Source organism: Capsicum annuum, chromosome 3, assembly GCF_002878395.1.
Source record: "Capsicum annuum cultivar UCD-10X-F1 chromosome 3, UCD10Xv1.1, whole genome shotgun sequence".
Taxonomy (NCBI): domain Eukaryota; kingdom Viridiplantae; phylum Streptophyta; class Magnoliopsida; order Solanales; family Solanaceae; genus Capsicum; species Capsicum annuum.
Window position 1 is genome coordinate 172,652,474 of NC_061113.1, and position 72,089 is coordinate 172,724,562.

The window sequence follows — 72,089 nt, forward strand, 5'->3', positions numbered from 1 at the left end:
ACGCATTGAGGCTCATTTAGGGGGTTACACAAATCCATATAGCCCGTAGGTGGTTCTAGGATGGTTAAGCTACACATACATAAGTTAATGGTTTTAAATGTGTGCTAAACTCGATTCCTTTTCCCGGTATAGTTATATATATATATATGGTTTGTATATATATGGTTGGTTTACTTGATTTAACTGGATGGCATTATTTTATCCTTATCCTAAGTTTAGGTTAGCGTTCACCTGCTACCCCATCTTCGAGCGACTATATCCCTACATGATGCAGGAACTAACATTCTACTCCTCCTCTATAGTGATCGAATTTGGGATCAAATATTGGATTAAAGTGGTGAGCTTCCATATTCTAGAAGGTTCTATTTCACATAATGGATATCTTAACATTCTTTAGTTTATTTATGGATATTGGTTTTGGCTATGGTTAGGGGCATGTCCCAACCGTATATTATTTTTCTTTTGGTTAGTGAATTTATGGGACTACTCTGGGTTTGAATAGGCGGGATCGGTATTGGTGTCAGCCTTAGTATTGGCATTGGTATTGTTGTTTATAAGGCTGAATCCTCCGACCTTTACTGGTTCTAAGTTTGAGGAAAATCCTCAAGGGTTCATAGATAAGATGGAGAAGATTCTCCGTGTGATGCATGCTCCTAAATTTGAGGGTGTGGAATTCGTTGCATATAAGTTGAAGGATATGGTGTATCAGTGGTATGAGGAGTGGAATAAGTCTAGGGGAGATAATATAAAGTTGTCTTTATAGGAAGATTTCTCTGGTTCTTTTATTGACCGTTTCTTTCCTCAAGAGTTGAGAGAGGTAAAGACTGAGGAGTTCATGAATTTAAAGCAAGCCAAGATGATTGTGAAGGAGTATGACTTGAAGTTTGATCAACTATCCCATTATGCTCCTAAGGTAGTATCTAATATGAGGGCTAAGATAAAGATATTTGCTTCGGGTTTGTCTTAAGACTTAGTGTTGGAGTGTAAGGCTGCATTGTTGAATAGTGATATGAATATCCTTAAGACTGTATTCCGAACACGATATGGTCATTTTGAGTTTTTGGGGATGTCTTTTGGTTTGAAAAATACCCCAGCGACATTCATGGATCTTACGAATTGATTTTTTGATCAGTTCCTAGATTTGTTCATAATTGTATTAATTGATGATTTTTTGGTGTATTCTAATAGTGAGGCAGATCATGTCGATCACCTCTACTTTGTGTTGCAAACCATGAAAGAACAGTTATTGTATGTCTAGTTCCCTAAATATGAGTTTTGGTTAAATGTTGTTACGTATCTGAGTCATGTTTTTTCTAGTAAAGGGATCGTGATGGATCCACAGAAAGATATGGTGGTTAAGAAATGGACTAGACCCATGACTCCAACCAATATTAAGAGCTTTTTGGGTTTAGCTGGGTACTATCGAAGGTTTGTTGAATGTTTCCCTTCTATTGTTGTCCCATTGACTAAATTGACTCAAAATAAAGTGAAGTTCTTATGGTCCGATGCTTGTGAAGGTAGTTTTGAGAAATTGAAAGATAATTTAACTTCAGTTTTAACCTCGCCTAAAAGTAGCGGTGGTTTTTTTGTTAATTATGATGCATCCCTAGTGGGACTGGGCTACTTTTTATGCAGCATGGTAAGGTCGTTGCTTATGCTTCAAGGCATTTGAAGGTGCATGAGAAGAACTAATATACAATGACTTAGAGTTGTTGACTGTGGTATTTGCTTTGAAAATTTGGCACCATTATTTGTATGGGGTTCGTGTTGATATCTTCGCAGACCATAAGAGTTTCCAATATGTGTTCACCTAGAAGGAGTTTAATCTTAGGCAAAAAAGAGGGCTTGAGTTACTCAAGGACTATGACATGACTTTTAACTATCATCCAGGGAAAGCTAACGTGGTTGTTGATGCTCTTAGAAGGTTGTCTATGGTAATATTATCTCATGTGGAGGAGGACAAGTGAAAATTGGTGATGGATATTTACCAATTAACTAATCTTAGAGTTCATCTCTTGGACTTTGAGAATGGTGATGTAATGGTGCAAGAGGTGGTGAATTTGTTCTGAGGTGAAAGAGAAATAAGTTTTACATCCTATCTTGATGTGGATTAAAAATGATATGGGTCACTAGAAGGTGTTGGACTTTGAATTGGTGGTGATAGTATCTTAAGGTACCAAGGTAGGTTGTGTATTCCCGATGTTGATGGGTTGCGTTAGAGGATCTTATCTAAGGCTCATGAGTCGATGTCCATTGTTCATCTTGGTTCGAAGAAGATGTACCATGATTTGAAAGAGATCAATTAGTGGAATGATATGAAAAGAGAAGAAGTTGCCAATTTTGTGGTTAAGTGCATGGTTTATCAACAAGTGAAGGTGGAGCACTTAAGGCCTGGTGGTTTATCTCAAGAGATTGAGTTTCCTGTATGGAAATGGGAAGTAATTAAAATGGATTTTGTTATAGGTCTTATGTGGTCTCGCCATCAGATTGATGTAAGTTGGGTCATCGTGGATAGGATGACTAAGTTTGCTCATTTTCGGCCAGTAAAGACTAACTATTCGACAGAAGATTACGCTAAGCAATTCATTGAGGAGATCATGAAGTTTCATAATGCTCCAATTTCTATCATATCTAATTGAGGTACTCAGTTCTTATCTCACTTTTGGTGTTCCTTTTAGTGAGGTTTGGGGACTAAGGTGAACGTTAGTACTGCCTTCTATCAATAGATGAATGGACAAGAACAAATAATGATAAAAACTTTTGAGGATATGCTAAGGTACTATCTAATCGATATTAGTGGTAGTTGGGTTAACCATTTGCCTCTCGTTGAGTTTTCTTATAATAATAGTTATCACTCGAGTATTAGGATGGCTCTATTTGAGTCTTTGTATGGTAGCAGGTATAGGTCCCCTATTTGGTGGTTTGAGGTTGGTGAGAATAGATTGTATGGTATCGACTTAGTTCATCAATGACCAATCTATGGAGAAGGTGAAGGTGATTCAAGATAGGCTTAAGACTGCCCAAAGTCAGCAAACGTCCTATGCACACATAAGGTGAAGGGACATGGAGTTTGATATGGATGATTAGGTATTCTTGAAGGTATCTCCCATGAAGGGATTGATGCGGTTTGGGAAGAAGGGGAAGCTCATTTCTTATTATGTTGGTCCATATCGTATTTTGAGATGAGTGGGCAATGTGGCTTATGAATTGGAATTGCCTTCAAGTTTATGTTCTATTCACTCGATCTTTTATGTCTCAATGTTGAGAAAGTACGTGGATGATCTTTCATTAGTGGTTCCATTGGAAAGTGTGGGTGTTTTTTATCCCTTTTCGTATGAGGAAGTCCTAGAGAAGATTTTGGATCAGCAAGTCCATTGGATGTAGACTAAGGATTTGGCTTCGGTAAAAGTTATGTGGAGGAAACATAAGGTTAAAGAGGCAACTTGGGAAGCTGAAGAGGACATAAAGTTCAAGTATTTATTCTTGTTTTCCCTTTTGGATAATCGTGCTTAAGATATGTGTTATTCTCAACATCTTTGTTTTGTATCTTTGTTAAAGGTAAGAGTGGGGGTGTTTTTTTGTTAAATCAAGCTAAGAGATACCTTCTCTTATTATTAAAGGATGAATGATCCTAAGGGGGGATGATGTAACACCCTGAATTTTTGTTCCTTGAAATTTTTTTGGAATTTTATCCTTACGTCCCAGACTACAACTCCCCATACGAGTCGTAGGGAGTCTTGATAGGTCCTACAAACCAAATTATTGCCTGGACAATATGTTGGCCTGGAGTTTCTGTCTTGACTATGACTTTGACCCTACGAGTTGTCGGGACTCATAACGAGTCGTAGGGTGTCTTCCATAGCCTAACCAGTGTGATGCCCAAATTGTTTCTGTGTTGATAATGAATGGACCAAGCGAGTCATCATTACTATGTACAATTTGAATGGTACGAATCATAGCCAAGTCAGTATTGGCAATCCTAAACACTGTCAACCTACGACTGGATGATAAAAGTCATACGGTGACCCTATGTATCGTAAAGGCACCCATAATGACTAGCGATGATTTTTTCCGTCTTTTCATTAAGGCGTTCTGGTCAATTCCCCTTTTTTCTTACGTAGACCCCACATTCAAAAAGAACTCAAGGGGGTTATTTCTCATTCATAACCCAATTAAAACACTCTCAAAATCTCTAAATTCTCTCAAGCAAGATACTTAGGGTTTCCAAGAAGTTCATCAATTATATCTCTCAAAGATAAATTCTCTTTATAATTCTTGATATTTCATGCATGTTACTCTTCCCCAATTATTACTTTATGAAAATCTTGTATTCAAATGGTTTAGTTGGATGGTTTTGAATGTGGGTTTGATTGGTTGAGGGTTTTAATATGGTTAATCTTAAATTGTTTACCTAATATTTATTATGCATTGTTTATGCTTTATAGGTAGTTTTGAACTTATAGGGTGCATGGGAATGATGAATAAACTAAGGGGTCATTGTTTCCCCCAAAATTGGTGTTTTGAATTTTGAATTGGTTTTGAATAATTATGTCCCTACAAACCACTTATGGAAATGTCTTTAGATTGTGAAATTGACAATTGGTTTGACTAACTCAACTATGATATTGCATTGCATTAATAATTAAACAATGAACATGGATTTTGAAATCCTTGTTGGCTTAATTTAATTTAATGAAAAAAGGGGTCGAGTAATTCCCCCAAGTTAATGTGATTATTATGGCATAGAGATAAGCTTGCAAGTGTAAGGGTATGACGATACCTATGATGTGCCTTAACAGTTGGTTCTTTGGTTGTAAGAAAGGTTATATGAAACTTGCTTTAAATAGGGCTTAATGGGGGTGATGTAGCTAAGACGTAAAGGTGTGGATCTTGGATGACTTGTACTAGAAACTTATGTTTTCCAACATGAGGTTTGGTCTTGATAACCTATGTACATAGTTCATACTATTGATATATTTGTATTTGGACTGACGTAGGGTTTGGGCATTCCCTGATCTTTCTTGATACCTCCTATTCATGCAACTAACACGTACTGGGTCACTTTCAGTAGGGGAACTGAACCCATATAGACTATGGGTGCTTTTTTATGATGGTTGAGCTATATAGTCCAGGATAAGTTTTACTTCATGCTAATCCTCTTTCCCTTTCGTGGGATAACATTTTTATATTTCTATATAATTATGTTCATTAGCTAGAATGGTTTTGAAAATGTAGTTCATGGCATTATTTTATCCCTAGCCCTGAGTTACATGTTAGTGCTTAACCCACTAACCATCTTTGGACGTTGTATCCCACGTGATGCAAGCACAAGAGATACTTCTATTTTTCCAACATAGTGTTAGGTGGATCACCTCATTTTGTTGGCCTTGGTGGTGAAGTGGTGAGGTTTCATTATCTAGAAGACTTGGTTATTTCATCAATTTCCTATCATAGACTAGAATTGAAGTATTCATAATAACATCATCATTGCTATTGTCAAAGTCGGGGGTATGTCCCGATGCTTTATTGATTGGAGTTTTATTAGAAAGCTTTGTGGATTATTGTGGTCTTGGGTGTTATTGGTTGGTTATTTTTGATCGGTTACCAGTTATTGGTTATAGATATGTCTTAAATTCATTGAGCTTATCTTATGCTATTTTGTTATATGTTTGACATTCATCCAACATTGGGTATATGGTGTTCTATTTTGTTAGGTGCAGGGGGTGGTCTCCGATCCTTGTTGGACTTGATATACCCATAACGGCAAGGCCCTGGCTTGGTTCATGACAATTGCGATCAAGGTAATGCATACGTATATTCTTAAATCTGCTAAGGGACCCTTCATTCGTGACCTACAATGCCAACGAAGAAAGGACAATGTAGGTCGTACCTTTCCCAGCTTTTGAGCCAGAGGTTTGATTGTTGTTGGTTGAGTGTTTTGTAGGACCTTCCGAGCTTATGAGGGACTGATTAGGTATTGTTTCCCTGGACTAGACTGTTACTTTATTATTGGTTATTATGGTTAGTTTGTGGTAAGGTGGTTATTGGACTGTTACCCAGGATTGTAAGTACATTTCTAATTACTCCTCTTACTTTATTCTTGGAAAACTTACACTATGATTAGGGACCCACATTATGTTAGTCTTAACTTGCCTATCTTTTTATGACCATCGAGAGGTTATTCATCTCGTGCATGTATCTTTTGGCTTTGTATTACCAATATATATCCTTCTTCACTCTTTATTTATGTATTGGCTAGGGATGTAGTATTGCACTTTAGCTCTCGAATACTATTAGGATAGAATAAGTTTATCTTTAAGGCTTCCTTCGCATTATCTTGTTTAGTTTATTAGATATTTGCCTACAGATTATATTCCTAATTTACATGTTATTTATGCTTGCATTATCTCTGGAGATTCGTTGGTTGATTCCTATTGAGTACCACATATTTAGGAAATCATACTACACTCTTGCAGCATACAAATCATAGTATGAATTATTGCCATTGTTTTGTGTGTCATATGGAGCAGCTATGGATTGGAGATTTGGGTGAGCTCTTAGCATTCAGAGTTTTCCTGCTCTCCCTCGTATTGATTAGACTGATCTCTATTTTGACTTCAAAGGCATCTTTGTATAAGTATTTATTTAGTATTTCACTTTGTACACTACTTACATTAGATGCTCTTGTATTAACTTCAATATCTCTTATGGTTGCCTTATATATATTAGCCTCTTTATTATATTTAGTATGTTGTTTTATTTTATTTCCTTTCATAGTCCATTACTAGCTATTTTAGACTATGGGTCAGCTTACGTAGTGGGGGATTCTAGTAGGTGCCATTATGACTTTAGAAATTGGGTCATGACAATCGGTTTAGGGGTGGAAAGCGGTGCTAAGGTCAACCTAAGTACCCAACTCCCCTAGAAAAGTCCTCCAGAAGTTAGAAGTTAAATAAGATCCTCTATTTGAAACAGTAGACACAAGTACATCATGAAGGCAAACTACCTCTTGAATATAGATACGAGCTAATATCTTAGCATTGAAGGTAGTCTGAATAGGGATAAAATAAGCATATTTTTCCTACTAATCTATGATGACCCAAATACTTCAAAACCATGGTAATAGTAAGGCAAACCACCGAAGCATTCCATAGTAATCTTCTCCTACTTCCACTAGAATGGGTACTCTCTAAATCAAGACACCAGGTCAAAAATTCTCAGCCTTTACCTTCAAACAATACAAACAACGGGCTACAAAGTGTAACGCCTCAAGTCCTGTACCCAGAATGCTACACGGTGCCCAAAACCCCGAAGGACCATAAGATAATCCATGACTGATATCTATACCTATACATTGCATAATATATGTATACAAATGCGGAAATAAAGGATAAAAGGCTATAAGTTTCAAATCTGATAAAAACATAACATTTAGGTGGGGTACGAATACCCAAAACAATTGTAGTAAACTGTCTAAAACATGATAATCTGAAAAGCCTCTAACTGTCTAAATAAGGAGTTGATGGGACATGTCCCCAACTAACTCCAACTACTAAAATAAACTAAGTACTGAAATGATAAATAATAATCATGTCCTCGAAGGATGAGGACTCACTGCTGACTCTGACTGCTGAGTACTGGAATGCTATTGATGCTCTAGAACTCGTGCTTCTGGACCTATGGTATAAAACCCAATGGCGCAAATGTGTCAGTACGTTTGAATGTACTAGTTTGTATGTGAGGTAGGCTGAATGCATGGGATTCATATGCATAAATAATACTAACTGACTGATAACATGAACGTGAGAATACATAAATGAAAAAGTAAGTGTAACTGAGACCATACTGACACTGGTATGGGATTTTGAGTACTGATTTACTGATATTGATAATTGAGTCTACTGAATATTGAGAGACTGATGTTATATTACAGATAAAGAAAAGACTGTTTTTGATAGTTTTGATTATGAAGAACTGGTTTGATTGATTGTATCTGAAAGTCCTAAAACTAAATACTGATAACATGGGTTTCATATAATTTATATACTATTAACTGAGTTTTTGATAACATGATTACTGTGTTTGAGTACTGATAATATGAGTGACTGTATCTGACAGTCCTGATACTGATGGAACTAGCTGAGTTCAGTACTGAACTGAGTTGACTGTAGCTGACAGTCCTGATCAATAACTGAAATGGTGGAAAGTAGTCATCTAACCGACATGCCTCAAATAATGCATTATCGCTGAGTTGGGGTCCAATCTGTAACCCCAATTAGAAGGGTGTCAATACTGGGCCACCGATAAGGATAAGCCGTCGATGACCCTCATTTGACAGTGTCCCCAAAAGAGAATGGTGGGGACCTCATCTGACAGTACTTATCCAGCTCATCTGACAGTGTTAATGTCTCAACCTATGCTAGCCACATAGTTCTGGAATGTAAGGATTGCTTCTAAGAATCACACCCTTATCAGACAGTGTGTGTCCCTATCTTTGGGTTCACTCCGTGCTAATTCCTACTCCCATCTGAATAGACATTGAACATGATTAACTGAACTGGACTACACTGAATTCATGGAGTTCCGTTAACTGACGAAATACTGAGATTACTATATTACTGAGCTTTACTAAGTCACATGACTGACTGAGTTCTATGGATCATGGCTTGACTGAGGATACCGTGAAAACATGACATTGACTTTAGGCACATAGCTATATTTTTTGGGTACAAGTACCCCCAGGACTCGATGAGAAGAAACTGACAAAGCATATCACAATCTATAATACAATAAGTTGGAGATTTCATGAAATACAAGTTCTAAAGCACCATAATGGCTACACATATATCCATGATTCATTGACTAAGATATTTTATCAAAACACCTGACGCGCATAAACTTGTACATGAATGGAGATTTCATATTATTATACTAGTATGGCACTTTATCTTCACATAGACATTTATTCAAACACATGGGGAGCATGCTTTGATTATACAATCATCAACACATCTAATAATCATGAATACATCAATTAACTTGTAAATTGAAGGGGGTTTATCATGATTATTATGCAAATCTTCATATACAAGGGTCAATCATTGGAATATTTAATTTAAAACATGAATCAAAACCCCACAACATCATGAACATGAATTTCAATTCTATTTAAATCTTGAACATTCATAAATACAAAAATCGTGTATGTTGAAAAGAGATCCTTGAGCTTCATGGGTGAAAGGGACCCATGAATCAACACATGACCTACCTTTATGCTTGAATTTAAGAATATTAATGGTGAAATTCTTCAAATTTGAATCTTCTAGTAAAACCCTAAGGCTTGTTCTTGAGAGAGTTTGAGAGAAAGTAATTTTGGTGAATTAAGGCTGAATTTTATGTTTATAGTGTTTTATGTCGTAGGGGTATGGTTTAGGGTGAGAAAAAAGACTAAAGTACCCCTACAAAAAACCAATTCCCAATTTCTGAAATTCTCAACTGATGACCAAGGCTGAAAAGTCCTCAAATATGTAATGGTCCATCAGATATATCATCACTCAGTTGCCAGGCTAACATGCTGGAGTAAAATGGGTATAACTTTTTTCTCCAATATTGGATTTTAGAGAAATTAGTATCATTGGAAATCTAATTCAATTATCTATCTATTGGTGTTTCATGAGATCAAAAATTCGTAGTATAACAAGAGATATACTCATTTGAAGTTAAGTACACCAATATCCTTTCCAAGAATTCAATCAGTAAGGAATGTTTTGATTCGCCTAATAGCTAGGACATATTTGAAACCTTAATTGACATAAAACTTGATTATAAAGCTACCAAAGAACCATAATGTACTATGCATAATCTTGAAATATGGCTCTAATAGTGATTTACATTTTTTGGGATATTACACAAAGTCTTCTTCATACCACTCCCCAAGTAATTCTTTCTCAAGTCTATATACATTTTAGCTATCCAAGGGTCAATAAAATATCTAAACCTATGAGCCTTCCATAGTATCAACTGAGTCAAGTCTCCAACCCTTAGAACTAAAATGTGACCATCAAATCTCAAAATTCCTTCAGAATCTAAGGTAGCCCTCCTGGACTCTCCTCTCAACACCTGATCCCAAATGCCACAAACTGTACTATCTTTAAAATGGCGACCCTGGATCTACTTCATCAAGGTATAACTATCCCCAATACTAAGAAAAATCCTCCTGGGTTTAAAATATCAAGCCAAGTTGTCAAGTTGGCCAAGGACTGAATGTACTAGATCAATGGTCGTTCTAAAACTTAAATGAAGGACAAGCTTCCCTGAGTCACTGCTTTCCAACTCAAGGAATCTGCTACCATATTTTTTGTAATGGCCTTTTAGGTAATTTTCCATATTTCTGCTTATTTTCTCCATTACTAATTTTCTATAGTTCCCTAAGTCATTTATGACTTGCTAGGACTGACTGTTTGGTCACTGGGTAGTTCATTTGGTTTTTAGTGTTAATTCCCTATGTAGAATTCTTCACTAGTTCCAATAGCCATGATACTCCCAAATTATACCTCTTTTATGAGAGAGTAAGCAATCGCTGTCAAATATAGAACCCAACTAGGTTAGGTGTTGAATCCCACAGGGAATACTGTGTTCACTAAGTATTATAACTGTTGATCTAAGGTTCCTGAGTACAAAGGGGTTTTGATGTGTTAACAATATTCTTTCGTAGTTGTATCACACAAGGTCTAGCTAATGAAAGTTAATGTAGATGTAATATCAATGAGAATGAATTAACTAGAGTTATACTTACCAAGATGTTCAAACAGTTAGGGTTGTGAATTTATGCTCGAATTCTAACATATGTATTCAATTGCAAGAATTAATTATTGAAGTCTAAGAATTACCCATGTTTTTCTCAACCTAATGAGTGTTTTACCTTTTATTTCTCTCGAACTTAAAGGATTCATGCATTATTTAATAACACTCTAATGAGGGTTGATCCGATTAAGGCATCAACCCTTTAACCTAAAAGGTAAAACTATGGATTTCATGTGAATCACTTCTTTTTCCAACATCCACTTTCTTGTCAGACAAGTGGTGTTCATGGGCTCACTTATCAAGTTTGTAACCAAGAGATGTCATTATAATGAAGAAAGATTCATGCAATTTCGATAGATGTTAGAAATCAAACTGATTCACAACCCCAAAATAGTTCTCTACATCAAGGCTCCCATAACCCTAGTTATGGGAGTTTAGCTACTTATCTCCATGTAAGAAATCAAAAATATATTAATGTTCATAAATGGCTTCAAGGGAGTACTTACAAAAGTCACAATATTGTTCTTCTCAATCTTCAATGGAAAATGTAAAAATGAATAATCAAACCTCAATCTCTAGATTCAGATCTCTCTAGATTCAAATCTTAATAAAAAGTATTACACAACTCTCAATAGAGGAGAAAGTATGAAACTAATGACAAAAGATACAGAGGTATTTATATGATTCTAGAACTGGGGTTTTAATATTCAAACTTGGATTTTTTGCTTCATGGTCGACGGGTCAAGTGATGGTTCATCGCAGGGCCGATGGTTCATCGCCTGGACCATTGTAGGAGCTACAGTGAGTCTAAGTTCTATTTCTGGTCGATGAGTAGGGTGATGGTTCATCGCTGGGTAGATAGTTCTTCGCCTGGACCATTGCATGACATCCAGTGTTTCCTCATTCTATTTCTAGGTGATGGTTTAGGCCGATGGATTATCGTAGAGTTGACGGTCCATCGCCTGGACTGCCGTAGGCTGTCCAATGTCACTGTCTTCTATTTTTTAGCAATGGTTCAGGCCAACGGTTCATCGAAAGGTTAAAGGTCCATTGCCTGAGCCGTCGATGATCTTTTTACTTTGTTTTGTCTAGTTTATCCAAGTTATCCTTTACACTCAGTTCTTATCTTGAAAATACTAAGATACACAGTTAAATGCAATAATAGTTAATTAAAAACACACAATTATCCTAAGAAAGAGGCCTAAAATGTTTCGTCAAAAGCCAGAACATCAATACCTTCAACTTAAGGGAATTGGTTGTCCTCAAGCAACTTAACATCAAGATACATATACGAACAGCATCATTACGGGCACTCAACAGTCATATTCACACAGCTATAGAATCATTCACTTGCCCATTCGGCTAAGTGCTCTAACACATAATGATCTATAACTGGTATCAACTACTACTCAGCATATTTATAGCCACAGATATAATATCCCAAAGGAATCAGCAGTCTATGGATAATTGTTGTGCTCTTACAGCCAATGAAGTCCACCTCTCCTTATATATAATCAATCTATAGACAAAACTAATACTCTCGCTATCAGAATAGAAGTTACAAACATAGTGCACACCCATAGGCTTGCCCATATCGTCTAATGTTCTTTCAGGATTTACTCTCTAACATCAAGAATGACTTGCTAAGGGTTGTGAAGAGGTTTTAGGCTCAGTGAGGGTTATTCATTTGGATAAGTGACTTAAAGTACAAAAATTCACTCTTTTTACCCTTTTCGGTAGCCTCTCACAAGAATTAAAGTTCCTTTTACTCATTCGCAATCAATATTATCCATCAGCGCCCTTGTCATAACCCAGATTTTTTTAAGAACAACATCAGCCACCCTTAACTTAAGCTGATGCAAAAAGTTGAGGTGTACAGTATCTATTTAGAGAGCTAACTAGACCAGGTTCGGATGCTACCTCTCAAATCAATTTCAACTCAACCTCCCAGGCTGCCAACAATCCAACAGTAGCCACCCTCAACTTAGGAAATTTTCCTGAGTTAAAGTACACAATGTACAAAATTGGACCAGGGCCAAAGCTAAGTGCTAACTCCTTCTATAGAGTGAATCACTATTTATTTGGGTAGAACAAGCATTAACAAGGCTCAACAGGGTTGCGATGAAAACAAAACATTTTTGTTGGGTCATTATTTTGGCTAAATGGACTATAAAACAAGGAGGCCTACTATCTTGTCTTATTGACTCAAAAACAAAATGACAGCAATTGAACCAGGCAAGTTCTGGTTGTAGCATCTAAGTAAGAACTATACAAACACTCACACACACAAGCGCTAAGTTAATTCCTATTCTACTAACTCTTGGGATTCATAACATATGGCTATAATCACTTATATTCGTATGCCAATTCTAGAGTCACAATGGTCACACAACTCTTTTACCAACAGAAAAAAGAGAATTAATTACATAACAAATGTACACAAACACTTTGCCGCAGTCACTTATCATTCACATATATAAACTGATGCTAACATAAACAAATACTTTTATTTGATGGAATAGTATTACCAACAGAACATAACTTAGGAAAAGAAATTTCAAATCTACAGTTAATCCTAGAGAAGAAATGAAAATGCAACAACTCCTAGACAAGAAATAAAAATGCAACAACTTAATAACAACCTAGACATGCCAATTGTCCTAGATAGCACATGGGAGAAAAATAATATCGACAACACAATACTCCATGGTACAAGCACATCCCACCCCTATAGAAAATAATACTTTTTCCTCAATGCATATAATTGAATTACAAAGAAGGGGAAATAGTTGTAGTGCCTCTTATTCAACTAAGGTATCTGTGAAATATGGTGAGGCTCTAGTGTCCACACCAGGTGAAATGTTGACCCCCATACTGGTGGGGGTGCTCATAATCTGGCCCTTCGAAATCGGAGGTACCATATCTCCAGCAGGATCTACAGTTTGCCTCCTAGCTGGGGCAAAACTGGTAGACACTCTAGCTATTTCATCCTCTACTCTCTTCTTTTTTCTTTCTTTATCTTTCCTCAATTTTCTTATTGCTTTCTTCATATCATGATGCTCTCTCTCCTCTGGTGACATAGCTTCAAGTCTCTTTCTTTTACCAGCTTTTCATGCAGTTTTTTCATCAATATTCACTACTTTCTAACCCTTATCTTTGATCGATCACCCCATTAAGTCAACAAGACCTTCACCTTCATCACTTTCAATCTGGAATCGATCAAATATAGGCTGCTGTGGCTGTTGATTCATCTTGTCAACATCAGCCCAGATTTGTCTAACTTCCTCTATCAATTTCGCAAAATCTAGAATGGACATGGCATCCAGCTTTTTGTTGAGTCATTCCTCCATGTTTTCCATTCTTAGATGTATGTTCCTAAAAGGCCTTACTACTTTCTCTATATTTCTATCAATGAAGGGTTTGAAATTCCCCCCCCCCCCCCCCCATATAGCCAACTGTTTTTCAAACCTTTTTTGTCCTTGGACTTTCTTTGTAAAGTTCTCTTAGTTCAACCAATACTCAGAATATTGGGGTGGTACTGATGCAGAATCTGTGGTACCACTCACGGTCATTGAAGATGAATATGTAGATGTGGTCGAAGGCGCATACGTAGCAAGAGGTAGTGGCATACCTAAAGGAAATTCTGATGACTCAGGAAAAAATGCCGACTGAGTTTGTTGAGCTTGGGATCTATTGACTTGCATATCGAACTTTGACTCATCCCTACTCTTATTAATATTCTGCTTGTGTATTGCCCAGATCTTTAGAAATGATGCAGACAAAATCCACTATCAACCCCTCAATCAAAGAAGCAACAATCACAGCTTTAGTGAGTTCTAGGTGGTCATCTCCTTCTGTTGGAATCAACCTCAACCTCACAATTGCCCACCAAAACTTAGCCCTAAATCTTAGGGACGACTTTGATATCTTTTTGCGGGGATTGTGTAGCCATGCAGGCTCTCACCCATCTGTCAATATTCTGGCTAACCATGCCTTTTGTTAAGTCCGCGTGAACAACAGATGCTCCAACTCTGGTATTGCACCTAGTATCTGATATTTATCCCCAAATAAGAATCTATTCAACGTAGGCTTTAAGACGTCTATGCTAACTCCACGAATAGGAACTGTGTCTATCTTGTTCATGTTAGCAGCTGATTTTCCTGGGGGACAATTCTTCTCCAGCTATACCAAGTAAATGGCAAAAAACTCACATACCAAGTTTGGTTGATAGGATCTAAGTGGTCTACTCATCCATGCCAACTCATATTTATTGAATCGGTGTTCAAGTTCTGGGTACTCGGGCAAGTTTTTTGTCACAATCTGATGTTCTTCAAAAATAGACCTCTTTATGGCTACCCTATCTGTTGGTGCCAACCCTTTGTAGAAAAGCTCCCAAGCACCCTCAACCTTCTATCTTATAACTTCCCGCACTTGTGGATCCTTGTGTCGAACCAAATTTAGGTCCCTTTTTTTAAGACTCTCCTCTTAGACAAGGTTAGATACTTCAAACTCTTTCTTAACCGGACTTAAACTTGAGCTGTTGCTGCTACTGCTTTCACCCTCCTCTTTAGATGAGGATGATGAAGATATGTCTTGATAATTACACCGGGTGTTGTATGCTGGGGCATTTATATCTTGTGATAGCTCTTACTTTGACCCTTGGCCTCTACCTCTACCTCTGGTGGTTTGTAATTTATTTTCCATGATACTTGTAAGCAAAATATTTATCAATTTGCAAACTAAAACCAAAAGACAGGAAAAATTATTGACCAGTGATGGTTAGGGCGACGGTTCGTCGAGCTTGTGATGGTCCATCGATCCAAACCATTGGGGTCATTACAATAACACTGATTTTGAGAAAGTGGTAACGGTTTCAGGTGATGGGTCATCGGGTATTCAACGGTCCGTCGCTCTAACTGTCGCCTTCCATTTTCACTTTCAGGTCTCATTTCGGCATTTTATCAAACACCTTGCATACAGTTCTATTAAGGATGATTTTTATGGCATTTTTATCAATAGTATATCACCATATTTTGCCATGTTTGGTCCATGGGTTACTAGACTTCACCCAAGATAATGTTTGCTAAATTCAGGCCACTCACAAAACCAAATCAAAATCAAGAGAAGTATTTATATATTCACAAACTTCACATGGTTTTCTTTATTCTTAGAGATAAATAAAATGTAGACAACTAAATAATCATACCGGAGTATTGCTGTACTCGAACAATATCCTCCCTTGCACTCTAAACACTGGACACAAGTTCACCCTTTTTGCTTTTGAGAAGAGTAGTTGTTTCTTATGTTTAAAAGACTAAAGAGGAGATAAATTTTAAATAGATGGGGGAAAGGAACATGAGAAGTTTAAAGAGGTAATGAAAAGTCTTAGATTCTTTAAATGCAGGGACACTCAATAGCCTTAGGTATTTGAACAGTTGGGGTGTTCTTCAACCGCTTTAACATATCAATTTAAAACTACTTGGATTGGATAAGAATGAAAACTATGACTATTTAAAGTAATGCGACCCGACCCACTGAAATAGGGTTCATGCGATGGTTCAAATGATGGTTCATCGCATGTGCGATGGTCGATCGATCAAATTGTCTTCCCTTTCTAGTAAATATACCTGGAAACATACTGGCGGTGGTTGAGTTGATGATCCATCGAGTATACGATAGTCCATCAATCAAACCATCGCTACTCTTCCAGTAACCTTGTTTCTGGACTTTGCTGCAACAGCTACCATGATGGTCCATCGGGATAGCGATGACCTGTCGGGTAACCCGTCGATCACCGCCAAACTTTCTCATCCTCTATTTTCTTTTGTTGTCAGACTTACACACTTACAAAAATTCTTTATCTTGCACAAAACAATGAAATAACTAAAACTAATGCTTTACAACAACACACCGTGGGTTGGCTCCCACTAGCCCTGATTTATCATCGCGGCATAACTCAGTTATCTCGATTACTCGGATTTCATCGAGATAGATAGTATCAATACTTCTTATAAAGTCCATTGGAACAATGTGCATTCGAATCATCGCCCGTTGACTTTAAAGAAACTTCCTTCTTTATTTTTGAGTTCCACTACTCTAGATGAGTAAACTTGATTAACTCTAAATAGGCTAGACCATTTGGATTTGAGCTTACCTGGAAAAATCTTGAGTCAGGAGTTGAAGAGGAGCACCAAGTCACCTTTCTAAAAATATCCCTTTCCAATTCTGTGGTCATGGTACATCTTTATGCTTTCTTTGTACAAGTCAGGTCTTTCATAAGCTCCGAGATAGAACTCATCTATCTCATTTAGCTGCCTCATCCTCATATCCACTACCTTATTCCAGTTTAGATTAAGCCATTTCAATGCCCATAATGCTTTATGCTTTAGTTGAATCGGCAAATAAAACAGCTTTCCATACACAAATTGGTATGGTGACATGCCAATTGGTGTGTTGAAAACCATTCGATATGCCTATAAGGCATCATCCAGCTTCCTAGACCAATCTTTCCTGCTAGCATTTATAGTCTTGGCAAGTATAGCTTTAATTTCCTAATTAGAGATCTCTACCTGCCCATTGGTCTATGGGTGGTATGGGGTAGCCACCTATGCTGTTTGACTCTATATTTTACCAAGCTAGCTTTGAATATCTAATTACCAAAGTGTGATCCTCCATCACTTATGATGGTACGTGGTACCCCAAAGTGAGAGAAAATATTTCTCTTTAAGAATGCAACAACTTGCTTTCTTTCATTATCTACCAGAGCCACAGCCTCAACCCATTTTGACACGTATTCAATAGCAAATAGTATGTACTTCATCCCAAATAAGCTCACAAAAGGCCCCATCAAATCAATGCCCCACACATCAAATAATTCTACCTCCAGTATTTTAGATATTGGCATCTCATGGTGCTTTGAGATGTACCCTTGCCTTTGACATTGGTCACACTTTTCACAAACTCATAAGTATACTTGAACAAAGAGGGCCAATAGTAGCCACTGTGAAGAACTTTCCTTACAGTTCGATCACCTGCATGGTGACCTCCAACTGAGGAAGAATGGCTCGCTTCCAGCATACTCAACATATCTACTTCTGGGATGCACTGTCTAATAATACCATCCGTACATCGGCAAAAAAGATACGGCTCATCCTAGAAGTAATGGGTTACATCATGGAGAAACTTATTCCTTTGACGAAAGAAAAGATTCTTTGGTATCACCTCGCTCACCACATAATTTGTCACATCAGCATACCAAGGTATTTTCTCTATAACAGCAGCCAAGATTTCCTTATCTGGAATTACATCATTGATCTCAAATTTATCTTTAACTATTTGTTCACTTTCCATCCTAGACAGATGATGCAAAACTTGGTTTTTCCACCCCTTTCTATCTTTGACTTCAAAGTCAAATTCTGGAAGTAGCAGCACCCATCTAATCAACCTTGGCTTCATATTCTTTTTAGCCATCAGATCTCAAGGTTGCATGGTCAGCGTGAACCACCACCTTGTTTTCTAGAAAATAAGCCCAAAACTTTTCAATGGCATAGATAACTGCATGAAGTTCCTATTCTGTGAAAGTGTAGTTATTTTGAGCTCCATTCAGCGCTTTGCTGGCATAATAGATTGGTTAAAACAATTTGTCTTTCTTTTTTCCCAGCACAGCTTCAAGGGTAACACCGCTTACATCACACATTATCTCAAATGGTTTTGACCAATCTAGTACAATAAAAATAGGAGCATCAACCAGCTTCCTTTTAAGGCATTCTAATAATTCCTTCAAGCAACCATCAACAAAGAGGAATTTGACTTTCTTCTCTAAAATTTTGCAAAGAGGGTTTTCAATCTTTGAGAAGTCCTTTATAAACCTCCTATAGAAGCCAGCATGACTAAGGAAACTTTGCACTCCTTTTATTGAAATAGGAGGTGCAAGCTTCTCTATAACCTCAACTTTATCTCAATTAACTTTAATCCCCTTTGCTGAAATTTTGTGTCCAAGAACAATGCTCTCTTTCACCATGAAATGGCATTTCTCCAAATTAAGCACAAGATTGAATTCCTCACACCACTACAAGGCCTTATTCAGATTTACCAAGCAGAGCTCAAAAAAATCACCGACAACTGAGAAATCATCCATAAACACCTCTAAGGTGTCTTTAACCATATCAGAGAATATCGACATGCACCACTGAAAAGTGGCAGTGGCATTACACAACCCAAAAGGCATCCTCTTGAAAGAAAATATGTCATATGGGCACGTGAATGTCTTTTTCACCTGATCTTCAGAAGCAATAGAAATATGGTTATAACAAGAATACCCATCTAAGAAATAGTACCAACCTCTTCTCGCTATCCGATCAAGAATTTAATCCATGAAAGGCATTGGAAAGTGATCCTTCAATGTCCACGATTTGAGTTTTTTATAATCCATCCACACCCTTTATCTAATAACTGGCCTAAATGGAATCAACTCATCTTTCTCATTAGCCACCACTGTTATGCCCTCTTTCTTGGGCACATATTGAACAGGACTTACCCACTTACTATCTGAGATGGGGTATACCATTCCTATATCTAGCAACTTAATAGTTTCTTTCTTCACCACCTCTTGCATAAGTGGGTTAAGACGGCGCTGATGCTCAATAGTCAGGACACAATCCTCCTCCAATTGGATTTTATGTGTGCATATACCAGGAGAAATGTCGATAATATCTGCAATCATGAAACCAATAGCCCTCTTATATCTCTTAAGAACAGAAATAAGGGCTTCCACCTGTTGTTCACCTAAGTCAGCCGCAATAATAACAAGTAATGTATTTTCACTGCCCAAGAACACATACCTCAAATGACCAGGTAACTCTTTCATCTCCAAAGTGGGTGGCTTTTCAATAGAAGGTTTGGCTGATGGACTAGGATGATTTTTCAAGTCCAAATCCAGCTTCTTAGGTTCATAAGAATAATACCCCATGCATGTCAAGGCACACACAGTCTCCCCATAATCTTCAATACCGTCTTGATCAAAATTTATTAATACGGCAATTATAGTCTCCACAACAAATTTTTCTTCTATAGGTACTTCTTGCTCCTCCTCATAATAAATATCCATATTAGAAAATGCACTCATATCTTTATGCTATTTCATGGACTGGCAGACATCGAATCGAACTACTTCATTATTCAGCCTGAATAGTAGCTTATTTTCCTTAAGATTAAAAAGTACACTCCCGGTTGCAAGAAAAGGTCTACCCAAGATTATGGGCACCTCGAAGTCCACCTCATAATTGATAATGACAAAATCAGCTGGAAATATGAAACTGGCTACTTTCACTAATACATCATATAAAATCCCCATGGACCGCATCACAGATCTGTCTTCTATAACTAATATCATGTTTGTGGGAGTAGGATCCCCCTAACCTAGTTTCTTATACACAGCAAATGGCATTAAGTTTATACTAGATCCCAAATCACAAAGATCTTTTGCTAACTCAAGAGGCCCAATAATGCACGGGATGGTAAATACTCACGGGTTTGCCTTTTTCTGCACCAACGACCTTATGGAAATAGCACCACAATGCTGGAGATTGTCCACCATATCATAACTAAATATCCACTTCTTCATAACAAGGTCTTTCATGTACTTTTCGTACCCATAAATTTTCTCCAATACTTCCACCAATGGCAAGTTGATTGTCCACTGCTTAAGCATGGCGATAAACTTGCCAATCTTTGTGTCATCAGCCTTATTTTTCAACTGATAGGGAAATGGAAGAGGTGGCTTTGGGAGCACAGTAACCACCACTTCAGTCTCCTTTCTCTTGCTTTTCTCCAACTCAACCTTCTGATTATTGGATGGTTATAATCAATACTTCATCTAATTTTTCAGACTTTACTAGATAAGTTTCTTGATGTCCAATATCCTCTGCAATCACAATTTTTCCCACAGATAGTCCTGGTAATACCTTACCACTCTATATGGTAATTGCCATATATGAGCCATTATTTCTAGGATTCTAAACTATATCACTTGGCAAAGTTCTGCTCTTTTTCTAATTTAATATTGCTGAGAGTTGGCTTATTTGTTGCTCTAACTGCTTGATAGAAGTAGAAAGTAAGTTTACCAACTGACTCATAGAAGACAAGTCACTTTTCATAGTGGTCACCCAAGAGTTGGTAGTCTCAACTCCCTTTAATAATTTCTTCATCATGTCCTCTATAGACCTCTTGCCAAAGCTAGTTGCAGCATTATCTCTGCTTCCAGGAGATACATATAGTCCACTCCTATTATTTTTCCTCTTCCAGTTCCTTTTCTCTCTATCCTAGTAACCAGCTTTATCATAATAGCTCTGACCTTAATTTCCTAAGCTACTACCTCAAAACCCCCCTGATTATTTAGATAGTTTTCCTCTTCTTATGAATTGGAATTATCTCTTCCCTGGGATGCAACAGGTTTCACCTTCTCTATTTTTCTAGACAATAGAGTCTTAGTCAACAAATCTATCTGAGTCTTTAAATATGCTATATCCTGGTCATATTTTTTCTCCTACTTGTGTTGCTTTGCAGTCATACTACCAGACATATTAGAGCTTGCTACCAGAGAATCCCTGGCATACCAAGATCTACTCTGTTTGGTCATTCGATCAAGGATCTCTGAGGCCTCTTGGAAAGTAAGGTCAACAAACGGTCCTCCTACAGCATTATCTATGACTGGCTTCATAATAAAATTCAAAGCCCAATAAAGAGTCTTCATTAGATGAATATCTGTCATATTATAGTTTGGGCATTATATTAGTTTCTTTTTAAACCTCCCCTAGGTCTCATAAAGAGCTTCAGTGGTAAGTTGTTGAAAGTTTTTGATTTCATCCCTCAACTGTACTCTTTTGGAGGGTGGAAAGAACCTTTTTAGGAAAGCCTCTTTTAACTACCTCTAGTTGGTTATAGAGTCGGGAGTCAGTTTATTCAACCATAGTGTCGCCTCTCTAGACAAAGACAACAAAAATAAATATAGGCAGATAGCATTCTGACCCACTCCTATATTATCAAAGGAATTTTAAATGATGACAAAATACACCAAATACATGTTTGGATCATCTTCAGGAAGACCACCGAACAACCCCTTGAGATAAATAAGTTGAATCATCATACTTGTAATGTTAAATTTATCTCCTGGTACTAGAGGTGGAGGAATGATAGGTCTAGTTTCACCTACTCCATCTATTCCATCTTCGTCATCATTTAGATCAAACTACACTGGTTGATGCTCTTGCCTTGCCCTAAAGGGGCAATTTCTGTTGATACTCTGATTCACTGGTGCACCCATATTTTCTACACACCTTGGATTAATAGGATCTAACAAGTTATCATCCCGTAAATTATCATCTTTAAGATTAGGATGGCGTGCCTTCTGACCATCATTCTGCGGATTTAGTTGAGCTCTAGCCAAAGTAGCTATCTTTTAGCATTTTAGGGATCAGCCATTTTATCAATTAGCTGTGGTTCTAGATGTATTGGTAATAATGGTACACCCGATCTCTATGTACTTGGCATACACAATAACTCTCCTACACAGAATAAAAACAACAAACAAAAGTAAATTTGGGAAACTTAACCATTAGTTAACAAACACAAACTTAATTGATAACTGTATTCCCCGACATTGACGCCAAAATTTGATACGCTCAAATTATACCTCTCTTACAAAACAGAAAGCAATCTCTTTCAAATATAGAACCCAACTGGGTTGGGTGTCAAATCCCACAGGGAATACTGTGTTCACTAAGTATTGTGACTATTATTAGACTGTTGATCTAAGGTTCCTGAGTACAAAGGGGTTTGGATGTGTTAACAATATTCTTTTGTAGTTGTATCACACAAGGTCCAGCTAATGAGAGTTAACGTAGGTGTAATTTCAATGAGAATAAATTAACTAAAGTTATGCTCAGCAAGATGTTCAAACAGTTAGGGTTATGAATTTGTGCTCGAATTCTAACTTATGTATTCAATTGCAAGTATTATTGAATTCTAAGAATTACCCATGTGTTTCTCAACCTAATGAGTGTTTCACCCTTTACTTCTCTCAAACTTAAAGGATTCATTCATTATTCAATAACGCTCTCACGAGGGTTGATCCTATTAAGGCATCAACCCGTTAACCCAAAGGGTAAACCTATGGAGTTCATGTGAATCACTTCTTTTCCCAACATCCACTTTCTTGTCAGACAAGTGGTGTTCATGGGCTCACTTATCAAGTTTTCAACCAAGAGATGTCATTATAATGAAGAAAGATTTATGCAATTTAGATAGATGTTAGAAATCAAACTAATTTTCAACCCCAAAATAGTTCTCTACATCAAAGGCTCCCATAACCCTAGTGGGAGTTTAGCTACTCATCTCAATGTAAGAAATCAAAGATATATTGATGTTCATAAATGGATTTAAGAGAGTACTTACAAAAGTCACAATATTGTTCTTTTAAATCTTTAATGGAAAATATAAAAACAAACAATTAGGTCTCAATCTCTAGATTCAAATCTCAATGAAAAGTGTTACAAAACTCTCAATAGAGGAAAAAGTATCAAACTAATGACAAAATAGACGAAATAAACCCTAATACTTGGTATTTATATGATTCCATAACTAGGGTTTTAAAATTCAAACTTGGATTTTCCGCTTCATGGTCAATGGGTCAAGTAACGGTTCATCGCAGGGCCAATGGTTCATCAACTAGACTATCGCAAGAGCTCCAGTAATTCTATGTTCTATTTTTGGTCGATGGCTAGGGCGATGGTTTATCTCAGGGTCAATGGTTTGTCGCCTGGACCGTCGCATGACATCAGTGTTTCCTCATTTTGTTTCTTTGCAATGGTTTAGGCCGACGGTTCGTTGTAGAGTTGACGGTCCATCGCCTTGACCATTGCAAGCTATCCAGTGTCACTGTCTTCTATTTTTGAGCGACGGTTCAGGAAGATGGTTCATCGAAAGTTCGACCGTTATGTACTTAGAATCATTGACCTTCGAACCTGAACGGTCAATGTAAAGGATTACTTATAAAGGATAACTTGGAATGTACTTTAATGTACATTCAAGTTATTCTTTACGCTCAGTTCTTATCCTAAAAACATTAAAGTACATAGTTAAATGCAACAATAGTTACTTGAAAACACACAATTATCCTAAGAAAAAGGCCTAAAATATTTCGTCAAAAGGCAAAACATCAGGCCATAGGCAAAAACTTTAGTAAAATAATGTTATATATAAATTCTAACTACTTTAACAGCTTCAGAATGTAGATCTTATTCTAGGTTGACCTTTGGTTCAGGTATCGAGGAACCTAAGCTTATTTTGACCTATTGATTGGAAAGTTGAGAAATTAAAAATATGGGAGTGAGATCTACATTTGGTCGAAACAACCTCAGATAGAAAATTTAACTTTGGCATTGAGTCCATGTTAAATTTGGTATTATTACATAGTTCGTTTGTGTTTACGGTATTTGGATAAATCTCGAGGGCTTGATGGAGTTGGAAGATTTTGTCAAGTTTCAGTTGTCATCTAGTGCAGCTGGAATCGCAGGCCAAGGGTCACAATCCCGGTACCCTTGGCATAGAAAGTAGTCTAATAGTAGAGTGTATTCTACAATCCCAACTCGCCTGAGCCACCCCAAAGTCGTACGGTCGCGTGTCCTGGGCTGCAATTTAGGGACCCAAGGACCTGGTGGGTGAATACATAAACCCTTATGTCACAAATTCAACCATTTCTCACCCCTTTCTTGAGAGCATAAACCCTAAACAGTGAGATTAAGACTATTGAAGCTTATGGGTGATTGGGAATCTTGATTAACATTTATTTTTTAATTATCTTCCAATTTGAGGTAAGAATTCACCCATTTCTTGGTGAAATTTCTTGATTTCTTGCTCAAAATCCAAAAATCTTGAGGGCCTGATTTTAGCCCCAATTTAGCTTGGTTTTCACCCATTTTTGAGGTAAATGATTCCTTGATCTTGTAACAACTTTGGGTTGGTTTTGAAAATGCAATTTCCATAAGTGGGACCCACATAAGGCTTTTATGTAATTTTTGGGACCCTAAGAACAATGGTGCAATATGGGTATCATTATTCTTGTATTGATGAGTAAAATATGTTTTTGAAATCTTGACATCTTGAGAAGGCTTCTCCAAAGGGAAAAGTAGTTGCTTAGTGATTCGTCGAGCTTTTTTCAGCATCGAGGTAGGATAGGTTTAAGCCTTGCTACTATGAGTTATGTCATAGTGATTTAATGATATCTTGTTAGATTTGGGATGGGTTTTAGGTGTTGGATTGATGAAATACAAGACTTGGGCTAGATGTACTGCTTAGGCTATTTTGATCCCATAGAATTGAAACACTTGGCTTGTTCTCTTATGCCTTAGGTGAATTAGGCTGCATGTGTCATGTTTATCATGATAATGCCTTATATCACTCAAGTTAGATAAAAAATCTTTTGACAGCCATTCTTAGGGTAAGATTGGCCTTAGTTCCTTCATTAAGGAATGTTTCCTTAGTTACTATATTGGCTTAATTGTTATGTTTGACAAGAGCCTCTACCTTAGGACAAACTGTGACTTGCTATACATCTAAGAGTAGATTTAGATATCTTATCCTAGTCTGGGCAGAATTTGACTTAGAATATATTTTTAAAATTTAGAAGTAGGCTCTTTGACCCACCTTAAGTCAAGATTGATGATTAATTCTGTTGAAACCCTTATACGTTTGTTGAATACCTAGAGAATGCCCTTTTGAAGCAATATTGGGAGACCATGGTAATTGATTATGGTGATAATGACATTAGAAGTAATAATTCATGGACTAATTTATTAAATTACTGGCCATCCTATGATAAGAAATGGATCATGTTATGGTAAGTTATTGAATACGCTATAGATTTCTCTATAAATATGCTATAATTCATACTTTGATAACTATCGATGATTTAACTAATAAACAATTTTTTATGCTAATGATCAGACATTAAATATACTATTGGTATATCATTTCTCTTCATATTGATTATGATTATGATCATGCTAAGAAATTATGCTAGTAATCATGCTAGAAAACATCCCTATTGATGATATTAGTAATTGTGCCATGAATTATGTTAGAAGTCAGGCTTATTGATTATATAGGAAGTTATGCTATTAATTATTCTTTAAATCATGATGCTTGATTACATGATCACTTATGCTATTGATTTTACCACCGACTATGATAATGTGGCTACCAGTTTGAGTCCAAATATTATGATTATATTTATATTATACCTGGCAAGGCCAAAGGATGAGTATGATAATATATTGATACCCGATAAGTACGAAGAATGATTATGATGATATGTTGATACCCGACAAGGCTAGAGGATGATTATGATGATATATTGATACCCGAAAAGTCCATTGAATGATTGAGATTATATATTGATACTCAGCAAGATTGGAGGATATTTATGATGATGCATTAATACTTGGCAAGGTCGGAGGATAATTATATTGACGTGCCTATGTGTACATCTACCAATTTGAGTTCGTCTATGCCCTATGTATGGATATCATATATATATATACTTATATGTAGTTAGATATAAAATTAATATTAGGGAGGACAGATATGGACCATAAGTGGTAAATAATTAGAAGATGGTATATTTGATGATTAATTGTCATTGATGATTAGGAGTGAATATTGTTTAAGTGATAAAATAATGACTAGTTGATAATCAAGGATTAGTTGGTAAATGATGATTAGATAAGAAATAATGTTACATGATTAATAATGGTTATCTATGAATGGTGATTAGCGGATATGTGGTGAATAGTTGTTATATAATGACTAGAAGATATATGATGACTAGTTATTAAATGAATTATTTAATAAGAGATGGTTAGCCAATGAATGATTGTTAGTGAGTAACGATGATAAAGTTGTTAAATAATGATAACATTATGGGATGTGGGTACACTGTCAAACATTTGTAAATTATAAAATGTTAGTAATAAGCTAATTGATGATAAATTATGGAATGATGGTTAAATAAAGATGAAAGACAGTTATAAATGTTGGTTGATTGTTTAATTCTATCCTTGGGTGTACTCTCTACGCATATGGGAGTCTGTGATGAATTATTTACTTTTCCACACCAATTGGCTTATGGAAACCTATTTTGTCGTTATGTTTGTTTATGTTGATGTTTTATGATACGTTATTATTTTGAATTACTCGCTTACTATGCACGGCTACCTTGGCATGTGTTAATGCCTTATGTTATACTATTATTTTAATTTAATTACTTATTATGTATAACAATGTTGGAGATGATTTAGGTTTATTTTTGTAACTTGACTTAGTTATAATATCTTGTATTTTATCATACTTATATCATGATTTAGCTCAGTCGGTTGATAACGCCTACTGAGTACCCATTGTTTTGGTACTCATACTACACTTCTACACTCTTTTGGTGCAAATTTGAGTACTAATAATTATTGTTGATTGTTGATTGTGTTGTGTTGATATTTATAGAGATAGGGTGAGTTCTTGTAGTCAAAGTTACCTATTTCATTCTATCTTCTGATATTCAGTATTTTCCTATCGAGGAAGATGTTGTTGACTATCTTAAGTATTCGAGTTGTAGTATTATTAGATACACTTTTACTTGCTCTACGGGGTCATGGGATGATATCTTATATTTCCTGTTTCATCTATTTAGAACTTTTTGCTTATTTATGAGTGTGTTGCTCATTTTCACCTATTTTAGGCTTTTTCCACCAAGTTAACTGATAAAGCTCAAATTACTCCATTACTTTGGGTTAAGGCGGTCTTTGTCAATATAATACCCAACTCTGAGTCGGGGTCTAATACACGAGAACCAATGTAAATGGTGATCGAATAAGTTCTGAATGAAGTTACTTGCTAAATTCAAATCAAGGATACAAGTATTTAGGTGATTTTGAACGCCTTCAAAGATATAATAATTTTTGGGCTTCTAGAAGACTAACTCGATGTTAAGAATAATTAGAGTTCAATCAATTATGAATAGATCGTGGGGATATGCCATTTTAGGTGTGAATTTATACATAGGTAATTGATCATTTATCTAAATTTAGCTAGGGGTCATGGGTAGGGTAGATTTAAGGTACTAGTGTTAGTCTTTCAACAAAACACTAAATTTCACTCATTGATTCTTTCAAATTCATCATGAGAGTGAAAATATCATAAATCAAATACCTCATATTAGCATCCTTGTTTCTAAGATGATGGTTATGAACATAGCTAATCTACAGATCATCCATATTTCCACGATAATGCCATGAGAGAAACTAATTCATAGTGTACTTCATATTACTCATCACCCATATCCTTCTTTCAAGGATGATATGGGATCCAAGTCAATTGGGGTTTTCACCTAGAAATTTTAATTCAACCTAGAGTAATAGCAAAACCCACAACAAATAGCTAATGGGGTAGATAAATAAACAACTTTCATTAACTAATTACAACCTATCCATGCATATCCCCAAGAGAAAGAACTAGCTACTCATAAAGATTTAGAGTATGGATATACCAAAATTTCCACCAAATTAATCCATGAAAGATAAAGAGAATGTAAATCCAAATTTTAAATTCCAATAAACCTTCAATGAAAATTTCTAATTCTTCAATTAGGAGTTACTCTAAGGTCTTCTTATATTAACAGTAGTACAAAATAATGACCAAAGCAACAAGAGATAAGATAAAAATTGATGATGGGTCAAGATGGATAAAAGATTAAAATAGATATTCTGGTGAAAGGGTTTTAACCCCTTAAGATTTGGGACCCAACTCTGTGAAATAACAAAACTTCCCTTGGACATTTTGTCTCTCTATCGCAATCGCTCTCTTTGGATCGCGATCGCGAGGCTGCTGGTCATGATTGCCATTGGTGACCCTGGTTAATCGATCGTGATCACTATCATTGGACTACGATCACGGTAACTGGGGGATACTTGATTCCCAACTCCTTGGTCCTTTTTGGCCATTTTCCTTTTATTTCCACTTGATTTTATCTCATTTTTATCATAGGACCTGGAAGATCACAAAAGCTAGAAATTAATGTGTTTAAATGGAGAATTTGCCTCATTTACACAGTTTAATCATAGTAGTGAGCTAGAATTCATATGTCATTGAATGTTAAATTTACCACTCCTTAAAACCCCCAACTTAAAACTTTGCTTGTCCTCAAGCAACACTACTCGACATTCAAAGAGACTACTTAATTATAAGCGCATTCATTCAACCAAATTATCATAATGACCCCAAACTTGATTAGCTCTACCTATTAGCCCTCGAGCATGGGAAAAGTTATTCATACAACTCCCCTCAAAATCAAGCACCCTTTCAAGGATGAAAAAGACTTTTAAGAACAACCAAGAAACAACCACTAACTCTCTATAAGTGGCTCTCTATCTATAGCGACTCAACTACACTCCTTTGCCTCATTTTCGTAGGATTACAACTTCACCCACCTTAATTAGTCCACATGCCTCCTTACTAAAGGAAGTCCCAACACACCATAGAATCTTTCATGCAAAAAGGGACTAAAGTGAATGCACTCACTCTCACAAAGAATTTATCAATGTATACAAGTATCATGTCATATGCTTACCCTTATTTTCAATCGGTACTAACTCCAAAACACATGGTTAGAGATATCGAAGGACTTTTTCAAGCTTGTAATATGGGATTGGGAAAGGGTAGTTTAAATATTTGAGATCAAAGTAACTACACCATCCTTGAACTCTATATAACACACTATTCAATTAAACTTTGGTTCTTGGGCCACTTTGTTTCTTTCTAACTCACAGATGTGCCTACTTTTACTACCTTGATTCATCTCTCTTTTGAAAGCATTTCCTTCTCATCTCTTTTCTTTATAGAATTCATGTATTTCTTTTCTTTGTTGAATTCTTTGTTTTTCCTATTCATTTGTTATCATTGTTTAGCTCTTAGGTACTCACTTACAATCCTACGGCCCAAAGTTACCTCTTCTAAGATTCACCACCCCTAACTTAGTTGTTTAGCCTCAAGTTGCACTTTTAAGTTCAAGAAGGGTAGGGTTCAAAATAGGGATAAAAGTAAAATTGCTCATGGCTTGTAATATGGTTTCCAAAGAAAGGTTCAAAGGCTCAAAATGGGTGACTAGAAATACTATCTATGTAAAGGTAGGATCTTTAGGCTAAAGTGGGTTTCCATAATCACAAAGAAGGCCTAAGATAATTTCACCTACTATGCATAATCAAAATTATCTTTGATAGAGTAATGGGGAAAGTCCTAGATGACAGAAGTAAACATAAGAATTAAATGACTAAGCTAACCACACATGACATGCAAACTATTTAAGGGTGCTTACTTGCATTTCCTACTACAGACAAAAGGAGTTATTTGCCACAAACTACATACTAAAGACTTTGGAGTCACAAAAAGAGGAAAGTGTTGTTACAAAATTCTTCACTTCCATGCCCTTAATTTTCACAAAAAAGTTTTGGACGAAGGGGATGCGTGTTTCACATTTCACCATGCAATATGCCCATCGTTATCACCAAATCAAGTTGTCATCTCATATTTTAGTTCTCACAAGGGCATACCACATGGCTACTCAAACTTCGCCATAGGAATAATGGCAATCGCAAATCTATAATTCCACATGTACTCAAATTTACCCTATATCTATGGATTGAAACCTTAACATGACTATTTTCCCTTAAGAATGTGGTCACTCAATCCATCATAGGGAAATACTCTCCAAGCAAACATCAAAAGATGAAAAATAATAATAATAATAATAATAGCTAAAAATATAATGATAAATTAGCAAAATCTCTATGTTTGATGTGTGAACTAGATTGAATTATTGCAAATAAAGTGTAGGTTACGAAACACAGGTGCATACAAACACCCCCAACTTAAAGGCCTATAGTGCCCACAATTTATAATATAAACACATAAGAAATGTAAAACAGACTCCCTGAGATTGAACATGGATTGAAAGTAGGCAGAATACCATGATCACGACAGGGTTGGTCATGATCGCGTTACCACGATTGCGACTCTGGACCGCGATCGCGGTATCTGAATTGATTAATCCCCTATTTCCTACATTGCTAACATCCTTCCAAACTCAGTTTTCCCTTTTTGGGGAGGGGGGAGGATTCCAATCTATCCAACACCTACAAAGCTTCAAAACTAAGTTAATTTTTTAATGGAAAATATCTAAAAAAATGTAACCGATGGGTTGCCTCCCAACAAGTGCCCTAGTTAAAGTTGTGGCACGACATCTTTTGACTATCATTTATGTCTCCACTAAGAGGATTTGAATCATCAGCCCAACTTTCATTCTATATATCTTTGAGGTACTTTATAAAGGTAACGGCATAACGATACATATTCTATCTCGCTACTTTATAGACTTGAACTTTTTTCCCAACTTCACATTATATTTCCAAATAGGCTCATTGAGTATCGGTGACAACATCAAAGAACCACTTTGCAAGCATTGAATTTTGAACTTATTAGCCTTCAAGTAAGGGATGTCATTTCGCCTTTTGGAATGACAAACTCCAAAATATAAGAATTTTGTTCGTCATCTTCAACATTCATCATTTTCTTGAGTGGTTTCACTTCGATCATATCCACCAACATAATTTTAAAAATTAGTTAGAATGAGGTCGTTTTCCCAAATTCAATGTTTCATTCTTCTTGACATTCTTACCTCAAAATGAACTAGAGTCTTCATAAAGGATTTCCTTGCCTTTTCTGTCAATTCTAGTACCATTTCCTTAATTTTGGCATCCTTCATTATTTTTGATTCGGTTGGTTGGAAAATCACCAAGAATTCTTCCATATCAAGCTCACCATCAACCATACGGCTTAATATTATTTCTTTATCAACCTCATTTTGAAGATTGGGCATATTCGTGGTACTTGAAAGATCAGTCTCATCACCCACTTCTTCTTTCTTTTCACTTTGTTTTCTAAATGTCTTCATAGATTAATGAAAAAGATACATATTCTCCCCTATTGTAGTTACCCAATCCAAGATAGAAGTATTGCTTCCACATCATTATAACCAGCATGTTGTTCCTCCTTTATCACATCATGAGACCCATCAAACTTATAAGAAGAACTAGAATTTTTGTTAGCATAACTAAGTGAAGGGCATTTAGGCTATCACTCCAATGTCCATCTTAACCACCACATAAAGAACAATCGGACTTCTAATAGGATCGAGATGGTCTGCACACCTCTTTTCAAGGAGCATATTTATAATTTTTCAAAAACTAAGGTCTGCCACAATATGGACATGGATAAATAAGATAAGATTTGCAACCACCAAACTTATATTCATTCCAAGATGCCATAGTAACAAGGAAACAAAACCAAAAATATACCTAACACAGGAAACAAAACAAAATCACAAACAAATCTTCACAAGTGTGAATCAAAGAAAGTAAACAAAAATTTCAAACAAACTCAATACATCAAATTGTTCCTCAGTAATGATACTATTTTTTATAATGCTCGCCTTACTTTATTACTTTAGGGAAAGGCGGTCGTTTCAATATAATACCCAACTTTATGTCGGGATCAAATCCATTCGGAGCAACATGAATGGAGATCAAGTAAGTTCAAAATAAAGTTGCTTGGTAAATTCAAACCAAGGAGATCAAGTTCAAAATAAAGTTGCTTGGAAAATTCAAACCAAGGATACAAGTATTTAGGGGATTTTGAACATCTTCAAAGATATAAAAAATTTGGCTTTATGAAGACTAATTCGACGCTAAGAATAATTAGAGTATAATCAATTGGAATAGATCTGGGAATATGCCATTCTAGGTGTTAATTTATACATGGGTAATAGAAAATTTATCCAAATTTAGGTAAGGGTCATGGATAGGTTAGATTTAAGGTGTTAGTTTTAATATTTTAACAAAACAATAACTTTCACTCATGGATTCTTTGAAAAACCTCATGAGTGTGACAAATTCATCAATACAATACCCCATACTAGCATCCTTATTTCTAAAATGATGCTTATGAACATAGAAAATCCACACAACATCCCTATTTCTAATATAATGCCATGAGAGAAACTAATTTATTTTGTAGTTCACTATTACTCATCACCCATATCCATCTTTTAAGGATGATATGGGATCCTAGTTATTTAGGGTTTACACCCACAATTCTTAATTCAACCTAGAGTAATAGCAAAACCCACAACAAATAGCTAATTAGGTATATAAATAAACAACACTCATCCATTAATCACAACCTATCCATAAATATTCCCAAGAAGAAGAACTAGCTACTCATAAAGATGGAGAGTAACGATATACCAAATTTTCCACCAAATTGATCCATGAAAGATAAAGAGAATGGAAATCCAAATTTTAAATTCCAATAAAGCTTCAATGGAAATTTCTAATCCTTCACTTTGGAGTTACTCTAAGGTCTTCTTATCTCAATAGTAGTACAAAAATAATGATCAAAGAACCAAGAAATAAGATAAAAATTAATGATGGGTCAAGATGGATAAAAGATAAAAATGGATGCTCTTGTGATAGGGTTTTAACTCCTTAAGATTTGAGACTCAGCTTTATGTAATTACAAAAGTGCCCTTGTACATTTTCCCTCTCCATTGCAATTGCACTCTTTGGAACATGATCTCACTTTTGCAATTATGTTACTTCTGGTTGCGATCACCATTGATGACCTCGGTTGATCGATCGCGATTGCGATAACTGTGGGTTGCCTGATTCTAAGCTTCTCATTTTTTTTTCTCTATTTTCCTTTCTTTTCTGCTTGATTTCATCTTATTTTCATCATAGGACCTTCAAGATAACAAAATCTAGAAATTAATTCATTTCAATTGAGAATTTGCCTTATTTACATGGTTTAGTCATAGTAGTGAGCTAGAGTTTAGATGACAATGAGTGGTAAATTTACCACTCATCATTAACACATTGCGTTTAGCTCAGGGTTATGATTTGGATTACTTATTGACTGGTTAGAGTAGGTGCCATCATGATTCATAAATTGGGTCATGACAATTTAGTATTAGAGCCTAGGCTACATCAATATTGTTAGTATAAGAACATGTGTCTAGTAGAGCTCTGCAAATCAGTATGATGACATCTATTTCATATCTTTGGGATGCTATAGGATATTCTTAGGTGTTCATAACTTCTTTTACTCATATCATGCTAAGAGTCTGAGTTGGTTTGTAGAAGTATGCCCTTGACTTTACCCATTTATACATGGCCAGGACACGTGCTACCTCTAAACAAGATGAGGGTCCTGAGACCGAGCCTAGGCTGAGACCGAGCCTAGGGATCATACTCATGTTCATGGATGACCTAGAGGTCTTGAAAAGTCATGATATATATCCCCATCTAGGGGCGAGAATAGGCCCCTTCCTTCGGTCTTATTCTCTCTCGATTTTTTGCCCCAACTAGTAGTGGTCCAGGGACTAGCCCAGGCTTTACTAGGGTTTATTTCTTCTCCAATTCTTAGATATGTGTTAGTATAAATTTTTATTTTAGTTGGTATTGTACAGTCTACATATCAGAGTTGTACTTAGGTGGGGGCACAGTCTATAGCTTTGGCTCTCAGAGTTGAGGTTCCTTTTACGCTGGTACTTGCTCAGTTAGTAGTTGAAGAGCCAATAGTTTCTTATCATAATTTGTTTTCTAAGAAGCAAAAGTTGTTGGGTAGATTCTTGAGATTGGCTCCGCCTATGTTTTTTGATCTACTGACAAAGGATACATATGAGTTCCTACTTTATTGTGAGGATAAGCTCCATAATTTGGCTCTTATTTAGATTTATTGTGTGGACTACACCACATTTCAATTAGGTTTAGCTGATGGACATTGATGTAGAGGTTATATGGATTGTAGACCAGCTAGATCTTATCCCTTAACTTGGGCATAGATCTCGGAGATATTTTGGGAGAAATATATTCCTCGTAGCCTTCAAGATCGTTTGAGGGATAAATTCTCTATATTAAAGCAAGGACCCAACATAGTTGTAGAGTATGAGGCTCATTTTCATGAGTTTGCTAGACATGCGACTTTTATCCTAGATACTGAGTATGAGAGTTTTCTCTTATTTTCTAGAGGGTTGAGACTTCCTATTCATATGCCTACTTAAAGTTCATTTTTTGTAGGTAGGTCTTTTGCTTGGGTGTCAAATCATGTTAGGGTGATGAAGGAGATGCACTATGAGGGTCGTTATAAGAAGCATAGGTTTCAGGGTAGATTCAATGGGTTATTGTAGTTACTGACCCAGGGATAATAGTTCTTCGAATAGGTATCCTCCGAATCCATTCTATCAGTCTTAGAGTCATCCTAGTTAACTTATTCAGACAATGCTTCAAATTACTGACGAAGGTCAGTCTAGTGCTAGTGATCGCCCTAGTAACGACAATGGTCAATCTTTTAGAGGTTCATCATCTAGTTATTCTATACATGATAGTTATTCTAGGTTATCTAGATTTATTAATTTTGGTTTAGCTTAGGTGTCATGTTATAGTGTAGAGCTTCTGGTCACTATTTGTGAGATTTCCCTAGTCGTGAGGCAATTCCTTCTTTAGATCGGTGTGTTACCCCAATTATAGCAGTTTATCCCACAGTTAGAGGTGGTTCTTAGGGTTTTACGATTGGTTTTTAGGGTATTGAAGAGGTTGTCAGGCAGTTAGGATAAGAGGTCAGTCAGGTGCACAGTCAGATGATGAGCGTGGTCAGTTTTATGCAGTACGTGCTAGGCTCGAGGCTCAGACTTTAGATATTATTGTTACAGGTATAATTATAGTATGCCGCCAGTCGACCCTTGATTTATATTATCCAAGATTCACTTATTCTTTTACATCCACTTATTATGCACCATAACTGGAGTTTTCTTGTGATTTATTATCTGTGTCATTATGCATATCTACTCATATGGGTCATTTTTTGGTAATGGATCAAGCTTTTAGATCCTGTGTTGTGACTGTTAGTGATATTAATATTTATGTTGACTTTATTATTCTAGATATGGTGGATTTTGATATGATTCTAGGTATGGACTAGTTATCTCACTATCATGTGGTCATGGATTATTTTGCCAAGACTGTTACCTTAGCCCATCTTGATATACCCTATTCGTGTGGCAAGGAGCAGTTAGCCGTGAGATGATGGGGATTATTTCTTATGTTCGTGGAGAAGGCTTATTTCGACGGGTTGCAAGTCTTACCTCTCTTACAATTGTGATACTATTGTGGAGAGTATGTCGCTTGACTCTATTCTTATTGTTTGTGACTTTTCTTATGTGTTCCCTACTGACCTGCCTAGTATTCCCCCTATCCGTGGGATTGAGATTGCTATTGACCTCGAACCTGGAACTTGACATATTTCTATATCTCTTTATCATATGGCTCCCATCGGGCTTAGAGAGCTAAATTCTTAGTTTCAAAATCTTCTTAATAAGGCTTTTATTAGACTATGTGTGTCACCTTGGGGAGATCCTATGTTTTTTATGGAGAAAAAAGGTGGCTCTATGTGTATATGTATTACAAGTAGCTTAATAAGGTGAAGATGAGGAACCGTTATCCTATGCCTTGTGTTGATGAATTGTTTGAAAAGCTTCAGGGTGCAGTAGTGTTTTCTAAGATTGATTTAAGGTCCAGTTATCACTAATTGAGGATTCGGACTGAGTATATCCCAAAGACAGCTTTTAGAACCCACTATGGTCACTATGAGTTCTTAGTGATTTTATTTGGATTGACTAATCACCCAACCGTATTTATGGGTTTGATGAATTGAGTATTCAGGCCTTATTTAGATTCATTTATGATTGTGTTCATTGATGATATCCTTGTGTATTTGAGGAGTAGAGATGACCATTCATAATATTTGAGGATTATGCTCCAGACTTTGAGGGATCATGTGCTTTTTGCTGAGTTCTCTACATTTGAGTTTTGTCTTGAGTTGGTGACATTCCTTGTACATATGGTGTCTAGGGATGGTATTATGGTAGACCCATCAAAGATTGAGGCAAGTTGCGATTGGACTTGACCTACATCTCCGACTAAGGTTCATATCTTCATTGGTTTGCCAGTCATTATACTTAATTAATCAAGAGTTTTGATACTATTTCATCTCCTATGATGAGATTGACTCGAAAAAAGGTTCTTTTCCTATGTTCTGATGAGTGTGAGTCAAGCTTTGGAAAGCTTAAGAAGTTTCTTACCTTATCTCTTAGTTTGGCTCTTCTTGTTGAGGGCGGGGGATTTATTGTGTATTATGATGCTTTTGGTATTGGTTTAGGTTATGTATTAATGGAGCAGGATCTTGTTATCGCTTATGCTTTGAGGCATCTTAAGGTGCACGAGCGTAACTACCCACTTATGATTTGGAGTTGGTGGTGGTAGTTTTCGCGCTTAAGATATAGTCATTATCCTTATGGTGTGCATTGTGGGATTTTCACTGATCATCGAAGTCTTCAGCATCTTATGACCTAGAGAGAACTTAATACTAGATGGTATAGATAGATAAAGTTGCTTAAGGATTATGATATTTTCATATCTATCATCCGGGAAAGGTAAATATAGTAGCGGATGCCTTGAGCCGAGAAGTAGTTAATATGGGCAACTTGGCTTATATTTTAGTTTCTTAGAGGTCATTGTCCTGGGATATTCAGTCCTTAGACAATTTGTGGTTTACCTCGATATTTCAGACCCTGAGAGAATTTTCGCTAGTATTGAGCCAAGGTTTTCATTATATGAGCAAATTCGGGATTGCCGACATGAGGATAGTAAGCTTCGCTTTCTTCATGATTAGGTGTTAAGTGGTGAGTTTGAGAAGGTCACCATAGATTCTAAGGTTGTTTTGAGATTTAATGGTTGCATTTGTATTTTGCAGATTGATGATTTAATTAGATTAATTTTCTGTGAGACCCACAGCACTAGATATTTCATTCATCCTGGCACAACCAAGATGTATAGATATTTCAGATAGCATTATTTGTGGAGTTGTATGAAGAGAGATATAGCAGACTTCATAGTTCATTGCCTATGTTATCACCAGGTGTAGGCCAAGCAATAGTGTCCAGGTGATATTATTCAGAGGTTGCCCATTCCTGAGTTTAAATGGGTGCGAATTACCATGGATTTCATTAGTGGTTTGCCTTGCACTTCCCGTGATTCCGATGGTATGGGATATTACAGATCGTTTGAACAAGTTAGCGTATTTTATTCCTATTAAAATACCCTTTAGTGCTGAGAGGTTAGCCTATATCTATGTTCGGTAGATAGCCCATTTGTATGGTGCGCTTGTTTTTATTATTTCAAACTGAGGTTTCGTGTTCACTTCGAGGTTTTGGAGAGATTTTTAGGAGGAGTTGGGTACTTAAGTGGCTCTTAATACAACCTTTCATCCACAAATAGATGGTCAGTTGAAGATGACCATTCAAGTGCTTGAGAAGATGCTCTAATCCTAAGTTATGGGAGGAGCACTTGGCCTTGGCAGAGATCACGTACAATAAAAACTATCATTCAAGTATTGAGATGGTGACTTTCGAGGCTTTTTATGGTAAGAGATGTTGTTCTCCAATTAGGTGGTTTAAGACTTTCAAGAGTAGGCATCATAGTAATAATTTGCTTCTAGAGTCGTTGGGTAGAGTCACAGTGATTCAGGATAGGTTGAGAGCGACTTAGAGTCGGCCGAAATCCTATACAGGCCACAAACTTCGTGCTTTGATATTTGGAGTTGATAATCATGTATACCTCCATGTATCGCCCATGAAGGGTGTGATGAGGTTTGGTTGGAAGGGAAAGCTCATCCTTAGATATATTGGACCTTTTGAGATTCTCCATGTAGTCAGTAAAGTGGCTTATGAGTTAGCTCTACGACCATATTTTGCCACTGTTCATCTAGTTTTCCATGTTTCTATGTTGCAGCGATACCTTCCTTATCCGTGTCATGTACTTAGATAAGACAAGCGTTTGAACTTTATAAAAGGGGCGGTGCTCATTTTGGCAAGTCATGTGAGGCAATTATGCACTAGAGATATTCCTGCAGTTAAGGTTCAGTGGAGCCACCACTCTCAGTAAAGCAGGCCACTTAGGATATCGAGAGTGAGATGCAGACCTAGTATCCTTACCTATTCGAGACTTCAGGTAAATCTTATTCCTTAACTTTTGAGGATGAAAATTCCTTTAGTAGTAGATATAGTAAAGACCATTCAGGTTATTTTCCATATTTCTACTTATTTTTTCCGGTAGTGCTTTTCTATCGCTTTCCAATGTCATTTATGACTTGCTAGAAATGACAGTTCAGTCATCAGGCAGTTCATTTAATTTTTACATCCAATACCCTATTTAGAAGTCTTCGTAGGTTCCAAATGGCCACTAAGCAAACACTTTAGTAAAACAATCTCATATGAAAATTCTTAGTGCACCAGTAATTCTGAATTGTTGATTTTAGGCTATGTAGACCTTTGATTTGGGTGTCGAGGCACCCAGGCTCATTTTGACCTATTGGTCGAAAAGTTGAGAAATTTAAAATATGGTGTGGGTACCATATTTGTTCAAAATGACCTCGTATGGAAAATCTAACTGTGTCATTGATTCTGAAATATCAAATTTAGTATGGTTACATAGTTAGTTTGCATATACGGGATTTCGGACGAATCCCGAGAGCTTGGCAGAAACTTGGAAGATTTTCAAGGTGCAGTTGTCATCTACTGCAGCTACAATCGCAAACAAAGGGTCGCAATTATGGCACCCTTAATAGCGAAAGTAATCCGATCACGGAGGGCATGTTGCGATCACAACTCGCCTACATCCTAAAAGTGATATGATCACAGGTCCTGGGCCATAATAGCGAGACCTGATGACCTGGTTTGGGTATAAATTGACCCTTATGTCATGAATTCAGCCATTTCTCACCCCTTTTTGGAGAGCATAAACCCTAAATAGTTAGATTAAGAGGGATTAAAGCTTGTGGGTGATTGGAAAGCTTGATTAACATTTAATTTTGTTATTATCTTCCAATTTGAGGTAAGGATTCACACTTTTCTTTGTGACATTTCTTGATTTCTTGCTCAAAACCCCAAAAGCATGAGGGCTTGATTTTAGCCCCAATGTAGCTTGGATTTAACAAATTTTTTTGGGATAATGACTCCTAGAGTTTGTAAGAACATAGGATTGGTTTTGGAAACGTGATTTTCATAAATGGGACCCACATGGGATATTTGTGTGATTTTTGGAACCTAGAGCACAATAGTTCAATATGGGTATTATTATTATTGTATTGATAAGTAGAATTTGTTTTTGATAGCCTGGCATGTTTAGGAGGCTTCTTGAAAGGGAAAAGTGGTGATTTAGTAGTTCGTTGATCTTTCTTTGATGTGGAGATAGACTAGGTTTAATCCTTGTTAGATTGAGCTATGTCATAGTATTTTTATGATATCTTGTTAGATTTAGGAAGGGTTTTAGGTATTGTATTGATGAAACACAAGACTTGGGCTAGTTGAATAGTTTAGGCTATTTTGATCACGCAAAATTGAAAGACTTCACTAGTTCCCTTATTCCTTAGGTTTATTAGGCTTCATGTCTCATGTTTAGAATTAGAATGCTTTAGATCACTCAAGTTAGATAAAAATGTTTGACATCCATGCTTTGGGTAAGATTGGCCTTAGTTCATTCATTATGGAAGGTTGTCTTAGTTACTATATTGGCTTAGTTGTTGTATTATAGAAGAACCTCTACCTTAGGGAAAATTGTGGCTTGCTATACATCTATGACTGGATTTAGATACCTTAGCCTAGTTTGGAGTAAAATTTGACTTAGAATGTATTTCGGGGATTTGGAAGTAGACTCTTTGACCTATCTTAAGTCAAGATTGATGATTAGTTCACTTGAAACCCTTATACACTTGTTGAATACCTAGAAAATGCCTTTTTGAGGCAATATTGGGGGACCATGATAGTTGATTATGGTGATAATAACATTAGAAGTAATCATTCATGAATAATTGATTAGATTGTTGGCTATCCTACGATAAGCTACGGATCATGTTATGGTATGTTTTTGGATATGCTATGAATTTCTCTATGAATGTTCTATCATTCATACTTTGATAACTACTGATGATTGAAATGATAAACTATCTCTTATGCTAATGATAAGCCATTGATATACTATTCTTAAGCAATTTCTCATGATATTGATTATGGTTATGATCATGCTAAGAAATTATGCTAGTAATCATGCTAGAAAACATCCATGTTGATGATATTAGTAATTGTACCATGAATTATGTTAGAACTCATGCTTATTGATTATATGGGGAGTTATACTTTTATTATGCTTGAAATCATGATAATTGATTACATGATCACTTATGCTATTGATTTTGCCACCGACTATGATGATGTGGCTACCAGTTTATGTCCGAATATTATCATTATATTTATATTGTACCCGGCAAGGCCAGAGGATGAGTATGATGATATATTGATATCCAACAAAGCCGGAGGATGATTATGATGATATGTTGATACCCGGCAAGCACGAAGGATGATTATGATGATATATTGATACCCAAAATGTTCGAAAGATGATCGTGATGATATATTGTTATATTAACTTGGGGAATCACACAACTCCTTAAGTTTCAATTCGAAATCATTGTACTTCATTGACTTTTCACATTATGCAATAGTTCAAGAGTAGTTCAATATGCATACTTTTCATATTCAAAGCCAATTTCACAATATGGGGTTGAGGTCATAACCACTTCAAAAGTCACAAGTTTGGAAAGTCACAATCCCTAGTTCATTAATCATTCCCATGCATCAATTTGATCGTTAAAACAACCATATAAACATAACTCATGTAGGGACAAACATGAAACATCAAATAAACAACAGTTATTAAAAACCCTCAACCCATGTTTTCAAAACAAACCTCAATACCATATGAAAAATAGTTTAAAACTTATGCTTTTAGAAAATTAATAATTTGGAAAGAGTAACATGCTTGAAATACCAATTTTCACCAAAAGAATTCAACTCTTTATCCTTTGAAAGGCGTACTTCTTGAAAACCCTAAGTATGGTTGCTTGAGAGAATTTAAGAGAGCGTTGGAAGTGTTTTAATAGATTATGAATAAGAAATATCCCTTCTTAAGTACTTTGTGAACGTGGGGTTTTAATTGGGTGAGAAGGGAATTGTCCAAAGTGCCCTCAATTTAAAAACTAAAGTTTAGTTGTCAGTGACTATAGGTCACTATACGACTCATATAGACGCACTATGATTCGTCACCACTAGTCGTAGCCAAGATAGTCTCCAAGGCACTCATAATCTATTGACCTTACAACACAACCTATATGATTCGTAGGGTCCATTCATAGTCAACCCAACAACCATTTGTAGTATACACAGGACATCCTACGATTTGCGCCCAACGACTTGTAAAAAGTCCTTATGACTCATAGTGAGCTACCCATACTCAAAGTAGAATTTAGCCATACACTTACTAATTTGGTTACGATTCGAGTCTAATGACTCATCAAGACTCTCTACAACTTATCAGCGGTGTCGTAGTCAGGACAGTGATGATAAAATTTCAAAAAATTTCAAGGACCAAAAACCCAGAGCGTTACATACTCCCCCATAGGATCATTCGGCCTCGAATGAAAGGACAAGGCATTTATTAGTACGATTTGACTCAACAGACAACCACACTTGCCTTTAATGAAGATATTAAGGAATTCACATACCTCGAGAGTAATTATCTCGAATAGGAAACAACAATGGATAATTCGACTACATGTCCTCCTCGGCTTCCTATGTATCTTCTACAAACTTTTGGTTCCTCCAAAGAACCTTTACCAAATCATCCTTAGTCTGCAACCGACGGAATTGCCGATCCCGAATCTCGATCGAAAATTTCTCATAGGATAAGAAATCTGAAACAACCATTTCCTCCAAAGGAACAACCATCGAAGGATCACCCATGCACTTTCTCAACATCAAAACATAAAACACTGGATGAATAGAGCTCAAACTAGAAGGCAACTCTAATTCATATGCAACAATTACCAACCCTCTTCAGAACCAAGTACGGACCAACATAACGGGGACTGAGCTTCCCCTTCTTACCAAACCAAATCACTTTCTTCATGAGAGACACCTTCAAGAATACCCAATCACCAACACTGAATTCCAACTCCCTTTATCTCACATCCACATAGGACTTATGGCGACTTTAGTCGGCCTTAAGTCAATCCTAAATCACCTTCATCTTATCCATGGCTTGGTGAACCAAATCTGGACCAAATAACTTACTATCACCAACCATAAATCACTCAATAGGAAACCTACACCTCCTACTATATAAGGCCTCAAATCAGGCCATACCAATGCTAGAGTGATAAGTGTTGTTGTAGGCAAATTCTATGAAAGGCAAGTGGTAAACCCAACTACCACCAAAATAGAAAACACAAGCCCGAAGCATATCTTTCAAGAACCGAATTATCCTTTCTGGTTGCCCATCCATCTGCGGGTTGAAAGAGGTACTAAGGGTTAACTTAGTCCCCAAACCTCTCTAAAATAACCTCCAAAAGTAAGATGATAAAAGACAAACTCGATCAGATAGGAAGAAAACTGGAGTACCATGAAACTTCATGATCTCCTTGATGAACAACTTAGCATAATTCTCTAAAGAGAAATTAGTCCTCACTGGCCAGAAGTGAGCAGACTTAGTCATCCTATCCATGATGACCCAAATCGAATCAAATTGCTGAAGAGATCATGGGAGACCGATAACAAAATCTATATTAATTATCTCCCATTTTCATATGATCCTCCAGTAGAAACAACATGACAAGATAAGTCACAACATTTAACAGAACTCATACTTAGAAAATTTAGCATATAAATGTTGCTCTTTAAGGGTCTATAACACAAGGAAGATGTGATTGGCATAATCTGCCTCACTCTTTGAATACATAAAAATATCATCAACAAAGACAATCATGAATGAATCCAAGAACAGACAGGAAACTTAATTCATAAGACACATAAACATTGTCAAGAAATTAGTCAAACTGAAGGACATCACCAAAAATTCAAAGTGACCATACCACATTTGAAAAGTAGTTTAGGTATATCCACCTCCATAATCTTCAACTAATGATAAGCCGATTGAATATCAATATTAGAAAATAACTTATCACCCTGAAGTTGATCGAACAGATCATCAATCCTTGTAAAAGGATACTTATTCTTCATGGTCAACTTATTCAGTTAGCGATAATCATTACAGATCCGAAGGGATCCATCCTTCTTACGCACAAAAAATAGGAGCACCCCAGAGAGAAATACTAGGGTGGATAAAATCCTTGTCAATAAGATCTTTTAACTTCTTCTTGACTTCTTTCAACTCAGTCGGATCTATTTTGTAAGGAGGGAAAGAAATAGGACAAGTGTCCATAAGAAAATCAATCCCAAAATAAATTTACCTATCGGGAGAAACACCAGAAAAATCATCAGGGAACACCTCAAGAAATTCACAAACCATAGGGACAGTCTACAAAGAAGGATCTTTCAATCGAGAATCCTTAACATGCACTAACTGATAGAGGCACCCTTTAGAAACCAATTTCCGGGCTATAAAATATGAAATAAACATTCCCTTGGGTACTAGGAAACTACCCTCCCATTCAATCACCGGCTCATTTTAGAAATGGAACCTGACCCATCGGGTCCGACAATCACTAGATGCATAGCACGAATGCAACCAATCCATTGCCAAAATTGCATTAAATGTAACCAATCCATTGCCAAAATCATATCAAAGTCTAACATATCTAACTCTATAAGATCTTTCTAGGTCTCCCTACCATAGACTGACATAACACAAGCCCTATAGACATTTCTAGCCACAATGGTGTCACCCACCATGGTCGGCATAGAGAAAAGGTCCAAAATACATTCAGGATCAAAAACAGAATAGATAGCCACATAAGGGGTCACATAAGAGAGGTATACCCAAGATCCAGTAGATAATATACATCATTACAGAAGATTTTGAGCATACCAGTAACAACAATGGGGAATGCCTCAGAATCTTAGCGGGTGGCAAAAGCATACAGGCAGTTTTGACCAGTGCTAGAGCCCAAAACAGACGCAGCTCCATTTGGTGCGGGAGTTGATAAAGTACTAACAAAAATCTTATTTTCCCCAGGAGCAACCTTAAAAGGATAATCTCTATGCATATGACCAATCTTACCATATATAAAACACTTGTTCCTCCCCTCCTCAATAACACCACGGTGCACCTAACCACAAAATCTATAAGGAGGGTACAATGGAGCAGACTTAGCTCCAATAGGCTGGGGTTGGTCTCCTAGTTCTCTAAACCCACTATTATACTAAGAATGAGAATTAATCGATGTCTTTGGATAAGAAGCACTACCCATAGAATAAGAACTAAAATTGCTACACTTTTTCTTAGACCATTTTCCACCGTCTCTACCTCTTTATTGCTAACCTCCACCCTGATCCAAATAGCGAAACTTCTTATTCTCCCTTTCACTCATCTCTGGTTACTTATTTTTTTCCTCATCCACTTGTTGTATATACACCACAGGTCTAGATATGTCGATATCCTTGTTCAACAAGCCAGTCGTCCTCTCCAAAATCAACTCATGGGATAACCTAGAGGTAAACTTTCTCATTCTAGCCCTCATGCAAGACACCAATTTAGGAGCATAACGTGATAACTAATGAAACTTCAATGTATACTCTTTTACCGTCATCTTGCCTTGCTTCAAATTCATGAATTCCTCATCCTTCGCCTCGCTCAACTCCTGAGGAAAGAAACAATCAAGGAAAGTACTAAAGAAATCATCTTATAAAGTAGACTCAACATCATAGCCCTTAGACTGGTCTTACTCCTCATATCATTGATATGCCACATCCTTCAACTAATAAGTTGTGAACTTTACACCTTCCACATCAGTAGAATGCATCACACAAAAGATCTTTTTAATATCATCAATGAAATTTTAAGGATCTTTGCCAACGTTAGAACCAGTGAAAATAGGAGGACTCAACCTCATAAATTGGATAAGTCTAGTGGCCTCAGAGGATGGAGTAATAGTAGCAACACACTAAGTCTTGGAGGCCACAAACTGGGTAAGAAAATAAATCTACTGGAAAAAGTCAACATGAGACACACCAGCTTGGGGTGCCTGAGGAGGGATAGTGGGAACCAGTGGAGCTCCCTTATAGCAATTAGAACTAGTGACCCTCGACTGAGTTTAAACTTCTAGAGTAGGATGAGCTCTGTCCACATTGTCCTCAGATGGGATAGAAGTGTTTCCATGAACATAATATCTTCTAAAAGGCATAGTCAGAAAAACGACATGTGAAAATTAGTGAAAATTCAAGACCTTAAACTCTATAGCTTGAATTAGAACAAAAAGAAATGAAAAATTTCCTAAAAGCCTTGTAACCTCTGTCGTATAAGTGTGGCTCTCTACACACCCATAAATAAGACTCTACTTAACATGGATTTATTGGATACCCAATGACACCAAACCTAGGATCTGATACCATCTTTGTCATGACATGAACCAGGACCTAGCCATGATGGGTAAGTCAAGTCCCACAGGGGATCAAAGACCACCTCTATGCAGTTAATCAAACCACACAATATCCCCAATGTCAGATGAATTTCAAATATTTAACAAGATAAGTTTAAAGAATAAAGGGTATGTCTATAACCAATAACTATTAGTCGTCTAAAATAATTGACTATCATCACCTAAGTCCACAGTAATCGAATAAATCCTTCTAACACAAAAGTCAAAGCCAGTCTTGGTTGGGACATGTCCCCAACTCCGTCAGCTAATAATAAAAATCCTAATATTAATGATAATGAAAACTATCAACTCAATTCTAAGAATGAAAACTAATGAAATGTCTAAGCCTTTCGAAGAATGAAAGCTCATCACTTCACCACAATGAGCTGATGAACCAAGCCGATCAATCTAACTCTATATAATAAAAGTAGAGGTATCTCTGGTGCCTGCATCGCATAGGGATACAAAATTTGAATATAGTTAGCGGGGTGAACACTAGTATGTAACTCAGGGATAAGAATACCATAATATCGTGATCAATAGTTAAAAATCATTCAAAATTAATGCATATAACAAAACATATATACATATATATCACGTGCTGGGATAGGGAACAAGGCTTAAAATGTGCTTTAAAACTTAGCTTGGATTATGTAGATGAGCTGTCATAACATCAGAAGGTATCTACGAGATATGTGGGCCCAGTTTTCCCCTAGCTAGTAGGGCACCAGCATGTGTGGTTGCATAAACCAAAGGGTACACATATGCATTATGGGGGACTCAAACCTCCCAACATAGCAAGGTAACACAAGCACTAAATCATACAATACAATATGAGGGACTCAAATTGCCCAATAAAGTAATAGTAATAATGGGGACACAAACCACCCAGTCATATAGTCCTCTACGTCCGCATCCGCAGTTTCTAGTATTGGTCCCTCGAGACCTTAACTTTCATCACTCACCTACATAACCCTCATTATAGCTCAATTTAGTCATTTATCACACATTCCCATTCATTGAACCACATTACATAGTAAGGCATACATTGTTGGTATTGCCTTACCAACTACACTTATATATAACATCAACATACCAAGCCAATTACATTACTTAGGGGAATTCGCAATCCCCTTAGTTCAATTAGACATTAACTTGGGGAATCACACAAGCCCTTAAGGTTCAAATCAAAATCATTGTACTTTATTAACATTTTACATTATGCAATAGTTCAAGAGTACTTTAATATGCATACTTTTCATATTCAAAACCAATTTCTCAATATGGAGTTGAGGTCATAAATACTTCAAAAGTCACAAGTTTGGGAAGTCACAATCCCTAGTTTATTCACCATTCCCATTCATCAATTTGATTTTAAGAACCACCACATAAACATAACCCATGTAGGGATAAACATGAAACATTACATAAACAACAGTTATTCAAAACCCTCAAGCTATGTTTTTAAAACCAACCTTAATACCATATGAACAATAGTTTAAAACTTATACTCTTAGAAAATTAATAATTAGGGAAGAGTAACATGCCTGAAATACCAAGTTTCACTAAAAATATTCCACACTTGATCCCTTGGATGGCCTACTTCTTGGAAACCCTAAGTATGGTTGCTCCAAAGAATTTAAGAGAGCTTTGGAAATGTTTCAGTATGTTATGAATAAGAAATAACCCTTCTTAAGTGTTTTTGAACATGTGGATTTACTTAGATGAGAAGGGAATTATCCAAAGTGCCCTCAATTTAAAAACTAAAATTTAGTGGTCAGTGACTACAGGTTACTATACGACTCGTATAGACTCATTACGACTGGTCACCACAAGCCGTAGCCAAGATAGTCTCCAAGATACTCACAATTTGATAACTTTATGACTTAACCTATATGACTCGTAATGGGAGCCTATGACTCATAGGGTCAAGTCATAGTTAACCAAGTAACCATTTGAGGTATACACTGGACACCCTATGATTTGCACCTAACAACTCATAACAAGTCCTTATGACTCATAGTGACCCACTCATACTCAGAGCAGAACTAAGCCATACACTTACTGATGTGGTTACAATTTGAGTCCACTCAATCATAAAGACTCTCTACGACTCGGTAGATTTTCAAGGACCAGAAACCCAAGTCATTACGACATCCCTATTGAAGATATTAGCATTTGTGCCATAAATTATGTTAGAAGTCATAAAGGCTCATTATGTTGACGCTGCACTGAGTCAGTAGAAACGTATGTTGAAGTCAACATCTATCAACAACCTCGCATTGTTCATCTGGGAAAGAACAAAGTAAAGGAATGTACTTGAGGCTCATAGTAATACGAACACACAATAATGTGTCAAGAATAGAATTTCCTTAGAATTTCCTGTAGCCTCCCGAGTATAGGTTATGGACATCTCCATACTAATCTACAGGACTCTACAATACACTTAGCGTGTGTACCAATACACTATTAAACCTAGGCTCTTATACCAATTTGTCACGACTCAATTTCTCAGGTCATGATAGTACCCACTATAACCCACCAGTAGGTAAGCCAACATTGTAGTCCTGAAATACTAGTAACAAACTACTAAGAGAAAAGAAGGAAAAATGTGAAATAAATAATGTAAAATACTAAAATATGTAGGATAGTCCGAAAACCTAGTAGAATCAGTACAAGAGTTGCTGATATAATAAGACTACAAAATAAGGTGCTAAATGAATATACTGATACAACCAAACTCTAAATACAATATAGAGATTAGTTTAGTACATAAGAGAGAGAATAGAAATACTTTGAATACTAGAAGGTCACCCTATGTCTCTGATCCATAGCCACTCCGCACGACTCACACAAAAATAGTGAGAACCCTTACTATGATTTGCATGCTGCAGAAGTATAGTATAAGTACCAAACATATGGTATAAAGTATAAAACTGCCGACTGAGATCCAATGATAATGCAAATATACATAACATGCAAGAAAAAATGTAAACTACAATCAAATAGCCAAGAAACTAACACAATAAGGCTAAGGAAACCATAAATATAAGCTATCCTATTCTAGCCATACTCTAAGATGTAAGCACCATATCGTTTATCACTGGCCAATATACAAATAAGGAGTGAAAGATGGATATATAATAGTATACAAGGCCGAGAAATGGATATACAACTTGAATAAATAATGGAAGGAAGGCATATATGATAATACCATGACTACACATAGATAAATATACATACGTATATATAAATAAGGCTTACTCAGTATTATTACATAAGTAATCACACTAGCATCTTGAGGCCTCATGATTATAGTAGGAACTATTAATAACATAATTAGGGTCTAAAACCACAATGCCTAACCATGGAATAGTCATGCATGATGATATAATGATTAGAATCAATAATTAGAATCATACCTCGAATATCAATACCAGTCCAATAATACAACATGTTATGAGCTAATCATAATAACAATAATGATATAAAGTACTGGATACACCCAACAAATGATACCAAAATTAGGCCCCATAATTCAAAAGGGCCAATCAGCACAAGCAATATATCATAAGCAATACTCATCACGTATACTGATGTAACCCATAATAAGGCCAATTGATATAGGCATATACTAGTGATAAGCAATGTGCATGCAAGGATAAATGGAAAAAGAATCCATAATATTAAAACTGATCCAAGTACTATTATATAACCTAGTGTATACATCTTCTCCAACTCGACGACTCGTAGAGATAGGACCTACGAAAACCTCTCTTCTCTGGCATGATGGCTCATGGATGGAGGGGCCCATAAGGGGTTTGAGATTACCCGTATATATCGACCTGGTCCCAATCTAGGATTTCCAATAACAACCAGTATCATCAGTAATTCAGTCTATCCAGTATCTTATTTACATAGATAATTCATGGGATAAAATCATGGCTAAAAAGGTATAAGTCCATAAATCTATTTCCTGGGTTAAACTCTGGGACTAAATAATCATAAAAACATAGAAAGGGTTGAAATCTCTCTGAATCAAGGTACATAGTAGCGAAAAACCCCGACAAAGTCTATTTTGATCAAATCTCTAAATCATCATTTTTAGTCTTAGAGTCTCATAAGTTACTCATTAAGATAGTTCGATTCCCATTATAAAGAAATTTGTTTTGAAAGTGAAAAGTGGGAATAAAAGTTTTTATAGGAAAAAGATTAATAAAACCATATTTTTAGTTGGAATCATACCATTTACTATCTAAGTGATCATGAATGTATCGATTCGATGCATGCCATCATTAGTATCAAAACAATATGATTATAAGTATTAATATGGCTATAAACTTTGGCCACTTCCTTTACAAGGATAAAATGCTTCTCGAAATCCAACCCATATCATTATCATGACCTTAGGCCTAATAAAATATATGCAACATAACCATAGCCTTATAACCTGGGAAAACCATCACAATCTATCGAGTGACACACTAATCATTATACTAAAGGCTTATTAGTCTCAACTATGCCTAATATACAAATAATCTAAGGTATTAAGATCATAAAAGCATAATAAGTATTTCACCTTAAGGGTCAATTACCCTTATAGCCCCCAAATTCATAATTTAGGCTAAGTCATCGTGTTATACCCAAAATCACATCCTAGCATCCCTATATAACATAAAACATATATAAAATATCATCTCAAGAAAAAGAAGAAGAAGAAGAGTAGATAGAATCCTACCATAATACCAAACCACAAATCCTTAAATCGCCCATAAATCATCAGCCTTTTCTCCACGAACTTGAAATACCTATCAAACTAGTAATACACACATTTTTATGAGTAAAATAAGACCCATATTACTACATTAAGGGTCGGGTCAAAATTTAAGTCAAGAATGAGCTTGTAGGACCCACAAATGGAATCTAAAAAAGTGAATATATCACGAGGTCCCCCGAAGGACAAGAAATGTATGCTCAAAAGTTAAGCACAAATAGAGCGTAAATTGAGTCTCAAATCAACCCTTAAAGTTTAGGAATTCAACTAACAATTTCTAAGAATTTTACCATGAATTATGATTGAAATTGAAGGGAAAATTAACAGGAAATGACCAAGGACAGTTAGGATAGCATACCTTAGCTTCGGTGGATGATTTCCCACTTTTTTCTCTCTTTGAGTTGTCAATTTAGTGTCAAAATGATGGAAAAAATTATGATAAATTAGGTGGGGAAAATGGGATTAAAAGTACTACAGGTGCCGCTAAAGTGGACACATGGGGTCTAAAGCACCTACCGCTAAAGTGGCATCTCGACTACTTTAGCGGTCTGGCAAAAAGTCATGGGTACCACTAAAGTAGGCACCACTTTGGTAGCCATCGGGTGTTAAAGAGAACCAATGCTAATAGGACAGGGGCACTAAAGTATCCTAATAGGTGCTTAAGTAGTCCTATCAAGTGCCTTACACCAAATTTTTGCCATGTCCAAAACGAACTCTGACCTGTTCCTTGGGATTCGTTTGGAACTAGTGAACCAAATAAAATATGCTACCATACATAATTTGATGTAGTAAACTCAATAGAACCATCAAAACTTTTATTTAAGATCATTTTGACTAAGTGTGGGGCCCACACCTATTATTCCATTTTCCACATAATTAGCCCAATAGCTTAAAACGAGTTCAGAAGCCTCAAGAACTAAACCAAGGTTCCTTTTATCTTAAGATTAACATTCTAGAGTTGATGACACTATTGGAATTCACATCTTAGGTCCTCTACTAGGATTTTTTGTTCGAGACCAAATCCTAAATAGTGAAAGCTCCAAAATTAGGAAATAAACCTAAAATCCAAACAAACTGTCCAATAACCAAACCAACAGTTCTATTATATCATAAATGAACTGCGAACACTACAGAAAGTCTTGAAATACCAGAATTGCCTACAAATTAAGGAAAAGACCTGGAGGGTCATTATAATAAATTATCCCGAAAACTAGTATCACAATGTATGAATCATCTAAATACAACTCCACGTCTGAAAATATAATTGAAAATGTGAAAAACTACAAGTTTGTCTCTAAATACAAAATAATACATAAACTAGATAGGAGGAGGTCTAATGTCAACTCTGAAGGCATAGAGCGGCCAATACCATGAAATGTCAAAATCATCTCACAAAATTAGATGATGCATAATGCACTCGTACCTGGATTTACACTAAAATGGCATAATAGGGATGAGTATGGTCCACTTATACTTAGTTTGTATCATAGGCCAATTGATCAAAGTAGAAAATAACATACATAAAAATATAATATGAGCATATCACCGTCAATAAAAAAATATCCCAAATGGTAGCTTACACCATCTTCAATAATATTTTTAAAGATAGCACATTATCAAGAAAATAGGTATGTAAAGGAACAAAACAGGTATGAATCGAATTAAGCATAAAAGTACAACACTGAAGATGCATAATGTATGAAATACAATTATGATAATAATAATAATATGATGTGACTAAGGTTATTGCATAGCCTCATATACACCTATCGAGCCTCAATGCTTTCAAATAGGACACTTGGGAGGTTCATAACCCATATATTATCTCAATACTCAATCATAATCTTGATATCTATATCTCCTCTCCGACTCATGGGCTATAGTAGAGGGTTTTGTAAAAATATCTCATTTCTGTCAAAATCAATATTTCCACAATGGGACTAATATCTTATAAATGTATGTATCATATGAGGATGTAATTCTCACAACCAAACTAGTATAAAGCTCTCAAAATCCATTTAATACATATATATGTGAGCTCATAATCCAGTTAGTATATATCAACCAACCATGGTTTGGTATAAGCAATGTACTATTAGAGAGAAAAATCCAAGTAAGACATCACTAATACCATATTAACCCCAACTTAGGAGATTCTATCATGGAGGAAGCAACAAGATACCTATAATCCAATAATATCATATAAGTCTCCCACACGAGCCACACATATGTAAATATCGTATCAAATCACCAACAATAATAATATAAGCCCCCACACGAGCACAAAATAATACAATATTATTTTCATGGTTATTACTTGTACCTATAGCGTGCCTTTACATAAATTTTAACTATCCAGTCCTGTTTAAAGAAAGTTAAGCCATAACCTACCCCATGACGATAAAATCAAATCCTAAAACCTTTGACATAGAGCTTTCCCCTATAGAATGGCCTTGGAATCAACTAAAATATACAAATATATTCTACACATTAAAAGAAAGCCAATGATACCCATAATACTTATTTTCAAATCAAGGTGAAAATAGACCCCCGAAATGGGTTTTCAAAATGAAAGGGTAAAGCCAAAACTTTTGTTTATAAATACCTTACCCATGATCAAGGAAGTCATAGGAGAAAACACCAGTAAAAATGTTTTAAAATGGGGTTTCAATTAAAGAAAAATAATTTTAGGTCTACCAGGCCAAAATTCCCAAATTCTAGTTTTGAAAGTACGATTTAACGGGTTTCAGGTAACAATAATAAAAGTAAAATAATTGAAATAGTGATTTGGATCTTATCCAAGATAAAAAATGGAAGAAATTATCCAAAACCCTCTTACCAAAATCTCAAAGTCTCAAAAATAAAAGAAAAATTGCAAAATCACTATATATATTAACCCAACGTTGACTACTAAAGTAGTCAAATAACCACTTAAGCGATCACCATTTTAGCATGGGTCAATTGCTAAAGTTGTCCAGCTCTAAAAGGGTTGACTGCTAAAGCGGTCCCTTATTGCTAAAGTGGAGGCTGCTAAAGCAGCTAGGGTTGCTTTAGTGAAACTTGGGCTACCAGTTAGGCCTGCACTTTAGTAGTGCCTGGGCCGCTAAAGCAGCAGCACCAAAATTTTGGCACACCAGCAACTTTACTAAAACTGCAAAGTTCTAGAACAAGCCCTCGGGATTCATTCAAAATTCCGTGAAGGCAAAGAAAATATTCTACTAGACTAAATTTGATGTTTCAAACCCAACGGTGACATCATATTTTTTAAAAGAGGTTGGTTTTACAAAGTTGACGTCCGAGACCTAATTTCATAATTTTCTGAATCAAGGGTCAAAATGATTCCAAGAGTTGTAAAATTGAACCAACTATGCTACCAAACCAAAATCAACATTTTATATCTACTACGCAGTTTATTTTTTCTTTCAATAAACAGAATGACAAAGGTTGACTGTAATGACCTAATATTTAGTTATTTTTATAAAATATTAAGTTCTTTATGATTTTACCATTTTACCTCTCCTCTCTATTGCTTTTTGGTATTTTTGAGGTATGAGGATGATTGGCTCAAAATTTGTGTGATTTTATGATTTTTGGGGGTTAAAAGGCTTTATAATTGACATCGATCAAAATCTATTATTTTGTGTGTTAGATATCAAAAAATATTATGTTAATAAATTTACAACGTCGATTTTAGGTTGGCAACATGGTTGGTGTGATTTTATGACTTTGGTATCTCATTTCAACCCTTGATCAAAAATAGTGTAAATAGGATCATGGGGGTTAATTTTGTGATAATGACTCTTTTTGTATATTTAATTATTCCATTAGATCCTAAACATGTTGTACAATTAATTTTCACTATTGGACCATGTTCATAGAGTTTTGAATGAGTTTTGGGGGTCCAAAATAAATTTTAAAGGTTGTTGGTACTAGTGTAGGCACTAAATCGGATGTTCAATTGCTATAGAGACCTTTGACCAGGCTACTTTAGCAGCCATCGGTGATGGTTAAGACCAAAATCAAACCAATTTTGTATTGTTGACATTTTTAGAGCTAGGAAACTCCTATTTTCATGATTTTTGATGTGTTTTTCTCGTATAATCATTGTCTATCATTTTATAACTCCATTTCTCTCATTTAATAAGAACTTATGTTTTAGTTTTTGTGATTTCTACCCAAGTTGAGAATTAAAACCCTAATTTTACCATTTTTGGAGCTTGCGAGCTTGGATTTGGACGATTCCAAAGGGATTTTAGATATTTCTTCCATGGATAGGTTTCTAATGTTATAATTAGTATTTTTCCCTCGATTTCATCTTCAAAATAACTTAAAATTCTTTATTTCAAAATGGATTTCGAGGGGGTTTTGTTGGTAAATCTTGAAAATAGTTTTTCTTTGACTTGAACCTCATTTCTAACTTATTTTCACATGGATTTTTAATTTTAGACTCCTACAAGTATGGGGAACACATTTTTAAAATAAACTTAAAATGTTACCCTTGTTTTTTGAAACCCAATTTGACTCAATATGGAAATGGGCAATGTAGGGATCATTGGCTTTTTTTTATGTGTAGATTTAATATTTTTATATTTTAGTTCATTTTAATGTCATTTGTGAGGATAAGGATTTATAGTTTGAGTTTTTTGTACTGGGATTCCATTATTCAAGGTAGGTTATGGCTTAAATTTCTCCATACTGGGTTAGGTAGTTAATATTAGTGTAAAATTATGTTACGGGCATGAGAACGGATCATTAAATGGTTTTATTGTTGTTGTTTTCCTGTGTAGAGGCCTATGTTATTATTATTTGATGGTTTTGAGATATTATTTCTATGTGTGACCATATGGGGTCATATATGATGTGGTTGGTTTTATGTATGTTTATTTGATTGTATTTTTTTTGTGAAAAGCCTAAATTGGAAATTATGTGGTAACAATAGCATATTTTTGTGTATTTTACTCTATCGGAATAGAGATTACATTAGATTCATGGATATTCGTCCTTATTGAGTGGATTTTGGCCCACATGGTTGGTATAATGGTTGGATTTAGAAATTATAATTCTGATCAATTGTGAGCATTACATCCTTATATCATATACATTCATGAGACATTGGTACTACCGTGGAAATACTAAAAACTCTAGTTTTTTCTAATAGAAAATATGATATCTTTAAAAAAACTGCTGATGTATGTGTTAGAGAGGAGTTGTAATACTAGATTGGTATTGGATATTGTATTGTATATGGGTTGCGAACCCCCTATTGGTCCTACCTTGGGAAAACATCTCGATGGGTGTATAAGGAGGTTGTGTGACAACCTCAGGCATATTATCATCATACTCATTGCATCTTATACTTTATGCACCTGCTTTCATTGTACGTTGTGCTTGTTTAATATCTTATGTCACACATATATTCATGAAACATTGGTAACACTATGGAAATACTAGAAATATTGGCTTTTATAATAAAAATGTGACATCCTTAGAAACCCTTTTACTGATGTATGTGCCAAAGAGTAGTTTTAGATATTGGTATTGGATATTGGATTATATATAGGTTGTATAAGCCCCCATAAGTCCTACCTTGAAGTACGCTTGATAAGTGTATACGGAGGTTGGGCGATAACCTCATACATCAAATTATTATCATCATTATTATCATCATCATCTTCTTCTTCTTCATTGCATTTTATACTTTGTGTACATTTGATGTTATAGTTGCACTTTTGATATGATATTTATCTATTTTTATCTTTTTCTATGTTTAATTTAATGTTTTTCCATTGTGTTTCTTTCTTGTACTTGTATTAGATATATGTGCATATTGTAGATCTATTTGTGGATATAGTGTGGAGTACCATTTGGGACATATTTTGATTCCAAGTGATGTGCCCATCGTGTGTATTTTATATTCTTTATTTTCTACTTTGCTTAATCGACCTATGATACCTACTTAGTAGAAGTGGACCGAGCTCACTTTTACTATACCTTTTGGTATAGATCTAGGTATGAGTGCATCACATGATAGATGATTCAGGCAGTATCTGAAGTATATTTGAGGTAGCAGTCAATATATGATTTTAGAGTTGATCTACTACCTTTTCTTTATTAGCTCATGTCTTATTTTGTATTCAAAGATAGATTTTGATCTTTTTAGACTATTATTGTATTTTTTTACATTCAGGATATATTTAGTAGTTTTTACACTATGACACTAGGTTTTAGGATATTGTGTGGTATCTTCAATTTTGTACTTCTACTATTATCATATTTGTATGGTTTGTCTTTGTTCTAGAAGCCTTACCTTGGGTTTTGGTATTGATTTGTCATTTCATATTAGTTTGGGTGATTAGCTTACTTTTCAAGTCTTGTCGCAATAAGTTCTATCATGACCCTTGGTTTTTAAATCGTGAAAAATTATTGTCAAAGTAGCTAGGTCCATTGGTCTCATTAGTGTAAGAATGGGATGTCTAGTTGAGTCTCGCAGATTGATATATAGACATTTATATCAATCTTCAAGAGGCTATAAGATGTTTTTAGTATACTTTTCTTAATTCATTTTATAGTGTGAGTGTTTCTTATCTTGTGATCTAAATAGTGTTTTTCTCTATAATGTGCTTGTATCTGAGTATGGTATTCTGAGATAAGGATTTCAGCCTTCATCTATGTTACCTCCTCAGGTGGGTTCTCAGTCAGCCAGATTTACTATGCTTTTTTATTATTATGAGCACAACTATATCTTCTAGAGATTAGAAGAGGTTTGAGAGTTTTACTCATTTAGGTCCTCTTAGGTTTAGTTATGTTGTAGGTGAGGATGCTTATGAGTTTGTGATTGATTATTGTGAGAACTTTCCTAACCTTGGTTCTATTAAGTTGTATGGGCCACTTATACTACTTAATAGTTGAGAGATACAACTAGGGATTGGTGGAGGTCACTTTTTAGTTCTAGACCTTTTGGTACCCCAAAGATAACTTAGGTTAGTTTGTTGAGTCTTTTTTATAGGTTCATGCAATACAGTTTGAGGGATCATATGATAAATGAGTTTGATCGCTTGGATCAAGACTCTATGACTATTGTAAAGTATAAGGAACATTTCTATGCCTTGTCTAGATGTTTTTATGCCAGCATTGCCACTGAGTTTGAGATAATTTGAAAGTTTGTGAAGGGATTAGATATTTCTATTCAGCTATCTATGACTCAAATAGTAGTGTATATGGTATCACTTCAGAGTATATTATATCATTCTAAGATGACTAAGTTTATTATTTGAGTGTCTCAGGGAGGCGCCAAGAGAGTGCATGGTCAGGGAGAGTTCAAAAGTTAAACTCCTTGAGATAGAGATTCTAGAAGCTTCTATCGCTATCATGGTAGACTAGTGTAGGTAGTCTTATAAGGTTCAATTAGTGGTTCTTCTATATTAGTGCTTCAGGTTTTGATTTTACTAGTGAACCTATTGCCATGCCTATTTATATATCTACCCCTATAGGAGACTCCTTAGTGGTCGATCGGTGTACCGATCTTGTGTTGTGAATTTTGCTGGCATTAGACTTTGTAGATCTACTTGTTCTATAAATGGTAGATTTTGATGTTATTTTGGGTATGGATTGGTCGGCTCCTTATCATGATGTCCTGGACTATTGTACTAAGACTGTGACTTTAGCTTTGTCAGGTATGAGAAGGATAGCTTAGAAGGGTGTGCTTTATTTGGGTCCCAAGAGATTTATATCTTTTCTTTAGTCTTATCACTTGGTTGAGATGGGATGTTTGTCATATTTGACTCATGTGTGTGATACTAGTGTTGCTTCTTCTCTTACATTAGATCGTATTCATATTGTCTATGAGTTCATGGGTGTTCTCCCAACGATTTTGCCTGGTATTCCTTTGAATCATGATTTTAACTTTGCTATTGATGTTGAGTCAAGCACCAAGCCCATTTCAATTTCTCCTTATAGGATGTACCAATAGAGTTGAACGAATTAAAGGACTTATTACAAGAGTTGTTGGATAAAGAATTTATCTGACCTAGTATATCCGTTTAGGGTGCACCTTTTTTTGTGATGAAATATGATGGGTTTATGCATATGTGTATTGATTATTGATAGTTGATCAAGGTTATAATTAAGAATAAGTATCCTCTTTTCTGTATTGATGATTTATTTGATCAATTTCAGCGTGTTTTGGTGTTTTCAAAGATTGATTTGAGGTTTGAGTATCACCTATTGAGGATTAGAGCTTTCAATATTTCGAAGACAACTTTATAGTCTCAATATGGTCATTATGAGTTCTTGGTCATGTTCTTTAGGTTGACTAATTCCCCAACAGTATTCATACAGCTGATGAACCAGGTATTTTTATTATATCTGAAGTATTTTGTAATTATATTTATAGGTGATATCTTTATTTATTCTAAGAATGGGGCCGATCATAAGAAGCATCTACTGATTATGCTTCAGAGATTGAGGGATGAGAAGTTGTATGCTAAGTTCTCTAATTGTGAGTTTTGGTTGAAGTCTATTTGTTTCTTGGGTCATATGGTGACCAATAATGGTATTATGGTTGATCCGACCAAAATTGCAGTGGTTTGTGGTTTGGATAGGCCTGCATACCCCACTTAGGTATGGATTTTTATTTTTTAGCAAGTTATTATTAACATTTTGGTGAGGGTTTTTTATCTATTGCATCTCTATTGACCAAGCTAACTCAGAAGAATATTTTCTTTTAGTGGTCTGATGCTTGTAAGGTGGGCTTTTAAAAGTGCAAGAATTTGTTTACCTCAGCTCTTATCTTGAGTTTGCCCAAAAAGGGTGTGGGATTTACCTTCTTTTGTAATACTTCAAGTGTTGGTATAGCTGTTGTATTGATGCAGGAGGGTAAGGTGATTGTGTATGCTTCTCGTTGGTTGAATCCCCATAAGAGAAATTACCCTACTAATGATTTGAAATTGTGCGCGGTTGTTTTTTCTTTGAATTTGTGGAGGCACTACTTATTTGAAATCCTTTCTGAGATTTTCTCATATCATCATAGTCTTTAGTAGTTTCTCACCTAATGGGATTATAATATGAGGTAGCGTTGTTGACTTGAGGTACTTAAGGATTACGACTTAAGTATTCTTTATCATCCAGGAAAGACTAATATGGTTATGTATGAATTGGGTTGGATGTTGACTAGCATGGTTAGCATGGCACATCTTTTGACCCTGGAGAGGCCTTTGGCCTTAGAGGTTCAGTGTTTGGCTAACCAAATGGCTAGGATTGATATTTTGACACGTTGATGTGTTTTGGCATTTGTTGATGCTAGTTATTTCTTGATGGAGAAAATTTAGGCTTATCAGTTTGATGATGCTAGGTTTAGAGTAATTCGGGATAAGGTGTTGAGTGGTGAGATTAAGGAACCCTCACTTGATTCAGATGGTGTTTTATGGATTGAAGGCTAAGTTTGTACGCAAAGAGTGTGTGATTGGATTAGATAGATTTTTAAGGAGGATTATTTTTTAGGTATTCTATTCATCCAGGAGTGACTAAGATGTATCATGATTTGAGACAACATTACTGGAAGGGTGGTATGAGGAATGATGTAGCAAATTTTATAGCTCATTGCCTATGTTGATAGTAGGTAAAGGTCAAGCATTTGAGGATTTGTGGTTTTCTTTAGAGGTTACCTATTCTCGAGTGTAAATGGAAATAAATCACTATAGGCTTCATGACAGGGTTGCCTCGTACTTTTTGTGGTTCTGATAGCGTTTGGGCCATTGTGGATCGATTGACCAAATATGCTTATTTCTTTTTAGTTCATGTTTCCTTTAGTGCTGAGAGGTTAGACCATAGCTATATTCGGTAGATAGTTTGCCTTCATGGCGTACCAGTGTCTATCATCTTACATAGAGGTTCAGTGTTCACATCCCACTTTTGGAAGAATTTTTCAGAGGAGTTGGGTACTCAGGTTCATCTTAGTACAACCTTTTACCTCCAAAATGGTGGTCAGTCAATGAGGACTATTTTGTGTTTGAAGGATATTCTCTTCACTTGGGAGATCAATTTTGGTGGTTAGTGGAAGCAACATCTAGCTTTAGTGGAGTTTACGTATAATAATAGCTACCACTCTAGTATTAAGATGGCTCCTTTTGAGGCTTTGTATGGTAGGCATTGTTTCTCTATAGTTATTTTTTGAGGTTTTTAAGAATACCTCAAGGTACAGACTTGCTTCGTGAGTCTTTTGATAGAGTTTGGATCATTTAGGATAAACTTCGAGGGGATCAAAGTAGGTATATGTGCTATACAGATTGTAGACTTCATTCCTTGAGATTTAGTGATAGTGATTGATTCTTTCTTTATGTGTCTCCCATGAAATATGTGATAAGGTTTGGGAAGAGGGGAAATCTTAGCCCCATGTATATTAGACCATTTGAGATTCTTCATTCTATCGGAGATGTGGCTTACGAGTTAGCACTACCCCCAGATTTATCAGTTGTTCTTTCAGTTTTTCATGTTTCCATGTTTTGGTGTTAAATTCTTGATGAATATCATGTCATTTGTTGGGATTTAGTCCAGCTAGATGAGAGATTGCCTATTGTTGAGGAGCCTGTCTCCATTCTAGCCAGGAATGTTAGACGGTTGCTTTCTAGAGATATTCTAGTAGTTAAGGTCTAGTGGAGATATCAACCTATAAATAAATCTACTTAAGAGGTTGAGTATGATATGTGTGGTGGTTATCCTTAACTTTTTGCGGTTTCACATATTTCTCTTACCTCTAGTTCGAGAAGGAACTGGATTCTTAGTGGTGGATGATGTAATGAACTAATTTTTGGTGATTTTTATGAAATATTTGTTTCTATATAATTTGGCTACTTTACCCCCTCCCCGTCATTGCTTTATGGTATTTTTGGGCTGTGGAGATGATTGGCTCAATTTTCAATGTATTTTAGTGTAATTTGTGTGAGTTTATGATTTTTGGATGTTAAAAAAGGTTTTATAGTTGACTTTAGTCAACATTTTTTATTCTGTACATCGGATAGCAAAATAAACTGTGTCAATAGATTTGGAATGTCGATTTTATATTGTTAACATGGTTGGTGTGAATTTCCTAAAGCTGCTGGAGAAAGGAATGATTCTTTAGCCAGTTCTGCAATCTTATCATTTTCGGGCTCCCCTTTGCCAAACAGGAGTATTACCTCCACACTGGAAATGTCAAAAGCAGGGGCTTTCTCACAGCAGCAAGGAGCAAGGAATTTTCAATCTGGAAGTTTACCGCATTTCCGTATCTCTAACTTGCCAAAAGGAACTTCAGTCAGTAATGATGAATTCAAATATGGTTTTCCATCCGATGGCTTGTCTACTACAACGTATAGGTGGTGGGGAAACAAGAGTCCTGATCGTAATGAGGATAGCAAACTGAATGATGATAATGCCAAAAACAACACGGAGCAACCAGAAAATATAACAGAGAAATCCGAATGCCAGACAAGTGTGGATTCCAGGGGAACGACTTTACTGACTGATGTGAGGAAACGAGCTGTCAAAGAGGGGAAAGAAACGCTGAAGCTTGGGGTTTATAGAGGACGTAGTGCAAACATGCTTGATTCAACTAAACGGAAGATTCTTCATCAGGTATTCAAATCGTATTTTCGTGTCCATGGAGACATGAGTAAATGTGAATCATGACAGAGCTAGGACCAAGAATCGTCTTTTCTCGATATGATGGAATGAGCAATGACCATTTCAAGATTCACACGAAGAAGACATGTTACATCTAGATTTTAGTGCTCTATGTGGTACCAAGGCAATTTATATAAATTATCTTTTCGTTGGCTGTACTATGTGTTTGTGTGATATCTCGTGACTTGAGCCGGGGGTCTTTCGGAAACAGCCTTTCTACTTCATCAGAGGTAGAGGTATGGACTGCGTACATCTTACCCCCCCCAGACCCCACTAAGTGGGAATACACTGGGTTTGTTGTTGTTGTTGTTGTTGTATCTTATTTCGACACTTGGCTTGAAAATAGTGTAAATAGGGTCTCGAGGATCAATATTGTAATAATGACCTCTTTTCGTTAATTTGATGATTCCATTGGATTTGGAACATTTTTTACAATCAAATTTTACCATTGGACCATGTTCATAGGGTTTTGAACTATTTTGGGGGGTCAAAAGGAGGTTTTGAAGGATGTTGTTGTCTTTGACCATTTGACGAGGCAACTAGCAGTGAAAGTTCTGCTTAGCAGCCATCGTTGATAGTTTAGACCAAACTCAAACCCATTTCATATTTTTGACATTTTGGATCTAGGAAGCTCCAATTTTGATAATTTTTATTGTATAATCATTGTCTATTAGTTTACAACTCTATTTCTCCTATTTACCAAGAAATTCTTTTGTGATTTCTACCCAAGGTGAGAATCAAAACCCCATTTTCATCGTTTTTAGCTTGGAAGCATTGATTTGGATAATTTTAAAGGGGTTTTTGAGATTTCTTTCATCGTTAAGTTTCTAATCTTATAACTATCATTTTTTCCTCTTGATTTAATCATTAAAAAAACTTCAAATCCTTGATTTTGAAGTGGATTTTGGTGGTTTTATTGGTAAGGCTTGAAAATAGATTTTCTTTGATTTAAACATCATTTTAACTCATTTTTGCATGAATTTTTTGTTGTAGGATCCCATAAGTATGGGGAATATGTTTCTAAAATGAAATTATGATTTTACCATTTTTCTTTGAAAACCCATTTTGGGGGTCCTTTTTGACACCGATCCAAAAATGGGCAATATTGGTATCATTGGCTTTTTTTTATGCGTAGATTCTATGTTCTTAAGTTTTAGTTAATTTTGTTGGTGAGGAGAAGGCTTCGTATTTGGAGCTTTATGGGCTGGAATTCCATTATTTGAGGTAGCTTATGTCTTAACATTCTTCGGACTGGGATGAGTAGTAAATATTTGTGTAAAATCATGTTATGGGTATGAGAACTGATCATAAAATGGTTTTATTATGATGGTGTGCCCATGTAGGAGCCTATGTTGTTTCTATTTGGTAGCTTTGAAAGATTATTTACTATGTGTGATCGTGTGGGTTCATATATGATCGGGTTGGCTGTTTGTATGTTTATTTGATTATATCTTTTCTGTGAAAAAAAACTAAATTGGAAATTATGTGGTATCAATGACATATTGTTGTGTATTTTACTCTATTGGCATAAAAATTACATTGGATCAATGAATGGTGGGAATATTGAGTGGATTTTGGCTCACATGGTTGGTATATTGGTTGGATTTGGAAATTCTTATTTTGGTTGGTTGTGATATATCCTTATATCATATCATTCATCATATATTGGTATCACTGTGGAAATACTGGAAAAGCTGGCTTTTTCTGACAGAAAATGTAACATCTTTAAAAATCCTTTGTTCATATTTGTATATGTTAGCCCCATATTTAAATATTATGTTTTAATAACAACAAACTCACAAACAAATATATACAGGATACACTCAAGAAAGATATTCTAGGAGTAAATCGTGGAGGAATATCTTAGCTGATCTCTACCTACAAGGAAGGTAGTGCTAAATTTTGAAGCGTATCAGTCAAAACATCATTAGATCTAAAAGTATAAGGAAGGTGACTGCCAGTTAATCAAAATTGCATACAACAAAGAACTATGCAAGGAAAGATGATCACACCCGCTACATGGAGATATCTGATATTAACATGTATAGCTGTGAGCTCATGTTTGAGAAAGTAAGGTTGCACCACATGTATAGACATATCTGGTATGGACGTATCTTATGGTGCAATTCCTCAATATAGGAATCAATTCAAATCATTGATTGAGAATAAATCCCCTAGGTTTCCTTATAGAGCAAGAAGCCAATTCAGCTGAAGTCTATAAAAGAGAAGACCGAATACCGAAGACCTCATACAACTTCACAGGAAATTCTTAGTGTGTCTTAATCTTAGTCTCAATAAATCTTTGTTCTTCTTTGTTTGAAATAGTTACAAAAGAGAAAGATCGAGTCAAATTTGTCATACTAGTTGAGGTTGTGTCACAAGATCTGATTAACAAAATAACCTTCAGAACTTGTCTACTACATTTGTACTCGACTCTACTTTGAAAGACTCTAAACCCAAGGAGACTGGAAGTAGGCACTATATTGGTGTTTTGAGGTAGGGTACATCTGTTTGTCATTTACTTGCCTACATGTTTATCTACTTATAAATTTAAACTTAATTTGTTCTGTTCAGTACTCTATTCTGTATGTTAGTTGATTGCCAAGACTTACCAGTCGACTCAGGAAAGATTTTTTCAACTCACCCCCTCTGGAATTTCAGTTGTGATATTGGATTGGTATTGGATATTGGATTCTATATAGGTTGTGACCCCCTCATGGTTCCTACCTCGGGAGCACATCTTGGTAGGTTTATATGGAGGTTGTGCAATAACCTTAGGCATATTATAATCATGCTCATTGTATCTCATACTTATGCACCTACTTTTAAAAAACCCTCTATCGATGTATATGTTAGAGAAGAGTTATTGGTATTGGTATTGGATATTGGATTGTATATGGGTTGACCAACCTATCATGGCGTATACAGAGGTTTCGTGACAACCTCATGTATCACATCATCATCATCATCGTTATCTTCATTGGATTTTACACTGTGTACATTTTGTGTTATATTTACATTCTTGATGTGATATTTATCTATTTGTACCTCTTTATGTGTTTAATTTGATGTCTATCCATTATGTTTCTTTCTTGTACTTGTATTTGGTATATGTGTATATTGAAGAACTAATAGTAGAGATGGTCTGGCCTACCGTTTGGGACATTTTCTGATTGAAGGGGACGTGTCTACAGTATGTATTTTATACTCTTTATTTTCTACTTTGCTCAATCGTCCTATAATACCTAATGAGTACAAGTAGACCATCCAAGTATGAGCGCACCGTATGGTAGCTGATTCAGGCAATATCTGGAATATATTTGAGGTAGCGTTCGATCTACACTTTCAGAGTTCTTTTACTCCCTCTTCTTAACTAGATTAGGTATTATCTTATTTTAGAGACAGATTTTGATCCTTTTTGACTATTATTATATCTTTTGTCATTAGAGATGTATTAAGTAGTTCTTACATTGTGACAATGATGTGCCATGGTTTAATGGCACTTATGATTCTTGCACATGTAGAATATGAATATACTTAAGGCTATTGTGTTGGATATGATGTGTTTTTAGAGTAATTTTGCAGGAAACTAGGTGTTGTAAGCTAAACTGAAAGAAAACAGAATGAAAAGATGAAAACTAACCATTTACCTTGGAACCTACACCCTGTAGGTACTACCTAAAGAACCGACCTGTATTCACTACTTACTTTAAAAAAGAGGTAGACATTGGGGAAAGGATATCACAACAAATATTTGAAGTTAACTGTCAACATAAGCTAATCACCTTTATCTACTTAAGATAACTAATTTTCACCTAATAACTTGAGACTCAAAAGGTAATAGTTAATATGGGATTCAAGATAAGGGTTAGTAAGGTGATTCTCTGAGACTCAAAAGGTAAAGGATAAAATCTATGAATGAGTCCACAAGAAAATTGATGGTATATAACTTATCTGATTCTATAAGCATGATATCGAAATATTTCTATAGTGCATGATAAATCTATAAAGTTAGAATACAGGGGGAACACAAGCCTAGTGTTTGTTTTAGATTGTTTACAACTAAAAACATCTAATTTTCGTCACTTTTTACTATTCCAGCTAATCCTCCCCACCCCTCATTTACTTTTTACACTACCCATTGATTACAGCAAGTTTGAGAGATATATCTGGCCTATTCCTTATTGGATTGACCCCAACTTAGTTGGGTTACTATATTTTGGTATCGACTTCTTTATCCTTCTAAGGAAGTATAGTTTGAGCGATATCAAAATTTATGTGTTGTTGTTGGTGAATACGGTTGCAGATTGATCAATTAAAGTTGTTGAAGTTCATAGGTTTTATTTTTTTCTATATATTTGGCTACTCTTATGGATATGACATATTTACAAAAGAAAATATGTAGTAATCATGACTCCTTATTTATTGATCCTTAGTCTTCAGATATAGTGCATACTGCCAGAGCGTGATTGATATATTATTAGATCATAATGAGAGCATGCTAGACATATTGACGCTCCTAGCAAAACAAAAAGAGGAGTTCAGTCAAATTATTGACAGGTTTGGCTTTGATATTCATAACTTACAAGTAGAATTAAATGTAAAGGTTAATCCATGTATCACCCAATAATTTAGTGATAAGTTGTGTGAGGTAGAGAAAGTTCTTATAAGCCAACTTGAGGAGCTGGAATTGGAGGAGTCTACACTTGCACATACTCTTATGAATGTTGTCACTATTGAGGAGAGCACACTATAGTTTTATGGGGAAGTAAAGAATGATGAAATTCATGAGTTGGGATATATTAGACCTCATTCTAAGAATTTTTTCACATTATGTTTGGATAGTAAGATATTAATCGAGCCTTCTGGGCCAATATAAGAGTGTGAAAGGAGGAGGAATATGTTTATATTCTTGAAATTATTGTGCCAATATTAGGACACTACATTCCTCACTTAAAGGCAAAGAGTTGCAACATGCCCCATCAATTTCTTGGTTATTTTATTTTTATACCACCGCCCCTTGAGCATAATAGGAAATTAAGTAAGCAATTCTAGGTGAAATTCATAATTTTAAAGTGGAAAGAGAAAACTGGAGGCCAACTCTTAGGCTACATTGATGAAGTCTGAGTAATCAATGTACCCATGGGCTTGTTGGTGAAGTCTAAGTAGCCAACATAGCTCTGTCATGCCGAGACATTAAATCATGTGCTTCTTGGGAGGCAACCTAAGGTATTTTATTATTTGTATTCATGAGTATTGTGATTGACATCAGATCTGCGCACCTATGGTACCACAGGTATTTTTCTAACTCTTTTATGTTATAGTGGCCCAATGCATTGGGGATAATACATGTCTTATGTTGATGGCAGGACTACTTATGGGTCTTGATGTCCTCTTACGGTTTTTGTTGTCGTGTCTCTTTTCCCCAAAGTCTGGTTCCTAGTAAAGTTGGCATGTTTAGACCTATTGTATTTTATTTTGTATTCTATTTGTGTTTATCCAGGGGAAATGAGTATTTAAGGTAGTTGATGTAATTTATTTTGATTTATTAAAAAATGATACACCTCCAAAAATATAATTTTTGAACTGTGTGATGTGCATATATGTGTGAACATTGTGAATCTCATTATGGAATTAGAATAGGTGACATAATAATTATAGATAACTTGTGCATGAACCAGATAGGTAGTAGTGTGTGATATAACCTTACGCTATGTCTGTGTGAGATTCTACTTTGTTCCATTTGTGTGTTGAATCAATAACTTGCCTGGTTAGTCTTGCCTAGGTTGTAGGATAGTCGATTAGGAAATGATCATAGTCCATTTTTATATTAGTCCACTTTTATCCAAAATGACCTTCCATGAGGGAATAAGTATCCCTTGATCCCTATTTTTAAGCCTATATAGCCTATTTTTCTTGTTACACATTTCACCTTCCTATTTGTATTACAATGAATCTATTTTGGCTCTGGTCCTCCTTAGACATTGTGACCTTAACTCAGGCAAATTGTCTAAGTTGAAGGGTGGCTATCATAAGGGGTGCGTAATATAAATTAGGTATAAAGAAGGGTAAAATAAGAGAAAAGAAAGTAGTTCTGGGTGTGGTAGAAAAAAATAAAAAAAACAAAAATATGAAAAAGAATGAATAAAAGAAGCCATACCCATCATGAATGTGTAATAAAAGAATAAAAAGGGAGAAATAAGGGTGAAATAAAAGAAATTGGCTCAGTAGTGGACCCCAACGTAAGTGTAGTGCCAAGGAGAATCAGTCACTAAATTCCCATATGTACCATAGTATCCCCCAAGCCTACATTACAAGCCGAGTGAAGTCCTATAGTGATCCTAACCTGAATTTCTGAAAACTTAGGTAAAGAAAGTAAGCGAAAGCCTATGGTATTTGATGTACATTTATTGGAACATCTTTGTGAGTGTGAGTATCTCTTGATACATCGTAACATTGACATGCATGATTTCGTATGAGTGATTGGGACTTCTTTGATGTGAGGGGACTTGTGTTGTGTTGCTAGCTGCTTACTTGTTTGGGTAGTGTAACTTTTACATATGCATGGTTGTCTGTTGCTAATGTAATGTCATATCTTGATTCCCTGGTGTCACATTGTTATGTTTCACAAATACACACAGTTGGTTTTAAAGTGTTTAAATTGAAGAGGGTAATGTGTTTTAAGTTAAAATTAATTATCGACTACCATGGGTATCTTAGGTTTCTCTTGTTAAGCATCATTGTGTCATTTTGTTATGCTTTTGTTACCTGAGGACATGTAATGTTCTGAGTTTAAGGTCTTGATAAGCTATGGTTTTATAGAACTTGCGACGCTTAAACTTGGAGAATATGCGTATACATAAGGCTATTTTGTTGTATTTAATGTGTTTTAGAGTGATTTTGCAGGAAACTAGGTGTTTGAAGCTAATCGGAAGAAAACAGAATGAAAAGCTGAAATGAGTTATCATTCTCATGCAAAATGTGTCTTAACTCATTATTCAAGGAAAAATGATCCTAAGAAGAGGGTAATTTAACACCCTTAAAATTTTGGGTATTTTATTTTGTCCTACCTGTGCTTGAAATATCGATTTTTGACTAAAATTATGTTTGGGGATGTTAAAAGGGTATCTCGGAAGAGTTTCAAAATTTTTTGATGGGGTTCGGGGTGGTTTTGGGTCCCGAAGGCAGTAAGCCTCCGCGATATTTGAGTGCCATGGAGGTTAGTCTCTGCAATAACCTCTGTGACACAGAAGATAATCACCACGATAAGGTTCGTGACATGGAGACTAGACCTCCGCAATAAGGTCAGTGCCACGGTCCTATAGTAATTTTGGGTTGTCCTATTATTTTTAAAATGAGATGCGGGTTAAAGGGGTCCTTTAACCTATAAATGAGTTTTAATCATTATAAAGACCTATTTCTATAAGTTTTCATTATAGGAAGGTCATTCTCATTACTCTCAACCATTCTCTCTCAAATTCCCCTTTTTAAACTCAAGTCTAGTGTTCAAGTAGGTGATCATCTAAGGTCCTAAGGGTGGTGTTTTCTTTGAATTTCTTGTCAATTAAGGCATGTGCCTCTTTTCCTGTACTTATATTTTCTTTATGGAATGAATTGGTTATTATTATGCATGGTTTTTATGTTGGGTTTTGAATATATTTGGTTTAAATGTTTTACCATGATTATTATTGAATTTTTATGAATTAAATTGATAATTTATGAACTCTTTGGGTTCATAGGAATGGTGAATGAATTGAGGGGTACAATGGATTCCCCAAATAACTAGTTTCAGTATGGAAATTGGTAATAACCTCGACCAACTTGCATAATTGGCTTTGGAATATGATTTATCACTTGGTTTAGCTATTCCTTTTGAAACCTTGCATTGCATAAATGGTAAATGAAACATAAATTGGTTTGGTTTGGTTTTCAAATGTTTTGGAAAGGTCTTGGTGGCCACGGTTTTCGTTTAATTGGAAAAATTGGAGTCAAATTTTAATTAGTAGTTTTGTATGGAATAAAGGGATAGACTTGCAAGCTCTAATTTTAATATGACGATATCAACCGGAAATGCCCAATTAAAAGACTCTTTAATAAATGGTTGGAAATGTGTAAATGGTTTTAATATGGGTTTAAAGGGGGGTGTGTAGGAAAACCGTGGCAGGTGGAGGTCCCGGGGGGATCAATACTGGAAACTCATGTTTGCCAACGTGAGGTTTGGTCATGGTGACTATGTGCATGAGACGTACTTTATATTTTGGGGATGGCTTTAGCCTTCTCGGGTTTTCACCGATATGTGCGGCTAACATACATTGGGACCCTTTTATCAGGGTGAGATGAGCACATATAACCCGTGGGTGCCTTTAGGAAGGTAAAACTACATAGTCTAGGTTAATGATTTAAAAATGTATGCGAAACCTTGTTTCGTTTTTTCTCTGACATATGATACACATATATGTATGTATTGCATATAATGTTGTGCATTGGGATTTACTTGTATTCATATTACGGATTATGCCGTTACTTTACTACTTTATCCCTGAGTTACATTCTAGCTCTCCAACCATAACCATCTTCAGATGTTGTATTCCCGCGTGGTGCATGGTCTGAAGGGAAGTCTACCTTTCCTGCATAGTTATGAGGTGTTCATGGTTAGATCGAGAGTTGACTTGAAGTGGTGAGCTTCCATCCTTCGGATGAGTTTATTTCATGTTTTGGTTTCCCTTGTCTTAAATGTTATTTTATAATCAATATTCAGGCTCAAACCAGTAATCATATATTCAATATCATAAGCAATAGCATAATCACTAGCATAATCGATAACATAAGCACTAGCATTATCAGTAAGCCTCAACTCACAATATTTAAACCGTTAACACCTTAAAGTGCCAAAGTTTCTTCATATTACCTCAATAAGAAATTACAAGACATACAACAAGTATATAAAAGGTTTTCTATACCTAACACAAATCTTGATCTAAGATGGGCCAGGGGCCCACTTCAAAATCCCTGAAATCCACTATTAGGCAAATTCTAACCCAAACTAAGCTAAGTTATCTAAAACTAGTTTTAGATGTTAAACAAGCCTTAATTAGACCCAAGATAGAAATTCTACTAATGGTAAAAGCAACTAAGCTAAAGAACCTAAATTACAGTTTTT